This window comes from Artemia franciscana, chromosome 4 (assembly GCF_032884065.1).
Source record: "Artemia franciscana chromosome 4, ASM3288406v1, whole genome shotgun sequence".
NCBI lineage: Eukaryota > Metazoa > Arthropoda > Branchiopoda > Anostraca > Artemiidae > Artemia > Artemia franciscana.
In genome coordinates this window covers 20,606,999-20,679,087 of record NC_088866.1, presented here as the reverse complement: position 1 = coordinate 20,679,087, position 72,089 = coordinate 20,606,999, and the positions used below count along the sequence as shown (strand labels likewise).

At 34.9% G+C, this 72,089-nt stretch overlaps 2 protein-coding genes and 1 long non-coding RNA gene across 3 annotated transcripts in view; 1 reads left to right on the top strand and 2 right to left on the bottom strand.

Moving 5' to 3' along the window:
* Positions 1 to 8,221, bottom strand: part of LOC136026132 (uncharacterized) — a 19,428-nt gene extending 11,207 nt beyond the window's left edge. The window contains exons 1-2 of the mRNA XM_065702428.1: positions 8,072 to 8,221; positions 4,733 to 4,882 (exon numbers count right to left, since the gene is read on the bottom strand). Coding sequence (XP_065558500.1) covers positions 4,733 to 4,882; positions 8,072 to 8,126 — 205 coding nt within the window. The 5' untranslated portion in view covers positions 8,127 to 8,221. The remainder of the gene's footprint in view (positions 1 to 4,732; positions 4,883 to 8,071) is intronic.
* Positions 8,222 to 16,526: 8,305 nt separating this feature from the next.
* Positions 16,527 to 33,252, top strand: LOC136026128 (RNA-binding protein squid-like). The gene is made up of 3 exons (XM_065702417.1): positions 16,527 to 16,682; positions 27,063 to 27,194; positions 33,074 to 33,252. Exons 1-3 carry the CDS (start codon positions 16,634 to 16,636, stop codon positions 33,208 to 33,210), a joined length of 318 nt encoding a protein of 105 aa, XP_065558489.1. The 5' UTR covers positions 16,527 to 16,633; the 3' UTR covers positions 33,211 to 33,252.
* Positions 33,253 to 34,938: 1,686 nt separating this feature from the next.
* On the bottom strand, positions 34,939 to 66,480 carry LOC136025637 (uncharacterized). Its single transcript, XR_010617129.1, has 3 exons — positions 66,309 to 66,480; positions 40,657 to 40,812; positions 34,939 to 35,098 (listed from the first exon to the last, which is right to left on the bottom strand). It is a non-coding gene; the product is annotated as an uncharacterized LOC136025637 (long non-coding RNA).
* Between the last annotated feature and the right edge of the window lie 5,609 nt (positions 66,481 to 72,089).

Sequence of the window (72,089 nt, the reverse complement as noted above, 5' to 3'; positions counted from 1 at the left end):
TAGTTAGAAACTTCGCGAATAGCGAGGGATTTCTAGTTAGAAACCCCTCGTTCATTTTTATCAACTGCAATTATGTACCTGGCAAATACGCCATTCAGTTGTTCAGCAATTCCGTCATAAGTGAATGAGCCCTTGAACCAGCAACAAGCAAGGGCGTAAGATTTTCATTTCAATCCTTGTTGAGCAAGTGTACAGTCATTCCCATGTAGCTTTTGTTGTTGGCAGACCAAATGTGTGTTGTCAGCGACATGTAGTCGGTGAGTTCAAAATCACGAACCATATCTTTCTGTACTTAAAAAACTTAGCTTCAATTTGCACAGCTAAAGCTTTTCTTCTTGGAACCTTTGCATAAAGGGCAAGAATTGTTATCACATTTTTGAACGATGACTTCACAACAGTGTACAGGGGTCGCATCTTGTCCACAGTGTAGTCCAGTGCCAAAGAATTCACTTTTGACTGTGTCTTTTTCAACGGTCTTGCAGCAAAGAAATCTCCCTCAACTTTTTAGAAGGTGAGCTATAATCAGGGCCATTATTATCTTCATTATCTTCAGATTCAGACGTCCCCGAAAGTGAACATACTAGTTCACTAGCCTCTTTGCTAGTTGATTTCCTTTTGTTCTTACTGTTTATCACATTTATCACAAAAAACTGTCCGTTCAGTATATATGGTAGTTCCACCATGATAGCGTCCTTTTTTGAAATTTCGTGCCGGGCCAGGGGCCGCTGTTCTCAAACACTAAAATCCATTCTTCCACTAATATATAGGCAGTTCAATTCGTCGCATCGCCCTGCGTCATGCTGGTATAATTTTTCTCATCAAGAAAGTACTTAAGTACTTACGTACTTACTTCAATTTTTTACTTAAGTGTAAGTATTAAGTGCTTTAGAAATTTTTACTTAAGTAGAGTACAGGTACTCAGATTTTTTACTTAAGTACTTTTACTTAAGTATTTCCCTACACTGGACATGATGCAGATAGTTGGGATTGGCTGACTACAATCTTATAGTCAAGTCTATTTAAATATGATAGCTGTTTTTCACAACACATCTTAGTGATTGAATATGTCCATGATTAAGATACATCAATTTGAAGGTCCTTTTTTCAAGATTGGGTAGTGGCCTATTTTCTAAAATTAAAATCAAGCCAAAAATCTGCCATTACAATTAGGTCTGTACTGTAAACTGTTTGTGCAATTAAAATAGTTACCATTGTATATGGGTGAAATATTCAAACTAATGAAATACTTATTAAGAGAATTTAGACAGATTTAGCAGAGAGAAATTAATTTCCCAGGTGATATAATAGATATAAATTTTATGATGTAAAATTTTATGAGTAGGGAAACCTACATCTGTAGCTTCCTCCCCATTCATTTCTGTCGATGCCTGAAATAGGTTCTCGTCCTATAATTAGACACCTCCTAGTCTGTTCCTAGGTATTACATCTCCAGTGGTTTTATGGCAAATAAGAAAACACATCAGAAGTCCTCAATGTTAAGTCCGGAATTTAACAATTAAGAACGTGAGAATTTTCAGAACCTACTGTTTTAAGTAGCTCTGCTATGTCACAAAATCAAAACCTCAGTATTTATAAACCCCTGACAATGGCAAGAACTCAAGAAGTATTGAATTGAATTGGAAGTACTGATTAGACCAGGTAAGCCCCCCCCCCCGTAAAATTCAGCTTATGGGTGCCCATGCTTTAAAACTTCAGTCTTGACGACTGTTTAAATCGAAGCGATGGCCGTAGAATATTAGAGCATGCCTGAACTCATTTTTTGGCAAAATATGATACAATATTAAAGGTCTAAATAGACATTCTAATAAGAAAGATGAAAATGTGTAAGAATCACGTTTTTGGAGGCAAACTCTCTGGAGTAAATTATGATGCTAGAATTAATAAAAATTAAATTAAAAGAAAATATTTTTTACGAATTAAATTTAAAAGGGAAACAAAAACTAGAATAAAGTATAAATTATCTTGAGGGCTCGGGCCCTCTTATTCCTCAATTTTACGCTAAAGCTTCGCTTCTAACTCTTAATGTCTTAGAAAAAAATGCTCTAACACCAGACTACTTGGGGATGAAGATTGTAGATTGCTTAGAGAATCGGCTTTGGAAGATTAAAAGGCAGTACGTTCCACAAAATAAATTCTGCAGTATATTGGAAAAACTTAAAGATCCTATAAGGGTTTCTTTTGGTTATTAAGACACCGTTATTCGTAAAAATCTGGTGACAATAGGTCTTCCAGGTTCAAAAAGATTGATTTTGGGAGGCCCTATTACCAAACTACTTAATTGGGTGCCAAAAGCGGATGTAACTCATTTTGAAGAAAACCCGAAAGTTCTGAACATCTTGGGAATATAAGTTACAATAAGATCAGGACCGTATCCAGGACTTTTTTTAAGGAAGGGGGAGTTACGAAAGTTTCTTTCGGGGGGGGGGGGGGGTACAGAAAAACTTCTAAAAACGCATCAAAAATTTTGTTTATATTCATTTTTGTTATGTTTTTACAAGTCGGATATAAATTTTCTTGGTGGGGGGGGGGGGGGTCAAACTCCCTAAGCCCCCTGGATATGGCCTTGAATAAGACATATATTGGTTATAATCAATAGTTTGTGGTAAACAAACTGTAGTAAGGAGCGACCCGGATCAATAGTAACCAAAACTCTAAAAAATGGAATTTTGGTACAAATAGCTACATCCCCAGGGGTAATCGTATCGACCCAGTGGTCCTAGAACGTAGCACTAGGGCTCATTCTAACGGAAATGAAAAGTTCTAGTGCCCTTTTTAAGTGACTGAAAAAATTGGAGGGCACCTAGGCCCCCTTCCAAGCTAATTATTTTCCCAAAGTCACCGGATCAAAATTCTGAGATAGCCATTTTATTCAACATAGTCGAAAAACCTTATAACTATGTCTTTGAGGATGACTTACTCCCCCACAGTCCCCGTGGGAGGGGCTACAAGTTACAAACTTTGACCAGTGCTTACATGTAGTAAGGTTTACTGGGAAGCGTACACACATTTTCAGGGGGACTTTTTGGTTGGGGGAGGGGTTGAGAAGAAGGGGATATGTTGGGGAACTTTTCATGGAGGAATTTTTCATGGGGGAAGAATATTTCCATGAAGTGAGCGCAGGAGTTTCTAGTATTATTAAAAAAAAACAATGTAAAAATAAATATGAAAAATTCTTTTCAACTGAAAGTAAGGAGTAGCATTAAAACTTAAAACGAACAGAAATTATTACACATGTGAGGAGTTCACTTCCTCCTAATACCTCACTCTTTGTGCTAAAGTATTTTTAGTATTTTCAACTATTTATTCTACGGCCTTTGTGATTCAGGGGTCATCCTTAAGGAATTGTGACAAAATTTAAGCTTTAGTGTAAAGAGCGAGGTACTGACGAGGGGTGAACCCCCTCATATATGTAATAAATACATGCGAATGCCGAAGCTTATTACGTAAGCTAATTTGTAAGTTACGTATATCTTTTACTAATAAAAACGTTCGTAAAAAATTAAAAGTTCTTGTTGCCTTTTTAAGTTACCAAAAACTTGGAGGTTCACCAGGCCTCCCCCCAGCTCCTTTTTTCTCAATATCATTCATTCAAAACTATGAAAAAGCCATTTAGCAAAAAAAATAAATATGTAAATTTCGTTTTAATTATTCATCTGCGGAGAGCCAAAATCAAAACATGCATTAATTCAAAAACGTTCAGAAATTAAATAAAAAAAACAGGTTTTTAAACTGAAAGTAAGGAGTGACATTAAAACTTAAAACGAACAGAAATTACTTCGTACATGAAAGGAGCTGCTCCCTCATCAACGCCCCGCTCTTTACGCTAAAGTTTTTAACTGTTTAAAAAAGTAGAGTTGAGAGAAAGAGTCAAATTTTAGCGTAAAGAGTCGGGCGCTGATAAGGGAGCAGTCCCTTTCATATACGAAGTAATTTCTGTTCATTTTAAGTTTTAATGTCGCTCGTTACTTTCAGTTAAAAAAACTTGTTTTTTTATTTAATTAAATAAGAGAAAACGGATTCAACCTATTTCGTAAATAAACGAAATAGATTTCGTTTATTTAGAGTACCACGGATACCAAAATAAAGACTTTTTCTCCTAGGCCAATCTTGGTCTATTCACATCTGAAAACCATGATTCTTTACGTAGACCTTTGGTTATTTCTAAATTCTGAAGTTTCAGGGGTGAACCCCATTTTAGTCATGGTTGCCTCGTTGAACCATGGAAATAAATAAGCAAATCTCTTTAACAACGCTTTTCGTCGACAAAATTCAGATATTAACAACCTGCTGATTCCCAAAAACAATTACACCATAAAAAAAGCTACAGCTTCATAGGCTCTTTGTTCCCATATGTTTTAGCATATCTTTTGTTAATTTTCAATCCACCTTTCTGTTTTTTAAATTCGGAGCCCATTATTTTGAACTCATCGTTTTCAATGAAAATGATATTTCCAATTTTTCCCAAAAATCATGGTATATTTGTGTAACTGTCCACTTAATAAAATGAAACAATCGAATTTATTCTTTATTGTTCATGGAAATTTTTATTTGCCATCTTTTTTACGTGTCATCTTTCTTTCTTTCAGTATGCCTACTTTTCTAGTGTCTACAAGGTCAAAAATTGTCTTTAGGCAAACAAAATGTCCAGGCGGTATCACTGATTTACGTGCATTATTATTACAAATAGAACATATATTTAAAGATTTCTTACGTAATAATTTTTTAAATAATATACGGTTTTCACCCTCCTCTTCGTCATTAGCGCTGGCTTCCAGTGGTTGAGTTTCTCCACGCGTCTGAGTTTCTTCCAAATTCGTGCTTTCTCCAAAATTGACGGCATCATCAGGGGAAGCAGATAGAGCTAGAATTTTGACAAATAAATTGCAGAGTCCAGTGCTCAATAAAAAACATGAAATGTATTGAATATTTTTGTGAGGAATTTTGAGCTTTACAGAAAAAGAACAAAAAGTTTTCAATTACAATAATGGTTTTATTCGGCTATATGTTGATATATCTGTTTCATCAGTGCGCCCCCATATCTTTCTGTGGGGAGGTGGATTTTTTTTATTTAAAACTGTTTTTTCTCTTGAACAATAATAACATTTTAGAATTGCGTATATTTTGATCTTACAATGGATGGGGATACTTCTCCCAAAGTGGGCTATCTCAAGTTTAGTTGGTGGGTGCAAGAATAGGCCTGAAACTCATTTTAAGAAGATTAAATCACTTTGACTTGGATTAAATGAAGGTGAAGAGGTGATTTTGGATAACGAGAAGATCTATCAAGTGGATAGTTTCATTTACCTCGTTATTTGTAAAAATGGTGGATGCAATGAAGTAAAAAGTAGAATGGCTAAAGTCCAGTGCGTTTTTCAATTGAAAAAATTTGGAAGAGCAGGAAGATAAGTCTGTCAACCAGGATTAGAATACTAAAAGCTACAGTGGTCAAAGCAGTCAAGCATAGTTCTGAAACTTGGGTGCTCCGAATATTGTCTGCAGATTCTTTTGGCCACCCATCTCATTGACCGCATTACCAACAGTGAACTGCACAAAAAAATGTGGTTCAATTCCACTTTCTAGGGCTAAAATGAGAAAAAGATTGAGATGGCTAGGACATGTTCAGCAGATGAAAGATGAAAGATTGCCCAGATCCTCGTTTTCGGCCAACCATCTAAGATGAGGCAAAAGCGATTCGTCACCGAATTGGGTGAGAACAGGCCGTAAGGAAGGATTTAAAAGAAATTGGGGCTTCTTGGGGTATATTGCCAAAGACAAATACAAGTTAATACCGGAATATCTTCTTTTGGTAGTTTGTATTCTTTTTAACTGAATTTCTTTGAAAGAATATTATAGATGAATGAAAATACAGAAAAATAAATAATAAAGAAAAATTTAACAAGTACTAAAAACTCAAAATGCATGGGTAATAAAGGCAATGATATTTTCAACTGAGTAATTTAAGCCTTCCATATATGGTTACTGGCTTCAACCCTATAGAATATTTTTTCACTTCACCTTCAGTTACTTGTACATAGTGGAAAATGGATTGAAAACTTCAGATACCTGAAGAAGAGTGAAAAATCCTTTATTTTAACTATTTGATAATTGACACTTATTTAGTAGTTTATCTCTGTGGAAGGAAACACTATAAGTTTTAAAAACTACTTTAAAACGTCCTAAAATACTCACTTGCGTTATTCCTAAAAGCGCACCACTTTAATTAACCTCCTCTCCCCGTGGACAAATATAAAGCGTAATCTTCCATAGTTCCATATTCGTTGTTTTTTTGTGTTAATTTACAGAAAGACAAGCAACTTCAACGGCAACAAGCAGTGGGATGAAAAGGGTCAGCCATGAAAAGTTCGTTGAGCATGTATAATTTGCGCAATATATTTGTCCGTTAGGTGGGGGGAGGAGGTAAATTAAACTGAAGTTCTCTTAGGAATGAGAAGGGGTTACGTGGGTGGATCTTTTCATAGAGGAATTTCACCGGAGGAAAGGGAATTTTCCATGAAGGGTACTCGGATTCCCGGTTATTCTTACAAAAAACATTAAAAAAACAATTTTTTTTTCATCTGGTAGTAAGGAGCAACATTAAAACTTAAAAGAACAGAAATTATTATGTATATGAAGTTGGAGCTTTTTCCTCAAAAACTCGTTCTTTGCTCTAAATTTAAATTTTTTGAAAAAGCTTATTATTTTAATTAAACGGCCCTTGTGTTTCAGGAATCATTCTTAAATAACTAGAATAAAAAGTCAGACTTTAGCGTAGACAACAAGGCTTTGACGAGGGACCAACCGACCTCATATACGTAATAACTTCTTTTCGTTTTGAGTTTCAATGTTACTCCTTACTTCCAGTTGAAAAAAACTTGGTTTTTTTTAATGCTCTAGGCTACTAGTGACTCATAATTGAAACTTGCGTTCGGTGGAACTGTTTTAATTAAATAAAACCATTTCACGTTTTAACGAGTCAAACCTCAAACTAGTTTGATCAGATTCATGTGGAATAGAGTCAAAGTGAATCACTTGCTCAATAGTTGCACAAATTCGAATGCAAATGTTGCCTAATTAAGAGTAAAATTTGAACAAAATTTCCAGCTAACTTTATTTTCAAGTACATTTGGCTTAATATAATACATGCAATTCTTAAGACTAATTTCTGAATAACTTCTTGCTTACCCCTATTGAAATATAATGGTTTGTTTTTGGGTGTGACTCAGTGAGTGAAAAGATCAAAATTAAAAACAGCACAAAATCTATAAATTTTGTATACACGATAAAAAATTAACAACAGGAGTTTTATATTGTTTAATAAAATATGCCGTAATATTTAACAAGCAATACCTTGCTTTTCCATAGCATTTGACCAGCACCCTCTTTCTAACACCCTTTTTGGGGAGTTTATGGAACAAATTCAAGAGGAAATACTTATTCCATATGTGTGTTTCCCATTTCCTTCTTCACACACACATAGTTTGGACCCCTCACAAAACAGAAAAATCGGTGAAAGTCTAGATTAGGGGCTATTAACAAGGGAACGCGTATAGAAAAAATTGTTACTTCATAATACGCAGTATAGTTAGCACATTTTGACTGCAGCTCCACTATATTTTACCCCCCACTCCACCCCCTAATGTACAAATACATAGCTCAAATTTTATTTTTACTGTACATTCTGACATCCATCGCTTTTGTTTTTCTGGTTCTTATTTCGTCACATTTGATTGACCTTATGGGTACACGATTTGAAACAAGAGAGACGCATCGACAGAATACATGGGAAACATAAAATTTGGGCTGTATATTTGCACATTAGGGAGGTTGGGGGATAGTACACTGGAGCTGCAGTCAAAATGTGTTAGCTACAATTATTCTGCATATTATGAAGTAACAATTGTTTTCATGACATGTTTCCTTCTTAATAGCCCGTAATCTAGACCTTTTGCAAAAATCTATTTGAATGTTTGATATTGTTATACAGTTTTACCAAAAACTACCATTAAAATATTTTTTTACAAACTAGTATTATTTACATAAATTGTTTTACCTGGAAAGATGAGTCCAACGAAGACAAATGTTAATAGTGATTTGAGCTTCATCATTGACTTGTTGAAACTAACTGACTATGAGTTCTAAACCGACTGCGTTTAAAACGTAATTTTTGTAAGCAGTTTCATGTACAGTCAAAATTTTTGAAGCCCCAAGGTTTCAGGTGGTTTCAATAACCACTTTCTTTGGGTTTTTTCCGCTCATAGATCATTATATACCTAAAAAAGTTGAGCCAAAACGGTAAATATTTGCTTATTGATCAATGCATTTGATTTCAGGATTCCTCGTCTTTTAAACTGTATTAAAAGCTAGAAAGTCAATGAATATTAATGAGAATGAAAAATGTCCAATTTGTGAGAGAAATGTGTACATCGTGTGCATCTTTGTGCAAAAAAGGTGTGTATTATTAAGTGGCACTTGTTCCACCTGAAATGTAGCACTTCAAAAGAAGTGGGACTAATTCTGCTGCTCCAAACTTCATCGCACCAGAGAATGGCAAACTTCAGCCATACATGGCACATACTGCCTCGCATAATCGACTTTGAAAGTGGACATCCCCTCAAAGAAAATGTATTCAAAGTTTGATTAAGATTTGCTAGGATAGCTGAAAACGAGCTGGACTAGGTATATATTCGGAGGGTAATTGATATACCACCGAGGAACAATGCTGCAAATACTGAGTCCTCATACTACCATCACTGTCCATCAAACAGCTCGTGGTAACGAACTGTAGTAAGGAGTGACCCGGCTCAATAGTAACCGAAACTCTAAAAAACAGAATTTTGATACCAATAGTTACATCAAAAGAATCACATTTTAATGCTGATTTTAAATATATATGTTTCATCAAGTTAAGTCTTACTCATCAAAAGTTACGAGCCTGACAAAGTTTACCTTATTTTAGAAAATAGGGGAAAACACCCCCCCTAAAATTTGTAGAATTTTAACGAAAATCACACCATCGGATTCAACGTATCAGAGAACCCTACTGTAGAAATTTCAAGGTCCTATGTACAAAAATGTGGAATTTTGTATTCTTTGCCAGTAGACGGATCACAGATGCGTGTTTATTTGTTTGTTTGGGTTTTTTCCCAGGGATGATCGTATCGACTAAGTGGTCCTAGAATGTCGCAAGAGGGCTCATTCTAACGGAAATTAAAAGTTCTAGGGCTCTTTTTACGTGACCAAAAAAATTAGAGGGCACCTAGCCCCCTCCCACACACATTTTTCCCCAACTTCATCGGATCAAATTTTGAGATAGCCATTCTGTTCAGATTTGTCGAAAACCTAATTACAAACGTTGACCATTGTTAAAAATACAGTAATCGTTATTATGAATTGGACAGACGTTTTCAGGATGAATTTTTCGCGTTAGGGTGGAGGTGGGTCGGGGGGAGGGGATTAAGTATGAGGATCTTTCCATGGTGGAATTTATCATAAGAGAAGAGAATTTCCATGAAGAGGGCGCAGGATTTTCTAGTATTATTAAAAAAAAAACAATGACAAAAATAAGTATTTTTTCAACTGGAAGTAGTGAGTAGCAATAAATCTTAAAACGAACAAAAATATTACGTATATAAGGAGGTTTGTCTCCTCCACAATACCTTGCTCTTTACGCTAAAGTATTTTTAGTAATTTCAACTATTTAATCTACAGCCTTTGTGATTCAGGGGTCATTCTTAAAGAATTGGGACAAAATTCGAGCTCTAATGTAAAGAGCGAGGTATTGACGAGGTGGCAAACCCCCTCATACACTAACAAAAACGTTCGTAAAAAAATGAAATTCTAGTTGCATTTTTAAGTAAAAAAAATTGGAGGGCAACTAGGCCTCTTCCCCACCCCCTTGTTTATCAAAATCGCCCGATCGAAATTATGAGAAAGATATTTAGCAAAAAAAAACAATTTGCAAATTTCGTTTCAATTATTTATGTGCAGTGAGCCAAAATCAAAACATGCATTAATTCAAAAAAGTTCAGAAACTATATACACGATTATACAAATTGCACTATATATATATATATATATATATATATATATATATATATATATATATATATATATATATATATATATATATATATATATATATATATATATATATATATATATATATATATATATATATATATATATATATATATATATATATATATATATATATATAAATGTTTCTGAAACAATTTTCTTTCTCCCTATCCTCTCTCTTTCTTCTTTTTATAATTTTTTTATACTTTTTTTCGGTTTCTTGTATGTGATTAAATGAAAAAAACAAGTTTTTTAACTGCAAGTAAGGAGCGACATTAAAACTTAAAACGAACCGAAATCGTGCCGTACATGAAAAGAAATGTCCCCTCCTCGACGCCTCACTCTTTATGCTAAAGTTTTGTTTTAAATAGAGTTTTGAGAAAGAGTCAAACTTTAGCGTAAAGAGCAAGGCGTTGAGGAGGGGACAACCCCTTTCATATGTATACGGAACTATTTATGTTCATTTTAAGTATTAATGTCGCTCCTTACTTGCAGTTAAAAAACTTGTTTTTTTTTATTTAATTACCATTAAGATTGATAACCGATTGTCACTAAGCAGCCTGAGGCCACTGCAGCTGCACAGGGAGGAGGAGTCCTCCCGTCAATTCACTTTTGAGCTCCATTCTGTTCTGCTTTAGCTGTTTTTCTGTGACCTCTTAAAATTTACGGAAGGATATCCTTTTCTTATTTTGCCTCATCTCCATTGCAAAAAGCGCATAGTTTGGCAAACTATCATCCCTTATTCGTAGAGTGTAACCTTACCGTCTTAGTGTTTCTCCTGTAAATAAAACCAATCAGTGGAGAATACAAGCCAATTTTTCTGATAAAAGGTTTATGGTGAAAGGGGGTGTTGGAGGGGTAAACACCCTTACTTCACATCTAAATCGTACCTATTGGAAAACTTCTCAAATGATTCCGCTTTAAATAAGGAATAACATTCCCGCCATTCAAAGACAACGCTCTTGAATTACCTATGGTAAGGAAATATAAGCCTTCAATGTATTATTTTTTCCGCACTAAAGGTCATTGCACATAAAAGAGTGGTCTTAGAAAGTTCGGAGGGGTTCTTTTGATTCAAAATTTTAAGTTTGAGTGCCCTAATAAGAATTAAAAGTGATTGGAAGGTAAATAGCCCCCTCGCTTGTCTTTTCATGCAACTTTCCCTCCCTTTAGCCTCCAAACACATCCAATAAAGATTTGAGTCAGCAATTTTGTTTAAAATAGTCAAAAGGTCCAGTAAATATACCTCCAGGGATGATACGATTCCCAAAGGCCCCGGAGCAAGGGCCCAAAAAAATAAATTGGCAATTGTTTAAGCATGCGTTTATGATGGAAAATGGGACACTGGGAACAGCTAAGGGTATTAAGTTGAAATTTCCAAGGAATGTTGAGGGGGTGTTGAACCAAATCGAAAGAGACTACCTGCGTTCACTTTGTCAAAAGGGGGTATCGGCAGTATCTTAGGAACGGAAGATGGCATTAAGCTCAAGCTTTCTGGGAATGCTTAAGGGCATATTGGCCATGAATATTTAGAGTCGAAAATCGAACTATGCTTCGACAAACTAAAAGTCAGTAGTAGAAGATGTAAGAGTTCAAGGGGAGAGTGCCACATCTGGTATCTAGAAGTCACCGACCTACACCCCAGTCTGAATTTCATGGGGGTTCAGGTCATAGTTAAAATTGAATCAGTATTGCAAATGAGACTAAGACCAAGAATCAGGAAGGGTTTATAGGTCTGAACTACGATCAAATGCGAAGAATTTTTATGAAAATTTACATAAATAATAGGCATAAATGTTCCTAAATGAATTTTACGCATATAAAGGTTTCTATAAACAACAAAGACAGATAAAATAATAAAAAATAGACGTATTAAACACAACAATAGGGCTATAGGGGTTTCACAGTGCACAGAATTAAACTTACTGAAAAGTTTTATTTCTTTACCTTATGTACCTACTTTGGGGGAGATGCATAAACGAATTTTAGGTAAACATGACATTTATACTTGTTTCCAATCAGTGAGACCATTAGGTAGTTTTCTTAATTCTGGGAAGGATTTAACCCGGGGAGATTTAGTTAGTGGGATATATAAAATTCCTTGTTCCTGTGGAAAGTTTTATATTGGTAGAACTCACCAACAATTTTTTATTGTCATGTCTGGCCAGTTCGGCTTAAGAACTTTCATAAAGGTTTCTTACATTAAGAAGTCGACCCTTCCCTCATGAATCAAAATATTGGACTCGATATTATAGAAAAGAGGATTTCCCTGAACCGAGCCCCCCTTTCTCCTCCAAGCCCAACAAACTTTCTTATCACAGTCGTATCAAATGTTATTTGCTTACGTAAGAAACTCATTGATTACTATGAAAGAGTATCACCAAAGCATAAATATTCATTTTGGATAGTTAATCTGTTCAAGCGTAATATGCAGTCTGAGGGTTATCGACCTCTGCAAAAAAAAATTCTGATCTCTTCGGTACCCGCTATTCGATCGTTTGAATAGGTATTTCGCAATTTACGCACCAAGTCCTATTTTCAAATGTGTGCTACAAGTGAAAACTAACATCACTGTAAAACTTGCCCTAGAGGCTTCATCACATCTTGGTTTTGGTCGAACCTCACAGTGAAACGCTAAAATATAAACAAATCGAAAAATTAACAACATAAAGTCATTGGTACCAGCTTTTTCGGGGGAAGGAGGAAGAGATCAGTTGTCCCTGAAGATTTTGAAACATGTCTGTTTTGAAATTTTCATCTAAAAGATAGATTTAAAAAAAATGTACCTCTACCCAATATTTGGAAAATACATTTTGTATTTTTGGGATAAAAAAAAATACTTCTAAGCCCCCTGTATCTTACCTGACATGGTGCCCCTAAGATCAATATTAGGTTTAAAGTACTGAACCCTTGGAAAAATCCTAAAATCAATTTAATCTAGTTTTTTCTTCTCGTAATACCTTCTCCAACGGCACTATTCAGCTATCAATTGTTCAAAGGGTAGTTTCTGATTGCCAATATCCAGGGGGCATCGTTTCGGAGAGGGAAGCTGCCCCCAATAATTCAGAGAAAAATATATATAGCCCATACCCCTTGACTATACTGATATGGAACCCTCTTGTCCCCTTATGAAAATGCTGGAGCTACGCCCCTGCCATTATCTAGCATTTCATGGTAAGGGTAATACTTATTCGTTCTGGCAAGTTTAATAATTATTTTTGCGAAAACTCAAAGGTTTTCGTTTAACAAAACTTTAAGGGACTGAAAGGTTTCAGTCCCTTAAACTAAGCAAAATCTATCGATTGACTCAATCTCTTTCACCTATCTTATTTGGTTTTGAAATCTTTAGAAGCGTCATTCTATCCCAAAATATTTTATATCCTTTTTTGAACACACAGAAATAATTGCGAAACACACAATCTCCTGTCAAAAATAATTCTGCCTATCTTGGATTCTCATTAAAACTGGCTTTTTAGCATTTACTGGGTCTTAATTATGGATGGATCCAGGGTGTGGTTTAGGGTCGCTTGATAACTACAGACAATGAAGAGCCTCAATGAAGTCGGTTAAAATATCCAAGAGAGTATATTCTAGAGCTTAGTTGGTGAAGATCGCGAAAGATTCAATCGTACCCTCTGCGGGATACTCCACTCACAAGAAGAGTTAGTCCTTATTATCTCTCATGAGGAAGACGCGCCAAGTAGGGGGAGGGGATTTCCCCCTAAATTTTTCACTCAACCCACTTTGATTTCGAATGTATCTTTTGTGGGTAATTGCTTGAAAAAATATTCCAATTTTTATTTTCATTAAAATAAAATAAAATTCCTCCTCCCTTGATATTGAAAAATAAATTTTGTCTCCTCTGCCATACATTTCTGTGAGCTGAAGCCCCTCCTCTGAGGTATACAGGAAAATACTTGTAATGGTCCCTTATAAAGAAATTTAGTTCAGCTAGATGGAGAAAATTTTCAAAACTCAAGTTTATTCTGGAACTGCCTTAAAGGAATTTTTTAAAAGCACGAGTCTAGAAAAAAATATACCGATTATCAGTGAACAACCAACATCCTAGAATTATCTTTTCACATATATATCGTTCAGACAATCTCACGAACATGGTTTCCGCTTGGAATCCCTTGACCATTTTAGTATTTTAAGCTTAGAACAAGCCACTACACAGGACGTCTGAGTTATTCCTCAGGTGTTCTGTAAGAGAGACATAAATAATGCATTGTTAGTTGTTATGGAAGGTTATGGAGATACAATTGAATTATCTCTGATCAAAGACTCTCGATCTGGGTGTATTGGTTAAAACACGATGAAACCCTTTCGAACCGTCCAAGCCAAGTCTTGCCTAGCCTTAGAATGCTGAGAACGGGGCCCTAGTCCTGGTGTCACTGGTTATTTTGTTTAAAACGGAGGTCAGTTGTGTGACTTTATAAGCTCAACCAGAATCGATCCAACTCTAAATGGGTACCTAAAGAAATAAGGGAAAAACACAGGAAGCGTCGGATGATTTGCCTCCATCCGCGCATTAAACTCCCGGCCGAAGGAAAACAATTAGGCGATCGGTACCTCCGATACGCAGACCATTGGTCAGAATGAAAAAAAGGTTTTAAAAAAGTAAGTTAAAACACAGTGAACTACTTTTAAGCGGATTTTATTCAATTTTCACTCCAAACCGCAAAACGAGGTCTATCGAAAGTCGAGCCCCTTGTTCATCTTGATGAAAACTTTGCTGGTGAAATTTTTACATACCACTCATTACGATGAGCGGTTTGATTTAAACATACACTTTGATTCGATTTCTCATTGACACGACCTGCAAAATACATTTTTGGATTCAAATTTTTCCTATTTCCAAAAGTTTTAATACCTTTGGTAGTCAAATTTCGGGCAAGTGGATGATTGATATTTCTGAAGAATCCTCACCTCCGGTAGTAGTTCCCTCAATCATCGGTGTTTGAGACATCTATAGTACAGCAGTGTTTGTTACTTTTTGGGTCAACTGGACATTTAGAAGAAGTCTTCAGCGGATATTTTCTAACACAAGGAGTTTCATTTTAAGTTATTAATCGAGATGCCTGGTTTTAGGACGATGACAAAGCGTCAAGAGGACGTTGCTGTTGCAGAGCCTCAGCTTGAGCCAGAGAAAGTGCTACAGGTTACGCTGCATTTGAGACAGTTTCCTGAAGGATGGATTCGCCCTGTCGGTTCTGAGCTTGGCTTCTTTCTTGCACGATCGAGTATCGTGGATTGTGACTTAAATATTTGAACTCCCCGACTTGCTCTATCGCGCAGCTGTCAATTCATAAATTGAGTTGTGATCAAGTGTTCACCCTACTTTTTTTTGCCATTTATCTTTAGGCCAAAAGGTTTAGCCAAAATGCCACACAGAGGTATACGTAGTTTTCTGGCTCAATTCATAAAAAAATTAAAGCAAAAAATTTAGCAGAAAGTAACTTTAGATGAATATTATAAAAGGTAAATGTGAGGTAGCCAAATGATAACCATTTAGTCGATAGTTGCTGAAAAAACAGAAATAATATGACGATACATCTATTAAATATCTACTAAATGAGTTTAATTTTATTAAACTGTGCTACTAATTTGCTTAAAATATTCTTGAAACTAAAAGTACATATTATATTTCAGGTTTTCTGTCAAAAGTGTATATTTTATTTTAGTACGTTTGATATAAAACTGATACTTTTTTTCATTCTAATTTAGAAGGAAATAGATTGAAACGGACAGGGGTGGGGTACAATAGTTATAACAGCCGGTAAAGGGATGGAACGACGGGTTAAAGGTCTCATTTCAACTTTTGTTTTAAAGCTTAGGTTTGAAAATGACAATTTTTGTTATGGCAGGTCGTTATACGCTGGAAGTGTGTTTTTTTTTTTTGGGGGGGGGGGGGGTATTGTGTCACGACGAATTTAATTTGTGAATCTCAAGATATGTCCCAGATATCAGTAGCATATTTACAGTCACCGTATATGCCACTCACCCCCTTCCTTCGCCGAAATGCTAATTCTCTTACTTCGAAAATAATTCTTGTCCATGTGCCTGGGACTGTGTATTTGTGCAAGGATATTGTGTTCCCCATTTTCTTGGCGTCGCCAATCCTCAGTCTGGTATTATTTTGTTAGATTAGGCGCGTACAATGAAGTATATTGGAGGGGGGACAGGCTCATAGGTACATTCCTGATTTTATAATACCTTTGGCTCGTATTCAGCTCAAACTTGGGTAGAAGAAAAAGAGAAAAGTGAAACTTTTTGGCCGTAGTTTAGTCACGTAATACTTTGACCTGTTCAGCTTCTGTTATAAGATGGAAAACCCTAAAGGTATAAACTAGGAACTAAAAAATGAAAATCAGGTATTACAAAAAGGAGTAAATTCAAAATACCCTTATCCTTAGGGCTTTCTGTTGCGTAAGCAAAGATCGAAAATTTAAACTTGTTATAAGATTGTGCATAGAAAACCTATTAAATACGGTCGGTGAATATCTTACAGTCAGTCAATCGTGACGCGTCAACGATGAAGCATTTATTAATATTAACTGTTTATATTGGACTGATATTACCAGGTAAAACAATCTCTGTAAAAGATGATCTAAAATATTTTTGGTTTCCATCAATTAGTCCTAAATAAATGGATTTAACTATTTAGGCAAAACGGGCCATAAATAACAGTATTCGAAGTTCGAAAATCTTTAGCAAACACAAGAATAAGGAACAAAGGTCTACATCTATATTGGGTCCCTTCCCCTGCCCCCCAGATGTGATGCACTCATTTTTTAAAGCGTATATCTACTTGCTTTTTATCAATTTTACCATACATAAGTGCCATATAGCACTAAAAATGGCGCTTCTGGAGCCACGTCTTAAGTGGAAGAGTTAGGAAGTGTAAAACGGTACCATTGCAATAATTACGGTCCAAGGCCCTTAACTGGAGGCTTATGAGAACCCCTCGCACATACTCCCCCTCCATACCCTCTTAGTAAGTTTCATAAGTCACCTACTCATCTTAAAAGTAAAAGATTATTGCGAAAACAAATTAACTAAAAATACGAACTTTTCAACTAGAAATCTACCAAAAATTAAGCTTGAATGATCAACAGTTTTAATTGAACCTTCAAACTACATTCTGCGATGAAGCCTGCGTGCTAGTTCTAATGGTGGTAATTAAGGGGAAGGGACTTCCTTGCCCCGTGTGTCTTTGCTCCTGCCTAGGTTTTGAAAAACACTTTTTTTGGTCATTTCATTGGAAAAGGCATTTTCTTCATTTGAAAAAAAATAGGAAAAACATATACCAATAATATTCCTACAAATGAAACAACTAATTATGTTTCCGTATGTCTCTAGGATTATAAAAAACTAGCGCTTTATTGAGAACACAAAATAATATAGGAGTTTTGGTACATTATGTGTAAACCAATTAAGGACTTTTTATTACCGAATGAAAATATTATCAATCCCTTATACGAATAACCAACAATACATTGTAGGATTGTTGCTTCCTTTTTTTTCGTTTAATTTGGTATCACTTCTGTCTAAGATTTCAGTTCAATGACTGGCTCTCGTTTTGGTTCTGGAATGAATATGTCAAGATTAGTTTGTATACAGTTTCGAAGTAGAGCCATCTTGATAGTATTAGGACGATAGACTAGCTGTAGAATTTATATCATAGCTTGAGATTCGCTGTTGTATAGAAAGAAATAACCGGATTTCCAGAGTTCATATTATGTCTTATTTTATCTTCATTTCAAGTAATACTATAGCATATTTATTACAATTTAAGATTGTATATTACTCACTATTGGTACTATAGCTGGCGAGACCGAAACGCTAACCTGATAAATCAATCCAAAATTTATATATGCTGTTCCATTACTTTGCTGTTCAATTATTTTGAAAAAATATTTGATTTTATGCTTATGTTTTTAATATTATTTTTGTTGTATACTGAAAGTTACTGATGTCACAACCGGTCTAAGACTATGAAAAGCTTTAAAGATCAGTTTATTGTTGTCAGGCTACATGCTCACTTTTGACTCTCAAATCAATATTTCTGTTTTTTACGCTTGACTTTTGTGTTTTCAGTAAAGCGCTAGTTTTCTACAATTCTAGGAACTTCCCTCAGAAAAACTTGGTTTCTTAAAATTAATTAATAGCAGTAGCCTTAGCTTTAGTGGCATTATTAGTGTTAGAAGAAGTAATATTAGCGGTAATAGTAGTAGTATGAGCAGAAGCAGTAGCAGTTTAATCCGCCCGTTTTGACTAAGTTCACCTCCTCCCCCCAAAAATGCCTTGAAAATTTCACCTCCATACCCTTGGGCATAGTGGGAAGTGGTAGTACTAGTAACAGCAGCAGAATTAATGTATTTCCTTTACAAGTAAATTCAAGTAAGTTGAAGTGGTAGTAGTAGCAATAAATGTAGCAGTGGTAGAAATATTAGTAGTATCATGTACATATTGCCTTTTGGTCAGATGATTTTCCCCTTTTAGCATTCTCTGAAAGTGCCAACTGAATAACCAAACCAATTCTTGACATACGCTCTTTTGACGATGTGCATGCACATAGTGTCTTTGATTTAGTTTGAATTTTCCCTAAATATTGTAAATGGAATAGTGTGGTAGTATTAGTATTAGTGGTAGTAGTAGTAGTAGTGGTCGTTGTAGTAGTTGTGGTAGCATGCAAATATTCCCTTTTTGTCGATCTCCCTTATTCTTCCTTGAAAATTGCAAATTATTATCCCCATTCAAACAAATTTTTCTGCTCATAGCTGTTTACAAGCTCGCAGCACTTAAAATGAACTTTATATAAAGTTTTCTTGAACATATCAAGATAATTTTTCAAATAAAAATCCATTTAAGAAAGAGACAAAACATCAGGAAAAATCCTTTAACTAAATGATTGTCTTTACTGTCCCGTATGAGTTGCACAGTGGCAGTTCTTCTCCTTGGCAGTAGGGGGGGGGGCAGCTCCTCTTACAGTTACTCTTACATCCAAAACTGCATTCCTTTTTTTTTATATAAAAGGTAGACCTGTGGTAAACCTTGACCCCAGTTATAAGGCTACTGGAGTTGAATTATAATTTGTGTCCTTTAATAAGCCTATTGCTGTAAATAAAGAAAATTTCGTTAGAATTGAAGAGATAGCCAAGCGTCTCAGACAGATCTCGCCCCTTAATTAAATGCACAAATTTAATTACCGATAGTTGACAATTTATTCGTTGCGTCAGCAAAAGGGAAGAAAACTAAGAGAGGGACAAGAGATTCGAAACGACAGCTCGATTTAAAGATAATCTACGCAATGAAGCTTCAATACGAAGAACCAAATGTTGGAATACAATTCCTATTTGAACATGATTTATTTACTTTAATCTAAAAATTGAGAAAACGTGGAAGAGAAACATGAGTTGCAAAATAGGAATGTATTTTGAAAATATAGGTTAAAAAGAAAAGATAATTCTTCAGTTCTTATTCTAATAAGATAACTTGTTTGTTCTGCATAACTTTTGTACTAAAAAAGTAAACAAAAAATAACAAAAGACAAGAAAAAAAAAAAAGAAACACAGAAAAGGAACTTGATTTAAAATTCAATCTGTGCTGATGGACGTTCCTTTAGCAGAAACTGTCAATGATCGGCAATGAGAATGGGTAGAATCACACAGGGTATAGGAAAAGTGGGGTGGCGCTTTATGGCATTGAAAATGTGGTTGAACTGGGTCAGCCTGAAAATGTCTGCCCAGTCAGCTTTCAGAGGTGATTAGTCCTAGAATGCGGGGATGAAGTCCGTTATGAAGGTTAGAGATAATAGTCAGGCCTTTTAACTGACAGATGGTTGAAGCCTTACATGGTAAGGTGTGATTGACCTACCCATCTCGAGCCCCCCTCCAATTGCCACCACTGTACCTCCCCGCTCCTTCAGACCCTATTCAGTATTTATCTAAATGTTCGTGGAAAGTCAGAGCTGGTTCTTGAGCTGAGAAGCTGAAAATGTATGCTTTAGATTACTTTAAATCAACTGGCACACCTAGGATTCTATGCTTTTGTGATAAGACATCCAAACTTCTTAAGTAGGGATGTCTGATATGTTGAATCTGTTGGTGTGATTTTCATCAGGATCAATTACCTTTTTAGGGCTGTTTTTCCCTTTTTCAAAAATCAGATAAATCTTCCAAGTCTCCTAGCTTTAAATGGGTAACTTAAAACATAATGAATATTATGTATTCGAAATCAGCGTAAAAGACGATTCTTTACTTTTAAGGCATTAATTGTGATCAAAACCCCCAATTTTAGAATTTCTGTTGTGTCTTTTTATGCAGTTTGTTACCACGAACTATTTGATAGCAATGCGATAGAAGCACGCCGAAGGGGCCATTTTTCTAGGAAATATGTGATAAAGAGAGCTTAAAGACAAAAAATTAAAGAACTTAAGAAAAAAATCACTTAAAAAAATCAGCGGACTTGAAGAATCCGATAGATGATCACCCCAAAAGAAGCATCCAAAACATCGGTGCTACATCTGTTTATATTGGTCTTCATATCACTGACCGATATTTAAGTGAAAGTTCTAGTTTTACTAGATATTTAAGAACAAGTTGAACGACTATCTAGGCGGAGATGAAAGCAAACCTGTAGAATATTAAATTTAAAAAACTAGTTTTTTTTTAACTGAAAGTAAGGAGCGACATTAAAACTTAAAACGAACAGAAATTACTCCGTATATGAAATGGGTTGTCCCCTCCGCAATCCCTCGCTCTTTACGCTAAAGCGTTTAATTGTTTAAAAAAGCAGAATTGTGGCAAAGAGTCAAACTTTAGCGTAAAGAGCGAGGGATTGTGGAGGGGACAACCCATTTCATATACGGAGTAATTTCTGTTCGTTTTAAGTTTTAATGTCGCTCCTTACTTTCAGTTAAAAAAAAACTAGTTTTTTAAATTTAATTTCTGAACGTTTTTGAATTAATGCAAGTTTGATTTTGGCTCTCTGCACATAAATTATTAAAATGGAATTTGCATATTAATTCTTTTCTGGCTAAATGGCTTTCTCTTAGTTTTGATCAGACGATTTTCAGAAATAAGGGGTGGGGAAGGGTGCCTAGCTGCCCTCCAATTTTTTGGTTACTTAAAAAGGCAACTAGAACTTATAATCTTTAACGAACGTTTTTATTAGTAAAACATATGCGTAACTTCAGAATTAACTTACGTAACAAACTTTTATATTCTTATATTTTTATTATGTATACGAGAGGGTTTGTACCCTCGCTAATACCTCGCTCTTTACACTAAATCGTAAATTTTGTCCCAATTCTTTAAGAATGGCCCCTGAATCAAAAAGGCCGTAGAATAAATAGTTGAAATTGCTAAAAATACTTTAGCATAAAGAGCGAGGTATTTATCTCCTCCTAAATACCTCGCTCTTTATGCTGAAGTATTCTTAGAACCCATCATATGCGTAATAATCTCTGTTCGTTTTAAGTTTCAATGCTACTCCTTACTTTCAATTAAAAAAAAAACATTTTCATGTTTATTTTTTCATTGTTTTTTTTTATAATAATGCTAGAAAATCCTGCGCCCTTTTCATTGAATTTTTCTTCCCCCATGACATATTTATCCCAGGAAAGATCGTCCCACATAGCCCCCTCCCCTCAACCCCACCACCAAACCAAAAAAAAAATCCCCCTGAAAACGTCTGTACACTTCCCAATAACCATTACTATATGTAAACACTGGTCAAAGTTTGTAACTTGCAGCCCCTCCCCCAGAGATTGTGGGGGAGTAAGTCATTCCCAAAGACATAGTTATTATGGTTTTCGACTATGCGGAACAAAATGGCTATCTCAAAATTTTGATCCGTTGACTTTGGGAAAAATATGAGCGTGGGAGGGGTCCTAGGTGCCCGCCAATTTTTTTGGTCACTTAAAAAGGGCACTAGAACTTTTCACTTCCATTAGAATGAGCCCTCTTGCGACACTCTTGGACCACTTAGTCAATACGATTATCCCTGGGGAAAAAAAAACAAACAAATGAACACGCACCCGTGATTTGCCTTCTGGCAAAAAATACGAAATTCCACATTTTTGTAGATGGGAGCCTGAACTTTTTGCTATAGGGTTTTCTGATACGCCGAATGCGATGGTGTGATTTTCGTTAAGATTCTATGATTTTTAGGTGGTGTTTCCACCCATTTTCCGAAATAAGGCAAATTTTCTCAGGCTCGTAACTTTTGATGACAAAGACTAAATTTGACGAAACTTATATATTTAGAATCAGCATGAAAATCTGATTCTTTTGATGTATCTTTTAACATCAAAATGCGCGTTTTAGAGTTTCGTTTGCTGTTGAGCCGGGTCGCTCCTTACTACAGTTCGTTACCACGAACTGTTTGATTTAGATCTATGAGATTGTATTAAATAAAAAAAACTAGTTTTTTTAACTGAAAGTAAGGAGCGACATTAAAACTTAAAACGAACAGAAATTACTCCGTATATGAAATGGGTTGTCCCCTCTGCAGTCCCTCGCTCTTTAAGCTAAAGCTTTTAATTGTTTTAAAAAGTAGAATTGTGGCTAAGAGTCAAACTTTAGCGTAAAGAGCGAGGGACTGCGGAGGGGACAACCCATTTCATATACGGAGTAATTTCTGTTCGTTTTAAGTTCTAATGTCGCTCCTTACTTTCAGTTAAAAAAACTAGTTTTTTTTTATTTAATTTCTGAACGTTTTTGAATTAATGCATGTTTGATTTTGGCTCTCCGCACATAAATTATTGAAATGAAATTAGTATATTAATTTTTTTTGGCTAAATGGCTTTCTCTTAGTTTTGATCAGACGATTTTGACAAATAAGGGTTGGGGAAGGAGGCCTAGCTGCCCTCTAATTTTTCGGTTACTTAAAAATGCAACTAGAACTTTTAATTTTCAACGAACGTTTTTATTAGAAAAAAATATACGTAACTTAAGAATTAACTTACGTAACAAACTTTTATATTCTTATATTTTTATTATGTGTACGAGGGGGTTTGTACCCTTGTTAATACCTCGCTCTTTACACTAAATCGTAAGTTTTGTCCCAATTCTTTAAGAATGACCCCTGAATCAAAAAGGCCGTAGAATAAATAGTTGAAATTACTAAAAATATTTTAGCATAAAGAGCGAGGTATTTATCTCCTCCTAAATACCTCGCTCTTTATGCTAAAGTATTTTTAGAACCCCTCATATGCGTAATAATCTCTGTTCGTTTTAAATTTCAATGCTATTCCTTACTTTCATTTGAAAAAACATTTTCATGTTTATTTTTTCATTATTTTTTTTTATAGTAATGCTAGAAAATCCTGCGCCCTTTTCATTGAATTTTTCTTCCCCCATGACATATTCCTCAAAGGAAAGATCCTTCTACAAAGCCCTCTCCTATCAACCACACCCCCAAACCAAAAAATCCCCATGAAAACGTCTGTACACTTCCCAATAACCATTACTATATGTAAACACTGGTCAAAGTTTGTAACTTGCAGCCCCTCCCCCAGGGATTGTGGGGGAGTAAGTCATTCCCAAAGACATAGTTATTATGGTTTTCGACTATGCGGAACAAAATGGATATGTTAAAATTTTAGTCTGTTGAATTTTGGAAAAAAATTAGCGTGGGAGGGGGCCTATTTACCCTCCAATTTTTTTATCACTTAAAAAGGGCACTAGAACTTTTCATTTCCGTAAGAATGAGCCCTCTTACGACACTCTAAGACCACCTGGTCGATACGATGACCCCTGGGGAAGAGAAAAAAAAAAACAACAAACAAACAAATAAACACGCACCCGTGATTTGTGTTCTGGCAAAAAAATATGAAATTCCACATTTTTTGAGATAGGAGCTTGAAATTTTTGCTATAGAGTTCTCTGATATGCCGAATGCGATAGTGTGATTTTTCGATTAGATTCTGTGACTTTTAGGGGATGTTTCCCCCTTTTTTCCAAAATATGGCAAATTTTCTCAGGCTCGTAAGTTTTGGTGACAAAGACTAAATTAATTGAAACTTATATATTTAGAATCAGCGTGAAAATTCGATTCTTTTGATGTATGTTTTAGCATCAAAATTAAAATTCCGTTTTTTAGAGTTCCGTTTACTATTGAGCCGGGTCGCCCCTTACTACAGTTCTTTACCACGAACTGTTTGAAAAGAAAATAATTCGGTATTTCGGGGCTTCTGACATTATTACTCCTTTGCGGAAGTTAGGCTCAAAATTGAAAAAGGATTATATTTTTTCTCTGGGCCCCTTCCACCTCTTAGTTCGTTTATTTTCCCGTTAGTTTTCACCTGTTTTCGCTTTATAGTTGTGTTATCTCTTAGCAGTTCTTTCGTTAGTTGAGTTATGGTTGTGGTATATATGTTTTATCGCTCGTATAGTTGTGTTATTTTCAAATTATACTCCATAATAGAGAGGCTCCGAACACCCAGCATTGTATATTAAGCTCTGAATTTGACGCTTTTTTTTCTAACGTGACCAGATTCGTCCTGCGCCCTTTTCATTGAATTTTTTCCCCCATGGCATATTTCTCCAAGGAAAGATCCTCCCACATAGCCCCCTCCCTCAACCCTACCCCCAAAACCAAAAAATCCCCCTGAAAACGTCTGTACACTTCCCAATAACCATTATTATATGTAAACACTGGTTGAAGTTTGTAACTTGCAGCCCCTACCCCAGGGACTGTGGGGGAATAAGTCATCCCCAAATACATAGTTATTATAATTTTCGACTATGCTGAACAAAATGGCTATCTCAAAATTTTGATCCGTTGACTTTGGGAAAAAACTGAGCGTGGGAGGGGGCCTAGATGCCCTCCAATTTTTTTGGTCACTTAAAAAGGGCACTAGAACTTTTCATTTCCGTTAGAATGAGCCCTCTTGCGACATTCTAGGACCACTTGTTCGATACGATGACCCCTGGAAAAAAAAAAAAAAAAACAAAAAAAAAACACGCACCCGTGATTTATCTTCTGGCAAAAAATGCAAAATTCCACATTTTTGTAGATAGGAGCTTGAAACTTCTACAGTAGGGTTCTCTGATACGCTGAATCTGATGGTGTCATTTTCGTTACGATCCTACGACTTTTAGGGTGTGTTTCCCCCTATTTTCCTAAATAGGGCAAATTTTCTCAGGCTCGTATCTTTTGATGGCTAAGACTAAACTTGATGAAACTTATATATTTAAAATCAGCAATAAAATGCAATTCTTTTGATGTAGCTATTGATATCAAAATTCAATTTTTTAGAGTTTTGGTTACTATTGAGCCGGATCGCTCCTTATTACAGTTCGTTACCACGAACTGTTTGATATATGACATTGCTTTTTTTTGTTTATTTAAGTACACACTCATAGGCTAATTTAAGTCATTTGATTTCTTGTGATATTAATCAAGTCGTAGATCCTTATAGTACATACTAGATACTTTTACCTGTGTTTGTACCCATGTATGTGTGCAGGGCAGCTACCCCCCCCCCACCAATCCGAGACGTTTCTGAATTTTGGGTACTTTTAATTCAAACACTAGGATATTGTCACTTTAAGAGTATATGTATAAATATACACATAAAGCACCAGCACCAGCAAATTATATTGGGATAAGCACTCATAGTTTTGAGAAAAAAAAAACATTAATAAAGTTGAGAAACAAACTTATTCTAGTTGGGTTAAATCATTTGTGTGAAAAGAAGAACGTCAACGAAATTGCGCGGAATCCAAGTCAATCTGAATGTTAAAGAAATTCACCACCTGTGACTGAGGTTATGCGTGAAAAAATCAATCCTTTTGGTTTCTTTCTTTCTTTTACCACTGTTTGTTTTGACACACCTTGAGATTGTCGTGTTTTTGCTCAGTTTCTGAGGTCCTTTGTTAGTCTCAAACTATGCTCAGTCAAATTCAACTGGTTTTTCTTCGCTTTAAATTTAGTATTTTCAAATGTCTAATAAGTCAATTCGTTCAGTTTTAGCTTTTCGTTTAGTTTTTAGTAAACTAAATTGCGAATGATACTGTTCTTTTTTGGCGGTTTGAGGGAATGTTAATGCCAAGTTTATTTTTCACAGAATGTAAATAACGTAAACTTTACCAGGTTTTCTTGACTTAAGCTAGCTCGTTTGAATAAAATATTCAATCCAAATTAGTCCAATTAGATTCGTTAAAGAATATTCTAGTTTTTTAGTTGTTTGTGCTCTTTTTTTACATACTTTTTTACACTCTTTTATATAATTAGTTTAAGTTTTAATCTTTTTAAGTTAAATTTTTATTTCTTCCAAATCGAATTTTACCAAGTTTGCCGTAATCTTACCAAATTAAACTTTTTCAGCCCAATTTCTAGAGAATAGCTTAACAGGGGAACATAGGTTGCATTGATTTTGATAACTGGCACAAAGCACTAATCTGTACAGCTAGAATATTTTTTTTTTGGGTTCATGTGTAAGTTTTTTATTTTGGAAACTGCAATTTTAGTCAGTATTCAATTTGCAACTAATTATTGTGGCTTACAGCATCCTCAGCATTCTTTTGTTTGTATTCTTTTCACCCAAAAAGAAAGAACTTGCGGACAGGGGGAAACAAAGGGCAACTACATTTTTTTTTTCTGCTTGAGCAAAAGGATCGACATTGTTCTGACAACATTCTTCTCTCATGTACTTCGAAAACGGCTCGATGAATTTTCATTCCCCTTTTGATACAGGATATTGTACAAATGCATGAAAACTAACCAGTGGCAGTGAAAGGATTCTAATTGAGCGCGATCCCTTTTTAGTCCAAGTTCCAGTCCGTACAGATATATTTTTATAAACATACTAAAAGCAGCTACATTCCTACAAGTAACAAAAGATTGAGCAGAGCAAATTATCAATTTTCATTGCGGTTTTGTGTCATTCAGAGCTCATTAAAATATGTCTAATCCTTGATTCTTATATTCGCTAACATTTATCCAAATTCCAGCTTTATCAGTGCCTCTCCCTGCTGAGGATGCAGTCAAATTTGGTGAAACTCAGAAGTTTGAAGAAAATCAGCCTGCAGTACCCATCACCACAGCCGAGGAAGAGGGAGAAAACAGGATTCTATTTTGGGGATGTAAGTTAACTTTAATTAACTATTTAACTATTGACTGTTCTAACAATGTTCATATAGCTATTACTATTAACTATTCATATTATTTATCTCTAATTATATAATTGTATTATTTCTATTTTTGAATTTATGTTAGAACTATTAACTATACATAAACTCAGTGCAGTCAATTAGGGGAGGGGGAACAGGAAAGGGCATATTCTCCTATAGATCTTCACTTCCCTCGATTTCCGAAAATATCTTTTCCTGGGGATTTTTTTTTATATTGAAAATCCCTTCATTGTTATTTTCATTGGAAAAGGAAAACGCAGCGAACGTTTTCCCTCCCAACTCCCTCCACCTCAGATTTTGGAAAATACTAATTTCCCCACTCTACATTTTCGTGCATTGACGCTTATTAATAGACTGTTTTTATAATTTGATTATTTGTATATTAACCATAGCTATTGAATAGCTATTAAACTGCAGTTCAAGGGGCACTTGTATAAAATCTAGGATAACATTCACGGTAGTTTAATGAAAATGCAAAGTGCCCAATGAAATTTGACTGAAAGTAACAGAGATATTGAAAGACAACGACATATAAACAAAAAGGCCATCCAAACACTACTGAAAATAAAAATAACTGTTAAGTATAAAAACTTAAGCTAGTCCATGAAGTGGGGGGGGGTGTGAGAAATTAAAATTACTCGGAAGGGCTTAGTTTTGCTCAGACTGCATTAGCACTAGCAGCAGCCTGGTAAAGAGCTAAACACAGCCCGTACTAGCTGAAAGCAAAATAGCTAAACGAATAGCTATAAAGAATATAATTTATTAAACTATATAAATAGCTAAAATATAGTTAGTAGTTGTAAATATAAATTGAAAAATGAAAAAATACTATCAGTTATTAACACTAATCTATCCAATCTATAATATAATAGCTATAGCTAAACTATATTTAAATAGCCATTTGCACTAAATTTTGAATAAATTGCTTAATTAGTTAGTTAGTTTTAATTATTTAGAAATAAAAACTAGTTAAATTAAAACAATAATTAAATGTGATTAATAAAAGCTAAAATAAGAAAAAAATTAATAATAAAATTAAGTTAAAATAATAATAATTAAAAAATTAATTAAAAAATCTGACAAAATAACATCAGTTAAAAGACAACTTAAAACATCAAGTGAAATTTGGTTAGAAATAACAGAGGTATTGAAAGACAATAAAGACGTGAAAAAGACAATGGTGCATTCATGGCACATTCATGTTCTGGCTGCCTTTTTAAGTAACCAAAAAATCGGAGGGTAACTAGGCTTCCTCCGTCGCTCCTTTTTTTCAAAATCGTCCGACCAAACCTATGAGACAGAAATTTAGCCAAAAAATAAATTAATATGCAAATTTCGTTTCAATTATTTATGTATGGAGAGCCAATATCGAAACATGGCATTAATTCAAAAACATTCGGATATTATAAAAAAAATAAGTTTTTTTTAGCTGAAAGTAAGGAGCTACATTAAAGCCTAAAACGAACAGAAATTACTCCGTATATGAAAGTATATGAGGGGTTGTTCCCACCTCAACGCCCCGCTCTTTACGCTGACGTTTTTTACTGTTTTAAAAAGTCGGGTTGAGAGAAAGAGTCAAACTTAAGCGTAAAAAGCGGGGCGTTGAGGAGGGAACATTCCCTTTCATATACGGAATAATTTCTGTTCGTTTTAAGTTTTAATGTCGCTCCTTACTTTCAGTTAAAAGAACTTGTTTTTTTTTATTTAATCCTGTTAGTCTGGTGTCCTTTCAGTTTAAAGCTCTTCGTTAGTATTTTCTCTTCCTAATTTTTTTTTTTTTTGAGATTCAGATATTCAATTCGAACGTTGCAATCCCGATACGTCTTTTGAGCACAAAAATAAAAATTTGAAATTTGGCTCAGATTTAGCATTAATAAGAGAACTGTCCTGTAAAAATTTGATTTATAAAAAACTAATCGTGGAAACATGATTGGATGGTATGTATCAAAATAAGTATAAAAATCCTCAGCGTTATATATAGCAGTTTAGACAATTTTATGAACAAATATATGCAATCCATATATAAAAACATAATTATATTTTGTGACTGGTTGGTATTGAGAAGGTGAGAAATTCTGGAGCAATATTGTAGCTGCATTCCGTTCCCGTGGTTAACTCAAGCTGTGTGAATTTCCACTTTTTATCATCATTTTATTAGTAGATGTTTGAAAAAAAAAACCCGATGCTATTCCACTGATTCAAAATGAGAATTCAGAGACCCATCTATACCAGCTAGATAAAAAAAACTCAACACATCATTATTTGCCTTCTTTTATAAAAAAAAATTCAAAATAATTTTTTCTTGAATGATTACTCTGACCTTGGAAGGAGTATTTCAACTCATATTTAGTTTTAAGTATATACTTATGCAAACTTTTATGAAAATTCTAAAGAGTTTGGCCTTTATTTTAATGTTTTAGGACGAATAGAGAATGTAATATGTCATATAATGCAGAGCTTTAATTAGATGAAAATAGGCAGTAAAGTGGCCACCATTTCCTCACCAAAATCCAAAACATAAATTAATAATTTTTGCACTTCTCATATATTTACTTTCTATTATACAAATCCCCTAAAAAGCAAAAAGCCACCCCACTTCGCCAAAACAGCAAACCCAAAAAACCAAAACAGACAGCCAAAAAAATTAATGATATCAGTTTCTTCGCCACAGTGCCATAGCAAGACTCGAAAACAAATTTTTGACAGGAAAAAGAAGAAAATATTTGCTTTTCAGCCCCGTTGTGACAGCACAATCCTGAAATATCATTTTGGCAGCCTAAAGAAGTTAGGATTTTAAATTTCCCCTCCTTGATTTATGAAATGAAGATTGTCGCCTCTCAGTTGGCTTTTGTAGTAATACGGACATATTCCCTTGATAAACCTAAATTTAATTAAAAACTTTTTGGCGGTATACGAAATAAGTAAAATCTAACAGAGACCACACAAAGCGACTAAAATCTTGTTTCAAAATTGTTTGCAAAAAGAAACGGTCTTAATAGTTAAAATTTATTAAAAAGTTAACCATTAAAAGTCAATTACAAAAAGAAATAACGTTCGTCTCAATCTAAGCCAGAGCAAACAGTCCCAACCACAATCCACCACCACGTCAGGGGAGGGTGCCCCCCTTGATCTGCCCCTGCTTCTACAAGTAATTACTACTACTAGTGCTACTACTACTATTACGACTGCTACTACTATTACTAATGATACTACTGCTACTGCAACTACTACCACTAATTACTACTACCACAACTAATTACTACTGCCGCTACTGCTTTACTGCTGCTATTGCTCTACTACACCTACTACTACTGCTACTACCACTACTGCTACTCAAAGGAGGATCCAGCAAAGGGAGCAATGGCTGGTGGTATTGCCTCCCCTCTCCCTCTTGGTATGGACAAAATTTCTATCATTAGATATCTGTTGATTTGATTGCAAGAGCAACGCATGTTTGAAAAAGGTTTTTCGACTCTTTAACTGCCTGTCTTAAGTCCTTAGGGAATTGTTCAGAGGGTTTGGTGTCATCCAAACTTATCAAGGCAATTTGTAGCTTTCGTAAATCGTCGAAGCTTCAAAAAAATATGGGTGTTAAAGAAGTTTTAGGCCTCATAATCTGAGGGGGGGGGGGGCTAGGCTTACCTTGGGGTCAGGGTTACGAATCTTAAAATTGAAAAATATTTAAATACATGCTTGTTTTTATGAAACCAGCACAAACTAGCCACAAAAATTACATCTTTATATGACTGTTTTAGTGATAAGAAAAGAATAACGCATATTAAAACATTAAGAAATAGTTTCTTTTTGGACACAGAACTGTAGGAAAAGCAAAATCCTTATTGATTGCTTTACATCCTCCGAACTAATACTAATCATTTACACTGTTAGTAACATATTCGGACTGATTTCACCGCTGATTTGGCTATTTCAGAAGGAGAGCTTGAACGGGGGAGTGATAGCGAATTCGAAAAATGTTTGACGATATAAGTAAACTAGCAATTGAGCTATGTTTAGAAATAAGAGTATATGTAATTAAACGACTTATTCAAAATCCTATTGATAAAGTAAGATTTCTTAAGTAAAATCATAAATCAAAAAAGGATATAAAAAGAAACAAACGAAGCGGACGAATGTGCCGTTCACGCAAGGAATATTATAGAAGGCCTTTTTTTATTCTCCTGATGGAAACGATCATTTTGGACTTAGAAAGCCGTTTTTTGGTGGAAACCCTGGGCACTTTTAAGCTCAGTATTAAAATATTCGTAAAATATCTCCCAGGCTTGACCTCCTCCTGAGTACAATTGGATGGAAAACCTACTAAGAAATTAGCATATTAGATTAGATGAACGATTACTCCTTTGAAACAAAAGCGATTCTTTGAGAGAAGTGAATTTTACTGACAGTATCCATAGCTGCAATGAGCTGCAACAAAACTGCATCTCTCAATAGTAGATAGTAGTAGTAGATAGCAAAGTATAAAGTTTGCTTGAAAATTCAGAATCTGATTTAAGATGTTCTTGATGCGCCATAGCCTTACGGATAATAATGAACATCTCTTTAAACAAGATAATTATTTTTAAGTGTTAGTTTTAAGCGGTAAAGGTTTTAAGTGGTTAAGTTTTAAGTGTTAGTTAAGTGTTAGTTTTAAGTTACCCATCTAGTTTCGTAAAATTTCTTCAATCTTGTTCTTTTTGACCCTGTGATAGGACTACTTTCTTGAACGATTTGTTCAAAAATTGCAAAATATTTACGTTAAAATCTTTAAAAGTTTTACGTTTTAAATATTTAGTTTAAGTTTTAAGTGTTAGTTTAAGTGTTAGTTTTAAGTTACCCATCTAGTTTCGCAAAATTTCTTCAATCTTATTCTTTTTGACCATGTGATAGGACTACTTTCTTGAATGATTTGTTCAAAAATTGCAAAATATTTACGTTAAATTCTAAAGAAATGAATGACTTCTTTCAAAGTTCTTAGACAGTTTCTTGTAGTATATATGTTGTACAAATAACACATGCCTAAGTTTAAGGAGTGACTTGCACAGTGAACATAGGTTGCATGAGGAATACATTCACGGACTATGGTCTAACTAAGGTCTGCTATCAACCAGCTGTTTGTTTTTGAAAAGGTCTATAATTGTTGATTTCCATTTTGATATGATGAACGACTAATTAACAAACAGGGTTGTAGAGTTCTGTATAAACACCGAAAAAGTACACGCATGATTTAAACGAAGTTCAACCATCTTAGGAACCCGAAGCTATTGCAGTTCATGGCTTACTTGGCAGCAGCCTACCTTTGTTCCGAACTGCACTTTCATAAAACAAATATTATTGTGTGGAGATCATCACACATTACCTACTTGTTGTGCCTGCATTACTGTATATCAATTGGATTAAAGCCCATGGTGAATTTGGTTAGTTTTCAAGGCAGTTTGGTTTTAAATTTTATTTTATAAAAATAACAAAACAATCGTTTCTTATCCTCATCACAATATGATTTGCAGTCCACATTATCCTTCCATATTAGTCAAGATCTATAAGAATGTGCAACTTTCCCGAATTTAGGGGGGATGTATTCCGTTATTCCCTCCCCTTTGGGTTCACCCCTGTTAAAGTCCAGACCTTTTCTCTTGAATTTACTACAATTTTATTGTTCTTTGTCATTACCTTGCAATGTGGAAACACAAACAATAATATCATGTTTTGTTAGTAAATGAATTTAATTGAGATAATATCCTTTATTATAGCATATATTCTTTGTAACACAAAAACTTCTTCTTCAACTTTAATTTTAACTTGTGGTCAACTCTAAATAAAACAATCTTATCTTTCAGTGAAGCAAGCACTTTTTGGAGGATACGGAGGATATGGAGGATATGGAGGATACGGAGGATACGGTGGCTATGGCTACCGACCACCTTATTACGGTGGATATTATAGACCGTACGGGGGATATGGATATTATGGATAATGTATTGTTTTCTTTTTAAATAAAATCTATTTATTATAAAAATTCCATATACTTACAGAATAATGTGATATTATAGGATTAGTATATACCATTATCTTGGCTTGTTCTGTTGAAAAAGGAAGACTTATTTTGAAGATTTGCTTAAAAACTTTGTTTAATTTTTTTTGTGTCATGAAAAAGGCGGGAAGCCGCATACCCCCATACCCCCATTAGAGGAAGTTGGGACATCCGCCTTCCCAGCTAGCACATAATTTTTTTTAAATTTTAGATAGTTTTTTTCTTAATTTTTATATAATTTCTTCATATTTCTGATAGGTTTTGTGTGTATTGATGAGTTGGACCTGTACCCTCGCTCTAACTACTCTTGTATGTGTCTGAACAACTTGGACAACTTTATATATATATATATATATATATATATATATATATATATATATATATATATATATATATATATATATATATATATATATATATATATATATATATATACATATACATATATATATATATATATATATATATATATATATATATATATATATATATATATATATATATATATATATATTATATATATATATATATATATATATATATATATATATATATATATATATATATATATATATATATATATATATATATATATATATATATATATATATATATATATATATATATATATATATATATATATATATATATATATATATATATATATATATATATATATATATATATATATATATATATATATATATATATATATATATATATATACATATATATATACATATATATATATATATATATATATATATATATATATATATATATATATATATATATATATATACATATATTAGGAATATACAGTTGGTAGGTGAATGCAATGTTTCTTACTATGGTTTTGTTGAGGGTTGGCCTCCTTATCGGTCACTTGTGGTGTAGTTACAGTGTTCTCCATCGGCAAAGTTTAAATTTAGTTGACTAAAAACGATGAAGTGTAATCTAAGTTGAAAAGTAGACTTTTCCGCATAAGTATATAAACTCGAACGATGTCTTTATTATTACTGTTACCTTCAAATTGTTAATGTTAACCAGTAATTCGAAAGAATTCTCAAAGAAAAATTAAACGAAATAAAATCATAACTAAATAATAGCTGAACTAGAAAGGAATGAAAAAAATAAATGTCTATCTCTAGAGTGGTTTTTAACTTTTGATAAAAGTCTCTTTTTTGGTTTATATGTATATTTTATCAATGAAGACTGCTTGCTGAAGTTCTTTGTCAAAATATCTACTTTGTTTCGTTTTACTCTTCCACTAATAGAACAATATCCTTTTACTTTCTTATTTTGTCTTGTCTTTTGTCATTTTGTTATTTTATCTTTTCGTCTAATTTTCTGTCTTCGTTTTTAAAACAGAAAAACTCACAGTTCTTTTTAAGAAGAAAAGTAGGTATACCTAATGCTTTAGAAAGTGTATAAAGAGAGCACGAATGTGTATTAAAGTTTCAACGGCGGGGCGTAGCTCAAAAAATATTTGCGGCAACTCAGATTTACTCTCCACCCGTTTTACAATACAAGTTCCATTTATTGGTTAAATTTAATTTCTACAATTTTATTTTGTTCTCAAGGTTCTTATACGTTTCACTTAAATTCTAAAACGCATCATATCCTCTTTTCTAATTCAAAGAAATAAAAGAAAATTAGCCTTACGATTTTGAACAGATGTTGGAGCTGGAAATACGAAAATTTTGCAGCATACTTTGTCGACAAAAGGGATGCGAAAGACATATTTTGGTTATGTTTGGTCACTGTATTTAAGCAGTTCTAGGATGTCAACCTCTTAAAAGTTTAAAATTGATTTTCTTCCAAGTGGTTTCTGGAAAAAAAAATTTAAAAAGCATGAAATCCCCAAGAACCATCTCAAAATACACTGTGTTTCCCGAAAACCACTTCTGTAACCTACTTTCTGACACCTTACTCATGATTTCATTTTTAAAACGGGCCATGCACAAAAGGAGATACTGTTTGCCTTGCCACAAAGCATAAAGCCTAGCCCAATTCATACCATTACTTCTAAAATTCCAACATGTACAAGCTGAGGCTCCATTAATTTGCCTGCAAGTACAACACCAATTGTTTGTTCCAGATCTAATTGATAGTAATTTAAATACATGTGTTAAACCAGACATCTCCACATAAGCGCTTAACCAAAAATTGCAAAAAACCGTCATTGTGACGCATTATTATTTACAATCATTGTGCAGCCACTTGCATAAAAATAAACTTCCATAATCCAAAATACACCGGAAAAAAAAATAAGATTATACGAATAATTGGTTACCACTCTGTTATAGAGATCAACTCTTTAGTCATAACTCTGAATTATGGTAACAAAGTAGCTACTTCAGGAAATGCAACAGTAGCTTGTTGATACAAACTTTTCAATTGGCAGGGTAGAATGGTAACCAGACCCTCTTTCAGATTTGGAAGATGCGAAGCTAAATCATTCTTTGACAGCGGTATATTTATAGCTACCCCTGTACAGTAGGTACTAGGGTCTCCTTTTAGATAGAAGATGCGAGTCTAAACGGCTCTAAAATGACAAAAGAAACTACCTTGTAGCGTCAAAGTCGATGGAGTTACACCCGGGAAAGATGGTGTCTGCGTTTTATACGTGTGCACCAACAGGTTTTATCTTCAAAACTTACTGCTACCCAGCATTTCTTAGGCTCCACTTTGAATCTGAAAATTCCGAGATCAATTCGTTTGGTATTAATGAGATCTCTTTTTAGTAACCGCAGTAAAGTGGCTAATAGGCTCTCCATCAGACCTGGAGGATGTTCATTCAAGCAACTTTCAGGCAACGGTCTTTGTTGGATAAATCGGCAACACTAGGCTATTTATTTTCAATCATGGACTGCCCAGCATCCCGCCAGTCAATCCTGGCGTAGGTGTAACCCAAATGTAGGTATAACCCAACAGAAAAATACTAGGAGTGAAACCCATTAAGCTCCAATATGGTGACCTTTGGTATTCTCTCCACTGAAGAATACGAAAACTAGGGGTTTATTTTCTAGGTATACACCAACTGTTATCTTACAGTGTCTATTTCCCTAAGCAAAAAATAGGCAAAAATGCACAATATGTATGCAAGAACTTACGTTAATTGGTGAAAAATCTACTTGAACAAAAGTGGTCAGGTAACCTATTTTCTATTTTGTCTGTTTAACCTGTTTTCTACAGTAGTCCAGCACGCAGAGGTAAAGTGGAAAAAGGCGAATGAGAGGTAATGGGTGGTTACTCTTTATTCACAGTATGACCATTGTTCTTAAGCTGATCACTAATGCTATACCATGAATACTATAGTGTACATTGAGTTGAAGCTATTCCATATTCAGAGTTTTGATCTAACGTGACCGGATAACTTGTATAAGACTGTTCTATTTCACTTTTTTTACCACTAATAATAATCAAAACCATGTATCAGAAAAGTATTTTTTCATAAAATTCAAATTCTGAGATAGTTGTTGTAAATAGTATTATAGTCATTTTTCTGAACAATTTTATTTTTGAATAATGGACTGAGCAGTTCGATAGGTTCATTTCTCACTTCATCAGATGTATTTCCTGTAGCTCAGCTACCTAGTAAACTATATAATTTTTCAATCATATCATTTGCATTCATGTAAATGCCAGTTCCTTGCTGAGGTTGTATTTTTACATTAAAGTTATTTTTAATAGTTTTTAACTTTTCTTTCTAATTCACTAGGTTTCACATCTTTTACCTTTCCGCAATATCCTTGATTAAGCATTCCTGATTCATTTAATGCCTCCTTTAAATATTGATAATTGTCTAAATAAAACTATGCATTTCATTCATTTCAAATAAAAACTAGGAATTCCTTAGGATCATAGTCCTTATTTATTTCTCTCAAAAGTTTTTTCATCTATCCCAGAATTGACGTTAGCAATGAAATTTGGTTTATTTGGGGGAGGAGGGGGGGGGGGTAAAATATCTTGACTTCACTGAGCTGGATTGCTTGCTGGAGAACCTGATGCGTTGCTTAAAAGTTGATCCAGTCGTTGAAATCGTCTTCTTAAGTTAGTGTAATTTCTATGTAATATATCAATAATCATGTTTGTATTTTTATCTTCTGCTTCAATGATTGGAACACCCTTCTTCTCAGCATAGTCACGAAATCCAGCTTGCTCTAAGGAACGTTCTTGAACTATATTTCTTTGTGTTTTTCTGCTATTCAATATACTCGCTAATAATTTATTCAAATTTATAGGATCCATTTATAGAATGAAAGTTTTTATTGAATAGCTGTCGAAAATTCTTTTTGTAAAACATACCAGTAATGAGTTCAAAAGTTTTATCCAACAGTTCGTACGTTAGGGGTTGTATGGTTACCCGCTGCTATTTGAAACATTTCAGTTGTGTAATTTGGTAGGTAGCACTTATGAAAAACACCCTTACTTTTATTAATTCCATCCAAATCATCAACAATGAATTTGTTTCTGGACGCTTTTTGAACTTCCAGGAAATAAATTAGTGTACACTTTATTTTCATATTTTTACTTGCCTCTATTGGTTTCATTTTGATGTATCGATGATAAGAATTGTTAACAAAAGAGGGTGATGCATCCATCCAATGTTTTGTGTTGCTATGAGTAAAATATTTGCATAATTTCTCTTTGGCTGTTCTATTAAACAAATAAACAATTTGAGCTTTCAGTTCACTTTCAGATGGGAACCAATGAATTTCATGACTCTTAAAAAATATTTGAATGCTTTTCATAGCAAATTCTTTACCTTTATCTGTTTGTAATTATTTAGGTTCTCTATTTTTAATAAAATTCTTAAAAACATTCCTTACCCGCTTTATCCTTTTAAGAAATAAACCAAGCATATTTACTAAAACATTCGATGACTGTAAGAATGTAATTAAATTATTATTTTCACTTTTATACTGATGTATATAAACCAAGTCTGCTTACCACTTGTCATCGACACTATGAATGTAAACGTATCTTTTTTCAAATGTACGATAAGCTGGATGGTATAATTTTTTTTTTTTTTGATTTGACAACACTTCTCTGATTTTTGTTTTTGATACAGTAAAACCATATTCTTTAATTTTCTATGTAGATCGTCAATCCTTGAAAATTTTGAATAATAGAGTTATAAAACTTTGCTTTTTTACGCTGTTCTTGCCATTACAAATACCGCTTTCTTTTATCCAGGGTTTTTGCTTATTGCTTACTTTTTTTTTAAAACAATGTTTTTTATAAAATGATATAAAACTCTCTGCTGAATAAAAAATACCATTATCAGGCACTAATTCCTTAAGAAATAAATGAGAGTCAAAGAGAGATTATGCAATACAATAGGGATATGTTTTGGAATTCCAAAGTTTTTATTATATTCTGTTGGTTGAGCAATGTCACAAAATTTACCTGAAAAAGACTTTACCTTTGTTAAATTACCTGACCATTTAAAGGAAAACAATACCTTAGACTATTACCAAAAATTAAAAGAGTACGTTCAATCAGAAATGAATAAGGATAATGTAGGAGCCATTTACAAAGTTGATTTAGAATATTCAAGAGAGTTGCACAATTTACATAAAGATTTACCACTAGCTCCTGAAAATTTCCAATATAAATTAAGTACAAGTTTAAATAATAAAATACATCATGTTTTGCATTATAATAATTTAGAATTTTATTTAAAAACATGGCTTAGTATTGGAAAAAATGCATAGGATACTAGTGTTTACTGAGTCACCCTATTTACCTTAAATTACCTTAAATCGCATTTAAACCGAGATAAGCTGGACTGCATCCTCCTGTAGAACATCTCGCTGTTAAACATCTCGATTTAAAAGAATATATGAATCAAAATACTAAATTACGATCAAAGGGAACGAATGATTTAGAGAATGATATTTTTAAACTCACGAATAATGCTTGTTTTAGGAAAACCGTGGAAAATATTGACATAACTTTAGATCGTTAGTAATCATTAGCGAGAATTTCTCGGTTGCCAGAATGGCAAAGTCAAGAATAAATATAAATAAACCTATTAATATTGGATTCGCTATATTAGAGTTATCTAAGTTACTGATGTATGAATTTTATTACGAATACAAGAAATCAAAATATAGTGAAAACATTGACTAATGTTATATGGGTACAGATAGCTTTATTTATGATATTCGAACTGAGGATTTTTATGAAGACATTAAAGCTGACCTCCAAGAAAAAATTGATACTTCAGATTATAAAAAGATAACCCTTATAACTTCCATGCAGTCAATAAAAAAGTGATAGGTATGATGAAGAATGAATTATCTGGAACAACAGTATATGAGTTTATTAGTTTAAAATCAAAAGTATATGCTTATTCAAAAGAGGGTGACGATGAAACCAAAGCTAAGAAAAATTGAAAGTTATTAAAACGAATATCGCTAAGATAAAAATAATATTACATAATTATAAAGATGTATTATTCGGAAAAGTGGAAAGCTTATCAGAACTCAGTATATTTTAAGAAATAATGAACATAGAATATTATTAGAAAAACAAAATAAAAAAGCTCTAGATCCTAATGGTACTAAAAGAAAGGTTTTAAAAAATAAATTAAACACGGTACTTTGGGGATTTAATCCATTGAAGATATAAGCCAGTTAAAGTATTATTTAGTTATTTAAGTTATTATAATTAAGCTAGTTAAGTATTAAAGTTAACCTTCATCATTAAAGTTAAGCTATAAGCTTCAAAGCTGTAAGCTTCATAGTTGAATTTTAAAAATTTTGACCAAGTAAATGGATGGAAATGCACCTTTTAAAGCATATGAATGTGGAAAAAATAAAAATCGTTTTAAAAATAAACATTTGGTAGCATCTCAAGGGCCGTTTCGACTATTGATATGTGGTTTGGCCAAGGGAAGAGAATTACCCAAGGAGGGAAGTCAGGTTTACCAGCGTTATTAGAAAAACGATCAGAAATTAAACTAAAAGAAACAAGCCATTTCAGCTGAAAGTAAGGAGCAACATTAAACGAACAGTGCTAACAGTAATTATCCTTAATTTAGAATATTATATTATTTAGAACGAACAGTAATTATTCAATATATGAACGGGTTGCCCTCTTCCTTAATACCTTGCTTTTTACACTAAAGTCTGAGTGTTTGGCCCAACTTTTTAAGAACAACTCCTAAAAGACAAGGGTCGTTTAAAAAAAGCTCAATTTAACATATTTTGTCTTGGAAAACGGTGTATTACCAGTGGGCAGTACTCTATAAACTGGGTTTACCACTAGAATTGTAATTTTTTTACTTTATTAAATAGGGTAATTTTCCGTAATAATATCTCCTTGTTATTCCAAGGAAATCCAAGCGGTTCTAGCAAGTTAGGATCCCAATGCTACCTGGTTTACGGCTTTCCTTGCGCGTCATCTATGTTAATGTATCGATTTCCTGAGCACTCAAATTAGCAATCTGAAATGAGCACTGAACTTCTTGGAAAGAAACATCAAACAGACAAAATAATATGGAGGAAAAATAGTAGCCATGGTCCTTAATACCTGTAATAAGAGAAATAATTCCGTCATAGAAGTATTATGCTATGGAACTGTAACTGTTATAGAAATGTATAAACTTAAAAGTGTTTTAATAAATTTACTCTTGCTGCTGGAAACTTATCACCGGACTCACTTTAGTCTTCTTAGGTCAAAACAGGCACGTATGTTTCTCCTATATCCTACTCTGTGGAAAGGTCTTCTCTTTGCTCCCTAGCATTAAGCTCCTATCTCCTGAAAATCCTTTATTCCGGCCTCTTCCCAGCTCATTTGAGGACGTCTTACTTTTTTTTGGCCCTTGCGGGATGATCTTTCAGCCTGGAAACGCAATTTAGCCATGTTAACGCATCCTTTTTGCTTAGAATTTATCGCAATGTCGTGTTTTTACTGGACTAAAATTTCTTCAAGAGTGCCACTCCTTATGGTCATTCTGAAACTCTGTTTTCGGAGCCACGGTTCTGGTTATGTGAAGTAGTGAATGGTCAAATCAGAACTCGTTGTGAGCCTGCACAGATTGGGGCTCCACAGCAGAGATAGGGAAAGTGGAAAAAGCATATGGTGCAGCAGATACCTGCAATTATCTCACAATACCAGATAATCCCATCCTGCTATGTCCAGTCTATCCTTGTCGGCGCATATTAATGACATAATTGTCTATATTTATGGCGACTGACATCAGATGGCTGACTCAAAAATCAGCCAATTTAACCGATAGTCTGGCAAGGGTGAGGACAGGAGAGATCATAAGGAAAGTTCATCCGGTTTCCATACCTATTTCAACTGTAGATTTGGCTAGTTGGTGGGTTAAAGAATATGTAAAATATTCAATTCAAAACGAGTAAGGTCAAGCGCTCGTTGACATTTTCTTAGTGATTCTCAATAAGAAAAATACTCTTCATCCCCCCCCCCCACCTATCTCTTTTATTCAGATTCTTATGAGTTTAATATTGTTTTTCCCATATGCTTTGAGAGTCCAATTCAGCCGGTGAAAAGAAATATTTAGATTTTTAATACTTTATCAAAATGCGTCTTAAGTAGTATAAAGATTGAAAATATTTCCACTTGACTAAATCTATGTAATTTCTATGTGTTTGAATAAATAGTATTCAGTAAATGCCGATCTAGATTTTTAAAATTAAATATTTTATCATTTTTAGTATTTTTAATTTTTTAACTCGAGCTGTCACTAAAGAAAGGGTAAGGGATTACGAAAGATTTGTACCTATATGATGAGAAAAAGAGCCCAAACACTTTTTTTATGAACATAAAAAAATGATTTTTTTTTATGATTTTAAATATATAATTTTCATCAAGTTTAGTCTTACCCATCAAAAGTTACGAGCCTGAGAAAATTGGCCTTATTTTAGAAAACAGGGGGAAGCACCCCGTAAAAATCATAGAATCTTAACGAAAATCACACCATCAGATTCAGCATATCAGAGAACCCTTCTGGAGGAGTTTCAAGCTCCTACCTACAAAAATGTGGAATTTTGTATTTTTGCCAGAAGGCAGATCACGGATGCGTGTTTATTTGTTTGGGTTGTTTTTTTGTTTTTTTTCCCATGGGGGATCGTATCGACCCAGTGGTCATAGAATGTTGTGAGAGGGCTGTTTCTAACGAAAATGAAAAGTTCTAGTACCCTTTTTAAGTGACCAAAACAATTGGAGGGCAGCTTGGCTCCCTCCCACGCTAATTATTTTCCCAAAGTCAACGAATCAAAATTCTAAGATAACCATTTTATTCAACGTAGTCGAAAAACCTTATAAATATGTCTTTGGGGACGATTTACTCCCCCACAGTCCCCTTGGTGGGGGCTACAAGTTACAATCTTTGACCAGTGCTTACATATAGTAATGGTTATTGGGAAGTGTACAGACGTTTTCAGGGTGATTTTTTGGTTGGGGGAGGGGTTGAGAAGAGGGGTTTATTTTGGGGGAACTTTCCATCGAGGAATTTGTCATGGGGGAAGAAAATTTCCATGAAGGGAGCGCAGGATATTCTAGCATTATTTAAAAAAAATGAAAAAATAAAAATGAAAAAGTTTTTTCAGCTGGAAGTAAGGAGCAGCATTAAAACTTAAAACGAACAGAAGTTATTACGCATATGAGAAGCTCACCTCCTCCTAATACCTTACTCTTTACGCTAAAGTATTTTTAAGTAATTTCAACTATTTATTCTACGGCTCTTGTGATTCAGGGGTCATTCTTAATGAACTGGGACAAAATTTAAGCTTTAGTGTAAAGAGCGAGGTATTAACGAGGGTGTGAACCTGCTCATATATGTAATAAAAACATGAGAATACAAAACTTCGTTACGTAGGCTAATTTATAAGTTACGTTTATCTTTTACTAATAAAAACATTCGTAAAAAATTAAAAGTTCTAATTGCTTTTTAAGTAACCAAAAAATCGGAGGGCAACTAGGCTTCCTCCCCCTCTCTTTTTTTCTCAAAATCATTCATTCGATCAAAACTATGAGAAAGCCATTTAGCCAAAAAAATAAATATGCAAATTTCGTTTTAATTATCCCTCTCGAGGACTTGGGTTGCTTCCTCCTCAATGCTCCGCTCTTTACGCTAAAGTCTTTACTGTTTTAAAAAGAAGAGTTGAGAAAAAGAGTCAAACTTAAGCGTAAAGAGCGGGGCGTTGATGAGGAAGCAGCCCCTTTCATATACGAAGTAATTTCTGTTCGTTTTAAGTTTTAATGTCGCTCATTACTTTCAGTTAAAAAAAACTTGTTTTTTTATTTAATCCAACCAAAGATGATAAAAGATGAAGTAAGGTTAGGTTAGAGTATGTTAGTTGTGTTACGAGAGCAACACTTTGGTTTTGTCCCGTTTTTTTTCCTATGCCGCCGATCTCAGCTTATTCCTGGAAACTGTTTAGGGTCTAACCTGTGCGGTTTTTACGGAAAGTGTGGACCTCAGGTCGAATTGATGAATATGACATTACATTTTTGACTCTTACCTGGGGCCAAAAAGAATGGTTTTAGCTTGTCCACGAGCAAGAGCCTATGGTGTGTGAAGTGAAGTGGAGTTATATAGCCTATGTCAGAGAAGAGTACCCGAAGTTGTGCAGCCAAGCTTTTGTTTCATCAAAGCATGTTTCTACTTTCGAGTGGAAAGCTCCGTTCTAGCCGGCAAGCAGGCAGGCACCACTTTCAAATTGAAGATGGACTAAACTCTATAAGTGTTAAATATATGTGGCAGTTACCCGGCCCACAGCCAATATATCTTCTTTGAGTGATAAATAGAAAAATTTACAGAAGCAAAAATGTGGCATTTTCCCACGGGTCCGAAAGTGCTGCCATCTATTGTTTTTACCCATTTCTGTTCGTGATTTCAGCTGAGTTTATCATTCGGTTTTTCGGACTTGGGATTACGGTAGAGAAATGGCATTAGATATTCCTAATAAACATTAAAAGTTCCCTTATTGCTAAGGAAATTGGAGCTTATCCTCTGCTCCTTTTTAAGTGGTGACGTTAGAAAGTTGGCCTACGGCAAAAAAAAAATCAACTTTTGAACTAAAAATGACATAATTCTTTTTTCGACGGGAATCAATAGCTCTTAATGAGCTGATCAAAGTATATGATATATATTTTTTGGTTCAAAAATTCCTTCATGAGGTATAACAGTTTGAAAGTTTCAAGGGGTTGACAACTTCAGTAGTAAAGTACACACTGAAACGAAATCTAGGCCGATACAAATTGTGAGACATATAGAGGACTCGTAAGTAACAGTCGGCTTTTAGGTAATAATCACCTTCGGCAATGAGGGGTGCCACTTTTGCTAGTTGGTGTACCCTATTATTTGTTTCCGGTGTAATTGATGGTTAAACTAATTTGGTTATAGTGGTAAGACATGTAGGGGACTTATAAGTAATAATCGGCTGTTGGGCTACAATCATCTTCAGTGGTGAGGGGTTTGCAACTTTTACTAGTTGGTGTACCCATTTATTTGTTTCCGGTGAACTTGATGTCTATCACGGGAGAGGGACTTGTAAGTAAGAATCTGTTCACTTTGGACTAGAAATTTGTGCAAATTGGTGCACATTGTATTCGATCTCTTTAAATCTGACAGAAATGAGTTTTTACGCAACGGGTACAAACAATAACGTAAAACAATGAGCTAGTTTCGTAATAATTAGTGTCGCCTATGGTATTTTAATCCTGAAAAGTTACGGATAGCTTTATAATACCAACTAGATTATATAAGATATTGTTCCAAGTTTTCATCCGTCACGATGTCTACGATTGAAAAGGATAAAGTTCAACTGGCTGCAAAGTCAATCTAGTCCCTTCTTTCGATATTATTTTGTAGTTGTTGTTTTTTCAACGCTGAGGAATAGCCTTTGGTCATGTGATAACTGATCGCGTTCTTGTTTGAACATGCCGTTTTAAAAACTTCGATAGGCTGACAACTTCATCACTTAACCGATAGTGAAGAAACAAGCACAAACAAGAACGTAAAACAATGAGATAGTTTGGTAATAATTAATAGAATGTCATCTATGTTATTTTGATCCTGAAAACTTAGGGATAGCTTTATAATACCAACTAGATTATATAAGATATTGTTCCGAGTTTTCATCTGTCACGATTTCTACGATTGAAAAGAATAAATTTCAACTGGCTGCAAAGTCAATTTAGTCCCTTCTTTCGATGCTATTTTGTTGTTGTTTTTTCAACGCTGAGGAATAGCCTTTGATCATGTTTTTACTGATCGATAGCGAAGAAACAAAACTAAAGTGTTGCTCTCGCAACACTTTAGTCGGCGAAGCCGGACAAAGGTTGCCACAACACTTCACGTTGCCCGGGCAACGTAGGTATAGTTTATGTTAGGGTCCGTTAAATTTAGTTTTAAATGTCAGAAATGGAACCTAATCTAAGCAAGCCTAACCCACTGTAACCTCACCAAACCGAATCTAATATATTTTAACCTAACCTGTCATCATCAAACCTTGCATTAAATTCAAAAAGTTGACTGGCATTTGTGACAAAATCCAACGAGAAAAAAAAAAAACAAGAGCTAAGAGCTCATATGGCACTTGTGACGAGGTCGGAAGAACCAAGAGCCAAGAGCTCATATGGTATGAGCTCTAGCAAAATTCTAAGAATCAATAGATTGCTTTAAAATGAAAATCAGAGGCGTAATGCCCGTCGGGATGTACAATAAGAGCTCTGAGTCACGAAGTCCTTCTAAATATCAAAATTCATTAGGATCCGATCACCCACTTGTAAGTTAAAAATACCTCAATTTTTGACCATACCCAGATGGTCGAATCGGGGAAAACAACTTTATCAAGTCAATTTGTGCAGCTCCCTGATACACCTACCAATTTTCATCGTCCTAGCACGCCCAGAAGCACCAAACTCGCCAAAAAACTTAACACCACCACCTAACTCCACCAAAGAGAGCGGATCCAGTCCGGTTACGTCTATAACGTATCTACGACATTTATAAGCGTTTTCCGAGATTTCCGTTTTCCCTCTCCAACTCCCCCCAATGTCAAAATATCTGGTAGGGATTTGAAATAAGAACTCTGAGACATGGATTCCTTCTAGATATCAAATTTCACTAAGATCTGTCACCCGTTCTTAAGTTAAAAATACCTCAATTTTTCTGATTTTTCCGAATTAACAACCCGCAAATCCCTCAAAGAGAACGGATCCGAACCAATTATGTCAGTCTCGTATCTATAACTTGTGTTTATTCTTCCCATAAGTTTCATCCCGATCTCTCCACTCTGAGTGTTTTCCAAGACTTCCGATTTCCAAGATTTATGTTTCCCTCCTCCAACCCTCTATGTCCCCCGATCCGATTCGAATTGAAAGTGGAGCATCTGAGACATAAGATTCTTCTATATATCAAGTTTCATTAACATCCGATCACTCATTCGTAAAATACCTCGATTTTCACGTTTTCCAAGAATTTCAGTTTCCCCCTTCAACTACCTTCAATGTCACCGGATCCGGTCGAGATTTAAAATTAGAGTTCTAAAGCACAAGATCCTTCTAGAAATCCAATTTCGTTATGATCTGATCGCCTGTTCGTAAGTTACAAATATCTCATTTTTTCGAATTTTTCCGAATTACCCCCCCCCCAACTCCACCAAAGAGAGCGGATCTGGTCCAGTTATGTCAGTCACCTATCTTAGACTTGTGCTTATTCTTTCCACCAAGTTTCATCCTGATCTCTCCGCTTTAAGTGTTTTCCAAGATTTCCGCCTAATGACACTAGATCTGGTCGGAATTTAAAATAAGAGATCTAAGTTTTGAGGTCCTTTTAAATATGAAATTTCATTAAGATACGATCACTCTTTCGTAAGTCAAAAATACCTCATTTTTATAATTTTTCAGAATTAAAAAACTCCTTCAAAGAGAGCCGATCCGCTCCATTTATGTCAATCCCGTATCTACGACTTGTGGTTATTTTTCCCACAAAGTTTCATCCTGATCCCTAAAGTCTAAGCGTTTTCAGAGATTTTAGGTTCCCCCCTCAATTCCCCCCAATGTCACCGGATCCAGTCAGGATTTAAAATAAGAGCTCTGAGACACGATATTCTTCCAAACTTCAAATTTCATTAAGATCCGATCACTTCTTCTGAAGTTAAAAATACCTCATTTTGTCTACTTTTCAGAATTAAGCCCCCCCCCAACTCCCCCAAACAGAGCAGATCCGTTGAAATAAGACCTCTGAGACATGATATCCTTCCAAAAATAAAATTTCATTAAGATTCCATCACCCGTTCGTAAGTTAAAAATACTTCATTTTTTCAATTTTTTCCTAATTAACCGACCCCCCACTCCCCCCAAATAGTCAAATCGCAAAAAAGACTATTTTTAATTTAATGAGGTCCGGTCCCTGATACGCCTGCCAAATTTCATCGTCCTAGCTTACCTGGAAATGCCTAAAGTAGCGAAATTGGGACAGATAGACAGACAGACCGACAGTCAGACAGACCGACAGAATTTGCAATTGCTATATGTCACTTGGTTTATACCGAGTGCCACAAAAAAGTATTTCGGAATTCACTGGTGAATGTCGACATCCCATCCACCAATTTGTGGACATTCACGGTAACATATATATAGATATAATAGTCAGAGCGCCAGATTCTGTATCTCGCTTATTTCGATTAGTACCCACGCCGGAAGGTACAAAAAGTTAAGGATGGATCCCATGGTAGTGTTCATGCTGAAAACGAATATCGTAGGGCGCTTGTTCGCCGTTGCTGCGTTTCTGAGATAAAGGCCAAAAACACCAAATTTGGCCTATAAGTGGGTTCGACGATTCCAATTTTTTTTTACAGATAAGATTGGTCAAATCCAGCGTACGCTTACATCAATAAAAAGAAAAGACTTGGGGCTGCACGAATATGATTTTTGTTTGTAAAAAAATAATAAAGAAATAGCACACTTTTTACTGCAGTTTAAAAGAAAATCTGATTTTTGTCAACAAATTTCTAATAGAAAAGCTAAAAACTCAAAATTTTTTCAAGATAAAGTATTTTTTATATTAAAAAAGAATGCCCGTTTAATTCCAAACACATTGAGCTGGAAAAAAAGTTTAAATTATTGTATATTGGGGGTCTGCAACTTTTTTAGCGAGTGTACCCAATAATAGGAATTTTATTTAGTAACCTGCTACCTAGCGGGAAGTTTTTTTTTTCATCACGTGACAACAGGTAGAATTAATCATTCCTGGACAGATAGAAAGTCCTTGACCCTGAAGTGATGATGTAATACTATCAAAGAAAAGGTAAACACCAGTTAATTAGTGTTGTTTAGGCAGACAAACAGTTATTTTATGGGACATGATCGGTTTGTTAGAAAAATGGCTAAAAACATTGACTTATAGATTTCGGGCTCTTGGGTGTCAATACCGTATAGCAAGTGATCTTGGTATCACGATGATTCAGAAAGAACGCCCACGTTACTCTACGCCTCATTTTGGTCAAGTCATTTAGGACATTTAGTCAAGGCGATCCGTCACACAAACTCAATAGCCAAAGTTAATAGCCAAAAGTTAAAAACATGCTTCTAAAATAAATGTCTCATGAGAAAATTGACATTTTTAGCTGAGAAATATATCGATTTGTAGTCTAGCAAAATATTATTCTGGAAAAGAATTTGCAGGAATTTTTATTGATTTAGGCCTACTTTTTGCAGTTTTACATTGCAGTGAATAATATCTTTGGAGTAAATAAATAGCATAGTACTTAAATCATAAATTTGTAACCCATAACTGAATGGATGCTTTTAATAAATATTTGTGGTATGTTGTACCTTTCAATACAATAAATATTCTACCTCTGACCAGTCAATGGTACAACATATAGTTGCATGATGGGAAAAAGCATGAGGAAGTAAAACAAAACTGTCAATTATTTAGCATCATTTAGACAAGTTATATTTATAATTAAATCATACTTATAACTTCTCCTTTTGTTTTGGGCTAAGCAGCCTAGATGACCTTAGAACAAATTGGCAGGGATATTTAGCTCAGACATAAATAAATCTCTTAGAAAAAAATCCCAATGGGATTGCACCATAAATGTTGCTGGCATCAGCATTTCACATATGGTAATATTTCCCTGGGTCAATTTTAAAGATTTTATGTTGATAAGTGCACCACTAGGCACTATTGGAGCAGCTAATCTGTCAGGGTGGTCCAGAAAAAAAAACTATTTCTAGAGTTTCTGGAATGCTTCATTAAGCAGAGCAAGCCAACAAAGCTGCTACACCAGTAATTCTTCTGATGAACCATCACAAGAGTCATGTGACCAACAATCACTTTGGCAAAATCTTTTGGAATACATTTATTAATGTTTCATCTCCACAGCAGTCACAAAATACAGTCACTCAACAGTTCTGTTTTTGGACCTTTCAAAATCTTTTATAACATAGCAGTAAATGACTGGGTGTTGACACCAAGTAATTCTGGCAAGCCTATCATAATATATGATGCTGCTTCTTTAGCCGGATTAGAATATCCAACGTCCTTCTGCCAAACCAACATTGTAAATGACTTTAAGCTTGCTAGATTAGTGGCACTCAATGTAAATATTTTCACGGAAGATGAATTTCCATCTTTAACTACAACAGGGAAGCTCACGGACACCGGAGAGTCGATCTCCTTGAAATCAGCATGCAGACTCCGACGAGGGAAAGGAAAAAACCTCCAGATTTCCGCTCTTAGCACAATTGAAGAATGGGACTTGCAAGCTCAGCGTCTAAAAGCCAGCTCCTCGAAATTTTGCATAAAACCTGGGAGCATATGGGTGATCAGCTTCCGAACGCACTCAACCTTTTCTTCTCATATGGGCTCAAGGAAAGATTCAAAGTGTCTCTGGTGAAGCGTGGCTGCAGTCCAACTTTACCAGAACAATGTGATTACAGGGAATGCTTGTCCTCCAGCCACGAAGAGGCTGACCAACACCTTATGATACATGCCAAGTACGCTAGCCGTTACGCTTGTAGCATCGTTGTGCATACCGACGACACAGACGTTGCAGTAGCCTGTGTTCATTTTTTGAAGAGCTTCAAGCTGAAGGACTGAGCAAACTTTTCTTGAAGCTCCCAAGTTACATTATCCCAGTAAACGAGCTGGCGGATGGAGTCCACTTGTCCAAAGAGGAGCAGATTATGTTACCGTTCGTGCACTGTCTGGCAGGGTGTGAGCCAATGAACTTTTTCCTCGGCTTCGGGAAAGCTTCTATCTTAAACACCGTGGCGTCTCCAACTTTTGCCTCAAAAATGGTGTCTATGACGGAGCGAATCAAGGATGCAGAAGGGAAGCTTTCAGTCGACGCGTTTAGAGAATGTTACGACCTATCAAAATCCATGGTCATTGATTTGTATGGTAAACAGGCCGGATTTAATTCTCTGGCCAGTGTAAGGGATTACATTTGACGCCAGAAACAAGATGTGAGAAGACTGCCACCTTCTGACGATACCTTCGAGCCATGCATACAAAGAGCCATATTTGCTACATGGAAATTCTTGTCGTCAGTACAGGCTAAGCCGAGCATTCCAGATCCACTCCTCCATGGATGGAAGATGGCTGAAGGGGGAGTAGATGCGGTCGTCTCAAGCTGTAAAGAAGTATCAAGCCTGGAAGCTTACTGCAGAGGCAAAAGTGGAAGATGCATGAAAGACTGTAGCTGCTCGAAAATGAAAGGATGCTGTATCTTATGCTACTGCCATGGAACGAGGAGGGCATGCAGGGAGTCTGACCTTGCCCCACCTGAATTCTTGAAAGGAGAAAATGAGGAATATTTGTGTAAGTTTTATTTGATACCTTTTACTTTTAATTACAACAGGTCCCTAATCAGTTACTATTACCCAATTTTATGGGCAGGCCGAGTAAGACAACTCCAGTGCGCCGACTGAATCCATCTGTGAAGCAGAATTCTTTCATGTAGTAAATAGCTCAGTCGTATCAGTGGCAAATCAGGTCCCAAAAGGTAATTGCAGACGCCTTAATACACCAGAAAACATATTCGTCCATTCTAAAAAAAAAAATCTTTTTTAGTCAACATTTTTTTTAAACATATTTTTAGTAAAAATTAAAAATTTTAAACAGTTAGGAAGTTTGAAGTATTCCTACCCTTTGAAGAAAAAAAAAATGTCCCTTTTCACGATACGGCTAGTGATCATTTCAGTAACACGACAAAAAAAAACCGCAGACCTTTTAAAAATAAAAATAGTTTATATTTTTTAGCTCAAATTGTACGGAATTGAAGGAACTTTCTTTTCGAGTGTGAAAAAAAGTTTGTTACCTTTAAGAAATTTCGAGTTTTTAGCCTTTCTTTGAGATATTTGTCGAATTTTACAGCACTTATTTTGAAACTACAGTAAATAGAGAAATAAATAGTGTTTTTTTTTCAATTTAAAAGTCATATTCTTCTAGATCTAGATCTCTTCTTTCGATTGATATAACATTACGCCGGATGCCTCAACCCAATAACATGGAAAAGAATCCTGAGTCGTCACACTTAGTTATAGGCTAAATTTGGCGTTTTTGGCCTATATCTCAGAAACGCCACAACGGCAAACATGCACCCTACGGTATTCGTTTTCAGCATGGTCGACTACCCAAGGATCCGTCCTCAGCATTTTTTGTACCTTCCGGCATGGGTGGGTGCACGATACACAATCTGGCGCCCTGACTATTAGGCATAAAACCTAAAAAGCACTCATTACAAAGCTATTTTTTCACGTTGCCGTATTTTAAGGTGTACTTTAGACAACCTAAAATCAGTCATGTGTATTATTTTGTAGTTATTTTATTTACAACTTTTTCTGGACTTTCCTTTGGAGAATTTTCAGAATATTTTAACAGTCAAAAATCTATGAAACTGACTGCTCATGAAACGTTCTTGGTTTAGTTTACACCCAGGATAATCCTAAATAACTTCAATCGCCAGATCAAATAACTTCAAGTTTAAATTTTCTAAAATAATGCGGAAATAACAAAATATTTATATTAAATAAGTAATATAAAATGACACAAAAATAACAGATTTAAAAAAAATAATCCAACAGATAAGAACACACGTTTCCTGTGGTTAAGTACCCCTCCCTTTTAAAATCGTTTATACATCTCTGGGATTGGAAATTTAAAGATACATAAGCTAGAGGCAATATTCCTTCATGTAATAAAGAAAAGTCAATGAAACTTGTATTGAGTTAAAATGGCAAAACCTCAGAAGAGCTAGATGGTGGTATTTACAATACTCAAGGTTTGCTGTCTGGTTTGCTAACATCCGTCCTGCTGACGAAGCCAAAATAATGTTCGTTAGGCAGAAATATATAATAAAAATAAGAAACTTGGTGACTTTTGTCGCAGACCTTACATGTTTGGGAGTTGCAACTTATGTCCCTTACATAGAACGTGAAAATGACGGAAATGGGCACTAAAATTATGGATAGCGCGCTAAAATCAGCTTGCACTTGTGCTGCCGCTTAATAATTTAATAATTATTGCAGGTAGATTAGTAAGCAGCCTTTGAATGATTTTCCACTTATCTCTGAAGCTCAAGACATATGCAAAAAAGCCCCTGACTCTTTTACAGAGCCCCCTGAACTCTCAAGATTGTAGCGTTTATCTAAGTAATTTTCACTATCTTCGAAAGACATAGCACTAGAACGTATATGGGTCAAAATTTATCATATAAAAAGTCTGCATTATGGCAACTGTAAGCTTCATAGCATCCCTCAATTTTGACTGACTGCTACCCCGTGGTGAAGCATGCTGTCCCGAAGTGGTCAAGTAGTGTGAATCAAGAGCAATGGTTTGCAGAGGCTTTGATTTATAAACTGTTCTTGTGCTACCGGGGATAAGTGTAAAATACTAATTAGTCGTACCAAAGCGCATAACGGATAGTGAAGAAAAGGAGAATTTACTACACCCTCCCTCCCAAAAAAGTAAAATAACGTTTCTATGTGTCCTAATATCAACTTTCTTAAAACAGCAAAAAAGACCTCACAACTTCTTTATTTTCTTCTCCAATAACCGCAAAACAATAACCGATTCATATGAATGAATGAATGAATGAATGACTGCATTTAAAGCCTTTTTTCAGGCCATATAGATACGTATACAACAACAAACAGCAAACAACAAAAATATGTAAAATTAGTACATATCAATCCATTTTTGTTTTACAGTTATCGGAGGGGAAATAAATAAGTTGTGAGTTTTTTTGCTCTTCTGAAAATTTACCATTATGGAGATACGACCTTTTGATACCTGACTGACGATGTGTAGCTTCATGATTACACAAACCTTAACTACTTGGCAAGTACGCATTAATTTGTTGAGGGTTGATCTTATGAGGCGTGGGCAAATAAAAACGGACGCTAGAACAAGCAAATTATGTACAAAGCCGGAAAAATTATGGGGTACCTAAGATTCTGGAGGCTTGAACCTCCGCTCTTCTTGTGACTAGCTTGAATTATTTTTGACTGTAAAAAATTTAATTACATATCCCAAATAAGATGCGTACATAAGTACGCAATTAAATACAACAACTGTCTTTTGAATTCAGATAAAAACAGTACTGAAATTTTCATATGAAAAGGAAGCTTTTATATACTAGAAAAGCGCGATTAAAACAAGCAATCCATCGCACGGTTATAAATTCAGTAGGTGTCCTCCCTCCTAAGTCTGAAAACAACCTAAAAACAATAATAAATAGCTTTTTTCTCATTAATAAGATGTATTGCTTCATTTTAGACCCCCCCTCCCTAACTGATGGGCAAAAATACAGTCCACCCTAAATATTCAAACTATATTTATCAACAGCGTGATTTCTTTAATCTGAGTTATTTTAAGGCAATCAATAGTCATAATCAATATATCAATAATCAATAAATCATAATATAATATAATATAATCATAATATAAATCAATAATAATAATCATAAATCATAATAATCAATATATCATAGTCAATAGGCGGGAAGAAAAGAGTCACGTTATTCTAAAAGATAGTGCGAACATTTATAGTGGAACATTTATAGTTATCCGCAGGGGAGGGGGTTCAGGCATAGAGTAACGTACTATCTGTACTTGTGCATGTATGTGAGCCATGGAGCCTTTTAAAGAACGCAGAGAAATGATAATTCAGCCTCTAAAACAATTACTTACTTAGAATCTTTGTGATCCATTAGACCGAGAGAGTGACGAATGGCCAGATAAGGGCAGGTACGGAACAGTCACTGGTAACCAATGAGATCAGAATGAGGAGATGGAGATTCTAGGGCTATATGATCTACAAGAATGAAGGATGCCTCCAACACTATGCATGATATTTGACCCCATTCAGTCTTCGAAGGAGGACGCAACCACTAGGGTGGTCCTTAGAGAAAGAGGCAAGACGTCTTTGAATTTGAATGAGCTCTGGCCCCTGGCACAAAATTGGCTAAATCGGAAGTCTACTGTTGCTGCCTTATGTACCTCCAGACGTGGGAAGACCTACGTCTTAGTAAGGAAGCATGAAAAGGTAAATCGACTGTTGCGTTCCTATTCCTCCTCAAAAAGACTGGGCGAAACTTAAAATTTCTAAACATTCATTCCCCCCAAAAAATTCAAAAAAACTATAACAATTACTTAAAAATTATTTTGGATACTTAACACATAAGAAAAAAAATCCTAAGTATTTTTTCAGTTGTTGATTGTTGTATTAAAAATGGGATAAAATACATTGGAACCTTTTCTAGAATTTCTTTCGCTTTTGTTTGCCTTGGTCAATTCCAAAGAGTATGTCCCCCTAAAGGGTACGCAACAGTCTCATTCTAGCGTGAAGCATTTGGAACTTTTTTCGCTATTGTTGCCCTTTCACTCCAAAGGGGGAAACCTTTAGCAAAAAGTATGCAAAATAAAATAATGAGCACAAGAATTTTAAGGAAAACAGAATGTTGATAACCATCGCTGTAAAGTTGTATTTCCTACTCAATTTGGGCTTATAATCCACTTTAACCTCGTACCCTACGGAACAATAGTATTTATACCTCTCCACAATACTTCTTACGAAGTAATATTTAATCTCCTTGAAAAATTTTACTCCACCTCCCAAGAATGAAACCCCTTTCAAAAAATACGTAAAAGGAGCGAAACTCCAGAAACAATGAGAAAATGACAGCCAGTGTTATAAAATACGATTTTTGTCGGAACTTATTTATTTAACAAAACTATTTCTGACGATTTCCAAATTCCTCCTGCCGAAGTGATATTTCAACTCACGTGAAAAAAGCAACTTTATTTTCAAAGGATGAAGCCTCCAAAAAGTACACAAAAAGAAACAAACTTCATAAAGAATGTGAAGCGAAAAGCAAATTCACAACTACCGTTCGTGTTTTTTTGTACTTTTTTGGCAGCTGGTCTCATAGGTGTATTTGATACAGGTTCTGTGTTAATATCTATTGGTTTTTTATAATATGTTGTAAGATCGTTTTTAAATTAAATTTGTGTATTGAGCATTTAGTGGATATCCTCCCAAGCCCCTATCTAAGGAAATGTTATTATTAATCTTTATTCTGATTTCAATTGCTTCTTGAACTACTTACTTTATGCCTAGCTCATTGCTAATAAGGGCAGATTCTTCAATAAGTATTTTGTGGCTAGGATTTTCAAACACACGTCTGGTTAAAGCAGAATCAAAAGAAACAGAAGCAATATAGGAATTTAGAGCTTTGGTGATATCATCTTTGTGCTGTCATTAAATAAAAAAACTAGTATTTTTAACTGAAAGTAAGGAACGACATTAAAACTTAAAACGTACAGAAATTACTCCGTGCATGAAGGGACTGTTCCCTGTTCAACGCTCTGCTCTTTACATTAAAGTTTGACTCTTTCTCTCAATTCTACTTTATTGTACAGTAAAAAACTTTAGCGTAAAGAGCGGGGCGTTGAGAATGGAACAGTCCTTTTCGTATGCGGAGTAATTTCTGTTCGTTTTAAGTTTAATGTCGCTCCTTACTTTCAGTTAAAAAAAGCTAGTTTTTTTATTTAATTTCTGAACGTTCTTGAATTAATGCATGTTTGATTTTGGCTCTCCTCAAATAAATTATTAAAACAAAATTTGCATATTAATTTTTTTTTTGTTTGGTTAAATTTGTTTGGTTAAATTTTGTTTTGTTTGGAAAAAAAGACACAAAAAAAACAAAAAAGCAAATAAACACGCACCCGTGATTGGTCTTCTGGCAAAAAATACGAAGTTCCACATTTTTGTAGATAGGATCTTGAAACTTCTACAAAGGGGTTCTCTAATACGCTGAATGTGATGGTGGGATTTTCGTTAAGATACTATGACTTTCAGAGGGTGGTTCCCCTTATTTTCCAAAATAAGGCAAATTTTCTCAGGTTCGTAACTTTTGATCACATAGACTAAATTTAATGAAACTTATATATATATTTAAAATCAACATGAAAATCCAATTCTTTTGATGTATCTTTTAGTATCAAAATTCTGTTTTCTTAGAGTTTTGTTTACTATTGAGCCGGGTCGCTCCTTACTACAGTTCGTTACCACGAACTGTTTGATAAGCGTTTTTCTAAATTCTGGCGAGTTAACAGAAGCAAAATTAGAATTTAGAGTTTTGGTGATGTCATCTCCATGCTGTTGTGAGCGTTTCTTTAAATTTTGACTAGTTTAACTCACCAGAATTCCTCGCGTGCAAGTGACATTTTAACTTGGTTAAAAACTGAAACCACTGTGACTGGTCGTTTAAACTTTATGGGGGTTCCAAGTTCCAACAACTAGAAATTTAAAACCTCTTTTTATAAGTATGGAATTTTTTCGAAAGGACATCAAACATGACACCCTCCAAACATTAGGTGTAATATTGACTTGAAATTTGAGTAGGGTGTTTATGGACCATTCAAATACCAAGCAAATAGGTATATACAAGTAGACACCTCTAACAAATAGCAGGAATCTAATTAGAAATTGTTTAATTAAAATGTTTAATTAGAAATTGTTAATTATTATTTCGTTTTTCATATTTTTAATTTATAATAGTGATAATAACAAAAATAACTATTATTATGATTATCATTATTGTTACATCATTGTTATTATTATTATCATTATTTAATTTGAGAGGTTTAATTCGAAATGTAAGTTTTACGGGACTTTCCTTTCTTTTTTCAACAAGATGAAAAGTGACTATAATTGCTCTTAAAGGGCTAAGCTAACACCGACCAACAATTTTGAGATACTTCGCCCTCTCCTTTTCGACTTATATACCCTACTCCAAGCATCACACTCATTATTTGACATAGCATTCATCAATTGAAAGGATATTGACTTTCTTAAAAGATTCATTAATCCATGTAAAAGTATAAAATAAAAACACTTTTTTATGATATTGTTTAAGCCAGCAATATTTTTCCACGTGGTGGCCTCTAGTGTCCCTGTGCATTCAAATAGTAGTTGGTGCAACGAAAATTTGCTAGTGTATGTTGAATTTACCTTGGAAGATAGAATCTTTACTGATAACTAATGAGCTGGAAAACCCTTACTGACAATTAAATGGGTTAAAATTTGGTATGAAATTTAATAAGATAGGGAAAATTGCAAAAATGTTTCGACCCCCCAGCCCCCCCCTTTAACGTTGTCCGATCCGGCTGAAATTGACAAGTTAAGGTCCCCTAGGGCCCAGGAGCTTATCCACGAAATTTCAGCTCGATCTGATAACCCCTTCCCTGTTTTCCAGAAACCACGCATAGCCACTTAATGTTCATGTTCTCCTTTTGTTTTTTTTTCGCCATGCCTACAGGTCACAGCCGACATCGGATCTGGGTGTACGAAGACTCATTCGACGTGGAATTCTCCGAATAATTTTGCTTGGAAGTTTCGTCGGAAAATCTTAACCCCCCGATTTTCTAGCTTAGAAAAACCCCATTTCCCCATAAGAGCCCATGTTAAGTTTTTTGTTGTTAAAAGTTACGAATTTCAACATTCAAGTACATCAAAATGATCAGCTCGACAACGTGAGACTGACTGAAAGCTTCAAAAAATTCTGTCTTAATCCGTAAAATTTTTATTTGAGAAAAATGACAGAAACCCTTCTTTTTTTTCTGCCACGCCTACAGGTCACAGCCGACATCGGATCTGGGTGTACGAAGACTCATTCGACGCGGAATTCTCCGAGTAATTTTCCTGGAAAGTTTCGTCGGAAAATCTTAACCCCCCGATTTTCTAGCTTAGAAATTAATTTTTGAAATTCTTAAAAGTTATTTAAAAGTTATATTTATACACATGCAGGTATTTCGACTTCAAACATGCCCGGTTAGCTCAGTCGGTAGAGCTTGGGACTTTTAATCCTAAGGTCAAGGGTTCAAGTCCCTTATCGGGCGGTTTTTTTTCACAAAATATGAAAAAAACTTCGTTTTTTTAAAGAGTTAAAGAGGCTGCGTCCCAAAGTCGAACCTTAAAACGTACAGGAATTAGGAGAGGCAGTCCTAATTCCTGTACGAGGAGTACAGGAATTATTAAATTACATCCACCATGGATTGTAGAAAAACGTACAGAAATAATATGAAAAAAACTTTGTTTTCTTAAAGAGTTAAAGAGGCTGCGTCCCAAAGTCGAACCTTAAAACGTACAGGAATTAGGAGAGGCAGTTGGGGGGCTGCCACCCCCCAAACCCCCCGCTTTTAAAGACTCTTTTGTACAGGTTTTTTGTTTTGTTAATTAAAAGAGGGCCTTTCCGAAGCCAAGAGCGGGGGGTTAGGGGGGCGGCAGCCCCCCACAACAAAAAACCTGTACAAAAGAGTCTTTAAAAGCGGGGGGTTTGGGAGGCGGCAGCCCCCCAACTGCCTCTCCTAATTCCTGTACGTTTTAAGGTTCGACTTTGGGACGCAGCCTCTTTAACTCTTTAAGAAAACGAAGTTTTTTTCATATTATATAAAATATGAGAGGAAAGAAACAAAAACACACAAACACTATACTAAAAACAAAAATAGAAACAAAAGAAAGGTTTTACTTTAATTGCAGATTCAGGTACAGAATACTATTTGTTTGCACCTGTAAACACTTGAGATATTGCAAGGAAGCCCCCTCCCCTTATTTTTTTTTTAGAAAAATGGCTATTATAAGGATCCGAAGTGGACTTTAAAATATTAGAGTCTGGAAAAGTGTCTTGTTAGAGATGAGACAATTTCCTTTTCGAAAATTGTTTTATTCTCAGCCCCCCCCCGAAGGTAAGACCAATTTATAACAAGGTGCACTTCGTAATTGATACTAGTGTCCAAATTATAAGTTCTGTGTGTATATTCTAAGGAATTTATTTTAGAGGGCTGCAAAATGTGGGGAGAGGGGAATAAAAAAAGACAAAAACAGTAAAATTAAATAAGAAAAATGCAAAATTATTGTGGAGAAATTGAAAATGACAAGGTTAAATAAGGAATGGTGGTTGTTCGGGAGTCTCACTGTGGTAATTCACCTGAAAAAATACACGAAACTTTTTTAAGAAATGAAGCTTCTTTATGGCGGCAACGAAATTGGGAGCTAGAAATTTCAGTTTCAACCAAGTGAGCCAAACCTAAAGTTTATACAACCACAACTTCCATAAGAACCTTAAATACCCCAAGAGCATAGTTTACAACCCTCACCGTCAGACTCTTGGGGTTTGTATCAACCTCAAAAGCCTTGTTATTTGATCTTTGTACTATTTTGAATAAAACGACTGTCTCAAAATTTCTAATGACGACGTGTATGTGTGTTTGGGGGGGGTAGCTGTGCTATAATCACTTTGACTCTTAAAACGGGCACTAGAATTTCTGATTACCAATCAATTGAGTCCCCTCCTAAGCATATACGACTTATACTATGTGTCCCCAGGGCATAACTTACAACCCTTGCCCTGAGAGCTGTAGGGGCGTGTGTGTCTTCCTCACAGACATAGTTTCTGGACCCTTCAATTATGACGAACAAAATTGTTATCATAAAATTTTGATTGGATGCGTTAACGGTAATGATAAGCGTGGAAGAGGGAGGGGGCTAGTTGTTCTCTAATCAATTTGACTTTTAAAAAGAAGACTACAACTTCCAATTTCAAATCAAATGAGCCCCATATGAAGTTTATACGACCGTCCATTCCATAAATACCATACATGCCCTCGTGACATAACTTACAACCCTATCCCCAGGGCGTGGAGGTGTTGTGTCAACCATAGAGGCATTATTATTTGTTCTTTGGACCATTTTGAACAAAACGACTCTTTCATCTTTCAGTCAGATATATTTTGATGAAAAGAGGGATCGGCCAAGAGGGGTAGGGGGGGGACTAAATGCGTCACTTTTGACTCTTAAAAGGGAACTAGAACTTCCAATTTTTAACCAAATGAGCCTCTTCTAAAGTTTAAAAACCACCCTTTCCATAAAAGCCTTATATGCGCCCAGGTAACAACTTACAACCCTTGCCCTAAGAGTTGTGGGGGCGGGGTCTCTTCCTCAGAAACGTAATTTCTGGACCCTTCAACTACAATGAACCGAATTGCCATCTCCAAATTTGGATTTGATATCTTTGGGGAGATGAGGAGGTAGGGGGAAGAAGGTTGGATGCCCTCAAACCAATTTTGACTCTTAGAAAGGGCACTATAACTTCCAATTTAAAATTAAATGAGCCCCATCTGAAGTTTAGACGCCCACTCATTCCTTAAGAGCCTTATATGCCCCCAGGGCATAAATTACAACCCTATCCCCAGGGCACTGAGGGGTTTTGTCAACCCTCTAGGCATTATTATATTTTTTTGGGACTATTTTGAACAAAATCGCTATCTCACAATTTTAATCAGATTTGTTTTGTGAAAAGAGGGGTAGTCAGGGGGGAGGAGGGACTAGCTACCCTCCGCCACTTTAGACTCTTAAAAGAAAACTATAAATTTTAATTTTCAACCAGATGAGCTTCCTCTGAAGTCTATACAACCATCCCTTCCATAAAAACCCAACATACCCGAGGGTATAACTTACAACCCTTGCCCCCAGGCTTTGGGAGTCCCAAAAGCCTGTTATATGATATTTGGACTGTTTTAAATAAAATGACTTTCTCAAAATTTTTATTAGATGCATTTCGGGGAAAATACGGCGTATGTGTGTGTGTGTGTGGATAGAAAGATAAATAGATAGATAGATAAATAGCTTTATTTTCCATATAACAGTACGATAATTACACAACATCTACAAATCCCCACAAAGGCTCCATGGCCTGTAACGAGAGGATTATGAAAAAGATCACATAACATTAAACATTTAAACTCTTAACACGTAAAGCATTTGCTTCATAAAAATAGAGAGAAAAAAACAACAAGGAAAGAGATTTCATTAAATAAGCTTTATCGAACTGCGATGAATCACAACATCTATAAATATGGTAATAATAATAATAACAGTAATTGAAATTTCTAATTCCCTTTTAAGAGTCAAAAGTGATGGAGGGGAGCTAGCCCCCCTGACTACCCCTCTTTTCACACAAAAAATATGATTTTGTTCAAAACAGTCCAAAGAATATATAATAATGCCTATAAGTTTGAAATAATAGGGTTGACATAGGGTTTTAAGTATGCCCTGGGGGCATATAAGGTTTTTATGGAATGAGTTGTCGTATAACTTCAGATGGGGCTCATTTGATTTGAAATTGGAAGTTATAGTGTCATTTCTAAGAGTCAAAAGTGATTTGAGGGCAACCTGCACAACCCACGCTCATCATCTCCCCAAATAGATCCAATCAACACTTGAAGATGGCCATTTGGCTCATTGTAGTTGAAGGGTCCGGGAATTACTTCTTTAAGGAATACACCCTCGCCCCAAAACTCTCAGAACAAGGGTTGTAAGTTATGCCCTGGGGCAAATAAGATTCTTGTAGAAAGGATGGTCGTCTATGCTTTGAAGGAGACTCATTGGATTGGTAATCAGAAGTTCTGGTGCCCTTTTTAATATTCAAAGGGATCAGAGCGCAGCTGCCACCCTCACCCCCACCTAACACTCACTCATCTGGCCATTCGTCACTTGTCTAGTGGGTCGCAGAGATTCTACGTAGGCAATTGTTTTCGAGGCTGAATAATCATTTCTCTGCGTTGTTTGAAAGGCTCCATGACTCACATAAATACACAAGTACAAAGAGTGCTTTACTCATAAATTGTCTGAAATCTCCCCTTCCCCCTGACGGATAATTATTCAACCCACTATAAACATTCGCACTATTTTTTTAGAATAGCGTGACTCTTTTCTTCTCGTCGATTGATTAGCGTTGGATGTAAAGAAAAAAAAAAAAAAAACTCAAAAGAAACGAAGTCACGCTATTGATAAATATAGTTTGAATATCTAGAGTGGACTATATTTTGTCTATCAGGGGGAGGGCCTAAAGTAATGCAATGCTCTCTTGGGAGAGAGATAAGTAACTATTTATGATAGTTTTTATGTAGTCTTCAGAATTTCTGGTAAGCATTTTATAATAATTTGGACAGTAAATAGGGACACCAACCGTGTGCCCGTGATTTAACCCTGCGACGGATTGCTTGTTTTAATCGTTCTTTTCTAGTATATAAAAGCTTCGTTTTGATATACAAATTTCAGTACGCTTTTTATCTGAATCCAAACGACTTGTACTGTATTTAATTGCTTACGTTTATAAACATCTTATTTGGAATATCTAATTAACTTTTTTACAGTAAAAAATAATTAAAGCCAGTCAAAAGAAGAGGGAAAGGGGGGGTCCAAGCCTCGGCTTCTAAAGCTTTAGATCGTAGGTGCTCCATAATTTTGCAAGATTTTGTATACAATTTGCTTGTTCTAGCGGCCTTTTTTTATTAGCCCACGCCCCATGCGGTTAGCCCTCAACAAATTAATGTGTACTTGCCACGTAGTCCATCTTAGTAAGATCATAAAGTTGCACATCGTAATTTGGGTATCAAAAGGTCGCATCTCCATTATTGTAAATTTTCACAAGAGCAAAAAAAAAACTCCCAACTTTTTATTTCCCTTCCGACAACCGTAAAACGATTGATATGTACTGATTTTACATATCAATCGGTTTTGTTTTATTGTTGTTGGAGTAGTAAATAGGACAGTTTTGAGGGTTTTTTTTTCATTTGCTCTTGTGAAAATTTAGAAGTATGGTGACCTTTTGACAGACGAAATATCTTTGCAAATTAGTCAAAATGGCAAACAGTAAAATTTTTCAGAGAGATAATTATTTTGAATGTATCTGTAGCCGTTGTATAAAATTTTACGGTTTCTGAATACATACAGAGGGTGGAGGGAGGGGGAAGCTTTCGACCCTAATCGTATACAATGTGCATATAAAATGAACGAATATTGCAGGCAACGTGTTGAAAGCTTCATTTGAATGACAAAATGCATTTGAAATTTCAGTTATTTATGTGCAATATAACATATAATTTTTAGTTACCATAGTACACCATTTTTAGGGGATCGTGCCCCAAATAATTTTTAATGTTAGGCTTCCACTGGGCAAGGAGCTCACGGCTCTGAGTCTTCTTAAAATTCAGAGACAACAAGACTTTCGGCCCTTTCCCGGACATCTTAATACTTTTCTCCCTCTCAGCAAAATGTTTAGTTTCCTTAGCTCAGACAACGGTCCTTGGAAATTTGAAATCAGCCAGAAAAAATAGAGCCATTTTTCATCCCCATATTTAGAGGATCTGTTCCCCAGCTACAAAAATATTTTTGGCTACCTTATGGGCCCCAATTTTGGGAGAGAAATTTCTGTTCAGTTTTCTCTTGCTTACGTGGACCTCATGTCCAAAGGACTCGTATACAAGTTTCAAGCCACTCAAAAAACAAATATATCAATTACTACCCACATTTTTGAGGGGTCTAAACCCCAGAATTAATTTTACTATTTATATTAGGATGTCCTTGGCCCAGGGACTTGCAGTTTTAAGCATCAAGTCAATAAGAAAAAAGTTTTGGTCCTTTGTTTGGGTTCATTTTTGGGAAAACCAATGTCTTCCTATTTACCCTTCGACAATGGAGCTCTCTTGGCCCATGTACATGAAGTTATAAGTTTTTGGGTGATTGTAAAACAAATTGGCAATTTTTCGTGCCCATTAAAGGGGAGCCCGTGTCCCCAAGTATTTTTTCATTAGGTTCCTCTTGGCCTAATGACTTTTATTTGTAACAATACAACTCATTGGAGTAAAAGTTTTTTGGCCCATCTCGAGCCCCCCAAGCAAATTCCTCCATTAAAATGTTCTATTCTCTAGGTCAGGAGACAAGCATATGGAAAGTATCCAGCTAGTCAGACACCTAGATCCAAACAAGTTCCCCTTTTTCGACTATAAAACCTATCTGAAACATTTTGTTTTTTGCATAGTTTTTGGTCCTTGCACTAGTGGGTGTGGGATGATATTCCTTGAGTCATATTTATAGGACCTTTGACAAAATGGCAAGCCTTAAATCTTTATCCGATATAACAGAGGTTTACAGGGAGCTGGGTAGTAAAAGAAAACATGGGAGGGAGGCTTCATACCCTCCAATTATTTTTAACCCAATAAAAGGCACTAGAACTTCGAAGTTTCAATAAAATAATTCTCCTACCAAGTTTGTTCTAAGACCCATTCCACACGAGCTGTCTGTGAAAAACAAAAAATACTAGAAGGCCAATAGCTCTTTAATAAAATTAATTAAAAAAGCACATAGAGGTGACAAAGTCATAATGTTATAATAACAAAAGCTACTACAATACTATAGAAAAATGCAGTTTTTCTAAAAAAAATGATTATATTTAAAGACTAATATGTTTTAATTACAAGAGGTTTTCAACCCCATTAATTTCCTTCAAAATGAGCAATTCAACAGCTCTCTACGATGCTCCGGTGCCCCGCTATCCGAGGAGAAATAAAAAGATGCCCTCGATGCACAATATCGTGGTTGCAGCCACTTTTCTTGATTTTGAAATCAATATACTTTCCTTGTTATTCAAGCCAAGAGACTGTTAGTTTCCTCTATAGAGGTAATGGAAAAGACATTTATAATAGTGCACTTCTTTTTGATATGAATCTAGTTTTAGGAGTTATGGGCTATTTTGTTTTTTACTATGGGACGTTATCGTCTCTTACTAGGCTGCTAGCTACTGCTGCAATCCGGATAGCTAGAGAGTGCTGACTTTGATCCTTTTTCTTTTAAAAAATACATTTTAAATTTATGTCCAAACTCTCCTTTAAAAGGGGCACCTCATAAAACTTAGAATAATACTTGAGTGAGTGGAAAAAATAACTATGTTTGAAGAACAATTGTTAGGCAAACAATGGCTACCAAGAATGTTAATGCCCTTGTTTTTGGTTCACAGATTTCCATGAACTCAAGTAAAAAAAAACGCATATAAATCAACTTCACAACAGCCAATGGGGTGGGGTGTCACACCACCTGCAGGCCATTGCTGTTGGTTATGCCAGGTTTTTAAGCATAGTATTATTTCAAACAAATATAAATAAAAAAATATCACGATTATAGAAATTAAGCTCGTCAATTGTCCTTCATTGATCAGAACAATCATTCTTTTTTACTTTTATTCATAACCAAATTATTTTAGACTTCCCACAGCTTCACACACAATCACCGACTTCATGCAGCTCCACAAAACGACTTCACACACACACATCAGCTTCACATACACGACAGCGGCTTCACGTACACACACAGACGTTACACAACTTCACACAAAGAATAGTCCACCGAAGTTGAGGGCAAAGTCTGGCATTTATGTGAACTGAACTCAATTGCAATATTAACAAACAATTATGAATCAATTCACAATGTTTAAAAATTTCGGTATGTAAATCAAAATAATTGGAGTCAAATTGGAAATAAAGATGAAACATTATATTCTTTAGTGGTTGCTTTACTCAAAAATGTATTATTGGGAATTTATACTTTTAAGATAAGTACTAAATCCGTAATTTTAAGCATAGTATTAGCTTACACAAATATATATCCCAAACATCGAGATTATAGAAATGAGCAAATCACCTGCTATTCATCGATTTCTCCGGTATTTTTTTTCACTCTGACAATCTTAACTCTTTGATAAGATTATTAGGGCTTTATATAACAAATATTCCATCGAGTTTGAGGGTAGGCTGTACTTATGAAAGTTCTTAAGCCGAACTGGCGAGACATGACAATAAACAACAAAGAGAGATAAAACTCCACAAAAAAAACCTCAAACGAGACTGCGGTCAGTAGAGAGGAAAGACTAAAATAAAGACTAAAAAACACTAAACTAAAAACAAATAAAACCACCACCAATAAAAAACTGAAAGCTGCCTTGATGTTCGAGTTGAAGTAAGTCTAATAGCTTCTTTTTTCCCTACGTGGATCAGTAGCGACAATTGTATTTATTATTATTGGTGGTGGTTTTATTTGTTTTTAGTTTAGTGTTTTTTTCTTTTTATCTCGTGTTGAGGACGCCTAGTTTGGATACAGGCGAAATATCCGCATTATTTTAGTCTTTCCTCTCTACTGACCGCAGTCTCGTTTGAGGTTTTTTGTGGAGTTTTATCTCTCTTTTTGTTTATTAAGCTGTACTTCCTTGTTAGCTAGTACACAGTCGAGAAAAAACGCGAACATGAGACAATTACCGGTTTTCACGGTCTTTATATCAGACAGTTAGCTATTGAATTGAATATTTAGTCAGTATTTTGGTTATGTTAGGTTGGTTTAGGCTATCTATTTAATATAATGCGGTCTGGGACGCCCCCATTCCATAATTCCTTGTTGTGGCTTCCATAATTTTGTTACTAAACTATTATATGTTCAGCATATTTTTGTATTTCTTATTATTCTTAACTTAACTTCAATTCTTGAGTTGGTACTAGCTAAAAAAAAGTATCGGTAAGGTTTGTCAGTTATGTGAATTGAACTCAATTTTAATGCATAAAATTAATCCAGAATCAATTCGCAATGCCATAAGACCTTCGCATGGATTCGTATGGATGACCTTCGCTTTGACTGTAGACCTTCGCAGCTGGCGACAAACCGAGCAATACGAAAAACAAATTTGAATTTTATCGTCACTGCTTCACTCAAAAGCATAATATTGAAGTTTAGATTTTTGAAATAATTACTACATTCGTAATTTTAAGCATAATATTATGTATAAGAAATGTATATGCCAAAATCCACGATTATAAAAACAAAGCTACGCACCTGCTATTCAACTATCTGTTGTATATTTTTATAATTGTGACTCTTTGATAGAACTATCATCGGCATCAGATAACAAATATTCCATTGAAATTGAGTGTAAAGTCTGTCAGGTATGTGAATTGAACTCAATTGTAATGCTAAAAAGCAATGAAGAATCAATTCACGATGCCAAAAGAACTTCACATGGAAATGAATGTAGCTGGTGTCAAACCAAACAATATGAATAACAATTCAAATTCTTTGGTCACTACTTCACTAAAAAATACAATAATGGAAATTTGGATTTTTGAGATAATTTCTACACTCTATCTGCCAAAAATCACGATTGTGGAAACTAAGCTGCACACCTGCTATTAATCGATTTGCTGCATATTTTCATCACTGTGATTCACTGATCAAGCTAGGTTTGGCTTCAGATAATGAATATCCGATCGAAGTTGAGGGAAAGGTCTGTAAAATATGTGAATTGAACTCAACTGTAATGCTAACAGACAATCAAGAATCAAGTCACCCATGCCATAAGACCTTTGCATGGAAATGACAGTAGCTGCCGTCAAACCGAACAACAAAAATAACAGTTCGAATTCTTAGGTCATTGCCTCACTCTAAAGTGTTGTACTGAAATTCGGATTTTTGAGATGACTACCCCACTCATAATTTCAAACATAATATTATGTAAAACAACTATATATGCCAATAATAACTATTATAGAAACTAAGCTACGCGCCTGCTATTCATCGAATTGTTGAATATTTTGATCACTGTGACTCATTGATCAAGCTATTTTTGGCTTCAGATAAGGAACATTTAATCTAAGTGGAGGGTAAGGTCTGTCAATTATGTGAATTGAACTCAATTGTAATGTTAACAAACGATCAAGAATCAGGTCGCCCATCCCATAAGATCTTCGCATGGAAATGACAGTAGCTGCCATCACACCGAACAATAAAAATAACAGTTCGAATTCTTTGGTCATTGCCTCACTCAAAAGTACAATACTGGAAATTCGGGATTTTTCAGAAGACTACAATATTCGTAATTTTAAACGGAATATTTTATAAAAGAAATATAAATGCTAAAACTTACAATTATAGAAACTAAGCTACGCGCGTGCTATTCATTGAATTGCTGAATATTTTCATCACTGTGAGTCATTGATCAAGCTAATTTTGGCTTCAGATAACGAATATTCCATCGAAGATGAGGGTAAGGTCTGTCAGTTATGTGAATTGAACTGAATTATAATGCAAACAAACAATCCAGAATCAATTCACGATACCTAAAGACCTTCGTATGGAAACGAAAGTAGCGGGCAACAAACCAAATAATACAATTCTAATTCTTTGATTACTGCTTCACTCAAAAGCATAATATTACGTAAAAGAAAATATATACCAAAAATTACAATTATAGAAACTAAGCTACGCGCCTGCTATTCATCGAATTGTTGAATATTTTCATCACTGTGACTCATTGATCAAGGTGCTTTTGGCTTCAGATAACGAATATTTCATCGAAGTTGAGGGTAAGGTCTGTCACTTATGTGAATTGAACTGAATTGTAATGCTAACAAACAATCCAGAATCAATTCACGATACCAAAAGACCTTCGTATGGAGATGAAAGTAGGGGGCGACAAACCAAACAATACAATTCGAATTCTTTGATTACTGCTTCATTCAAAAGCATAATATTACGTAAAAGAAAATATATACCAAAAACTACAATCATAGAAACTAAGCTACGCGCCTGCTATTCATCGAATTGTTGAATATTTTCATCACTGTGACTCATTGATCAAGGTGCTTTTGGCTTCAGATAACGAATATTTCATCGAAGTTGAGGGTAAGGTCTGTCACTTATGTGAATTGAACTGAACTGTTATGCAAACAAACAATCCAGAATCAATTCACGATACCAAAAGAGCTTCGTATGGAGATGAAAGTAGGGGGCGACAAACCAAACAATACAATTCGAATTCTTTGATTACTGCTTCACTCAAAAGTATAATATTACGTAAAAGAAATATAAATGCCAAAAACTACAATTATAGAAACTAAGCTACGCGCCTGCTATTCATCGAATTGTTGAGTATTTTCATCACTGTGACTCATTGATCAAGGTGCTTTTGGCTTCAGATAACGAATATTTCATCGAAGTTGAGGGTAAGGTCTGTCACTTATGTGAATTGAACTGAATTGTAATGCTAACAAACAATCCAGAATCAATTCACGATACCAAAAGACCTTCGTATGGAGATGAAAGTAGGGGGCGACAAACCAAACAATACAATTCGAATTCTTTGATTACTGCTTCATTCAAAAGCATAATATTACGTAAAAGAAAATATATACCAAAAACTACAATCATAGAAACTAAGCTACGCGCCTGCTATTCATCGAATTGTTGAATATTTTCATCACTGTGACTCATTGATCAAGGTGCTTTTGGCTTCAGATAACGAATATTTCATCGAAGTTGAGGGTAAGGTCTGTCACTTATGTGAATTGAACTGAATTGTTATGCAAACAAACAATCCAGAATCAATTCACGATACCAAAAGAGCTTCGTATGGAGATGAAAGTAGGGGGCGACAAACCAAACAATACAATTCGAATTCTTTGATTACTGCTTCACTCAAAAGTATAATATTACGTAAAAGAAATATAAATGCCAAAAACTACAATTATAGAAACTAAGCTACGCGCCTGCTATTCATCGAATTGTTGAATATTTTCATCACTGTGACTCATTGATCAAGGTGCTTTTGGCTTCAGATAACGAATATTCCATCGAAGTTGAGGGTAAGGTCTGTCAGTTATGTGAATTGAACTGAATTGTAATGCTAACAAACAATCCAGAATCAATTCACGATACCAAAAGACCTTCGTATGGAGATGAAAGTAGGGGGCGACAAACCAAACAATACAATTCGAATTCTTTGATTACTGCTTCACTCAAAAGCATAATATTACGTAAAAGAAAATATATACCAAAAACTACAATTATAGAAACTAAGCTACGCGCCTGCTATTCATCGAATTGTTGAATATTTTCATCACTGTGACTCATTGATCAAGGTGCTTTTGGCTTCAGATAACGAATATTCCATCGAAGTTGAGGGTAAGGTCTGTCAGTTATATGAATTGAACTGAATTGTGATGCTAACAAACAATCCAGAATCAATTCACGATACCAAAAGACCTTCGTATGGAGATGAAAGTAGGGGGCGACAAACCAAACAATACAATTCGAATTCTTTGATTACTGCTTCACTCAAAAGCATAATATTACGTAAAAGAAAATATATACCAAAAATTACAGTTATAGAAACTAAGCTACGCGCCTGCTATTCATCGAATTGTTGAATATTTTCATCACTGTGAGTCATTGATCAAGGTGCTTTTGGCTTCAGATAACGAATATTCCATCGAAGTTGAGGGTAAGGTCTGTCAGTTATGTGAATTGAACTGAATTGTAATGCTAACAAACAATTCAGAATCAATTCACGATACCAAAAGACCTTCGTATGGAGATGAAAGTTGGGGGCAACAAACCAAATAATACAATTCGAATTCTTTGATTACTGCTTCACTCGACAGCATAATATTACATAAAAGAAATATAAATGCCAAAAACTACAATTATAGAAACTAAGCTACGCGCCTGCTATTCATCGAATTGTTGAATATTTTCATCACTGTGACTCATTGATCAAGGTGCTTTCGGCTTCAGATAACGAATATTCCATCGAAGTTGAGGGTAATGTCTGTCAGTTATGTGAATTGAACTGAATTGTAATGCTAACAAACAATCCAGAATCAATTCACGATACCAAAAGACCTTCGTATGGAGATGAAAGTAGGGGGCGACAAACCAAACAATACAATTCGAATTCTTTGATTACTGCTTCACTCGACAGCATAATATTACATAAAAGAAATATAAATGCCAAAAACTACAATTATAGAAACTAAGCTACGCGCCTGCTATTCATCGAATTGTTGAATATTTTCATCACTGTGAGTCATTGATCAAGGTGCTTTTGGCTTCAGATAACGAATATTCCATCGAAGTTGAGGGTAAGGTCTGTCAGTTATGTGAATTGAACTGAATTGTAATGCAAACAAACAATCCATAATCAATTCACGATACCAAAAGACCTTCGTATGGAAACGAAAGTAGCGGGCAACAAACCAAATAACACATTTCGAATTCTTTGATTAATGCTTCACTCAAAAGCATAATATTACGTAAAAGAAAATATACACCAAAAACTACAATTATAGAAACTAAGCTACGCGCCTGCTATTCATCGAATTGTTGAATATTTTCATCACTGTGACTCATTGATCAAGGTGCTTTCGGCTTCAGATAACGAATATTCCATCGAAGTTGAGGGTAATGTCTGTCAGTTATGCGAATTGAACTGAATTGTAATGCTAACAAACAATCCAGAATCAATTCACGATACCAAAAGACCTTCGTATGGAGATGAAAGTTGGGGGCGACAAACCAAATAATACAATTCGAATTCTTTGATTACTGCTTCACTCGACAGCATAATATTACGTAAAAGAAATATATATGCCAAAAACTACA

Excerpts from the sequence above, each read along its gene's own strand:
- LOC136026128 (XM_065702417.1), top strand. The coding sequence starts at position 16,634 with ATGAAGCATTTATTAATATTAACTGTTTATATTGGACTGATATTACCA. Across the intron at positions 16,683-27,062 it reads TATTGGACTGATATTACCAG|CTTTATCAGTGCCTCTCCCT; the intron begins GTAAAACAATCT and ends TCCAAATTCCAG. Across the intron at positions 27,195-33,073 it reads CAGGATTCTATTTTGGGGAT|TGAAGCAAGCACTTTTTGGA; the intron begins GTAAGTTAACTT and ends CTTATCTTTCAG.